The sequence below is a fragment of the Bos taurus genome, chromosome 26 (genome assembly GCF_002263795.3).
Source record: "Bos taurus isolate L1 Dominette 01449 registration number 42190680 breed Hereford chromosome 26, ARS-UCD2.0, whole genome shotgun sequence".
In the NCBI taxonomy this organism is placed as follows: domain Eukaryota; kingdom Metazoa; phylum Chordata; class Mammalia; order Artiodactyla; family Bovidae; genus Bos; species Bos taurus.
The window spans coordinates 49,893,772-49,965,038 of NC_037353.1; the positions used below are offsets into that span (position 1 = coordinate 49,893,772).

A 71,267-nucleotide genomic window follows, 5' to 3' on the forward strand; every position below is an offset into this window, starting at 1 on the left:
GCTGCCGCAGCGTGTCACCTCTGGGACCGCAAACTACATCCTGGAGCCCAGGAAGTTCTTTTTGGAGCTCGTGGAGCTGGTGGTCCGTGGATGGAGGGGTCAGGAGCCCTGCTGGAGGCTGACCTGACCTCCTTGCTCAAGTCTGAGGATGCACAGGCGTCAGAATGTTGTTGACCCGGTAGCAATGGCTTGAGGTTACTGAGCACTCCCTTTGCATCATCGCTCAGCATCTAGCCATCATCCCCCTCAGTGCAGCTGGTGGGAGGGTAGGATCCCCTCCTGGGAGAAAGAGGGGTTGTGAGCGCACAGGGCCTGCAAACCTAGAGGCAAGCTGTGGCTCCCAGAAGCTCCCTGGTGAACAGAAGCCTGCGTTGCAGGTGAGCCACTGAGGGGTGGGGCAGCTGGGGGCCCTGAGGCTCAGCGCTAACAGGGGCAGGCGTGACCCCATGTTTCTCATGAGTGATGCTCACACAAGCATCAGGATGGAAATCAGCTGTCTACGCCATTGGGACCTTCCACCCTGGAACCTGCAGAGCCCGTGGCTGACCCCTGACTGTGCTGGTGCGGAAGACCCTGCCTCTCCCGAGCCCCCCACGGAGGCACCTGAGGTGAACCAGGCCCCCCAGCCAGGCCCAGGGCACAGCCAGGCCCTGAAATGGCCCTCCTGCTGTGATCACACTTGACCGGAGCCAGACACCACTCACCCGGGCACTTTGCACAGCAGTGGGTCCACGGGCAGCGCTCCTGAGACCCGGTTCTGGGAGCCAGGAGGGTGATCATCCCGGGAGGCATCAGCATTTCTGAGCAAGGGCCATGCCAGCCCCTGTGCAGGAGTGGGATAGACTGATGGGAGGCTGGCAGCGAGTGCCCAGTACGGAGAGCAGCCGCCATAGATCAGACGTGTCTGCTCACCTGAGGCGGGGGCGAGGGGCGGAGGGGAGGAATGATGGAGGCTGGGGACAGGGCTGGTGGCAGGAGAGCCACCGCCAAGGGGAGAGTGCGATTCTGGGCTTGTTCCCGCAAACATGGCTGGCATGGGTGCCAGACCTACTCTTGGTAACGCCTAGCCTCCACCTAGTCGGCTGCTTCCAGGATCACACATCTGTCCACTCAGGGGACTGGCTGGTAGGACCTGTGGGTCAGAGCCCCACCCTGGCTGAGTGGGAGGTGGGGGTGCAGAGGATGCTCAGGGGTGGGGGAGGCGGGTTTCAGAAGTTTCATCTGGTGGTGAAATTGCATCATTTGTTTGAAAACCCCATTTTTATTATATTCCTAATTCATGTGCTGTTTCTGGGCACCCAACATGCTTCCCAGATGAGCAAATGTTTTTGTGAGCAGTCTCCATCTGAGCTGAGTTCTGCGTGGCCCCCGGGGAGTTATTCCTCATAAGGCGGGACAGCTGGGGCCAAGGAGTCCTCACACTCCTGGCCCCCGTGAGGAATCCTCAGAGAGGAGGGGCCAGCTGTGGGGTCTCCAGCTCAGGCCTCCTGCCCCCAGCAGGGTGAAGAGGCCCCTCAGATCCCGAGTGGGACTGACCCTAAGTACCGACCCCTCACTCGGCAAAGAACCCTAAGCTGTTCATCCCAATAGTCTTCTGGCTCCAAGGCTGGCAAGCTCGCCTTCCTGCCACCCTCAGGAGACCCCGCCACACCGCGATTCTCTTTATACTGGAGCTGTGCCTGCCTGAGTGTGTGTCTGGAGTGTGCATGCGTGATGTGGGTGACCTGAGCGTGTAAACATGAGAGCACACACGTGTGCGTGTATTTGTGTGTGGGTTGTGTGTGCGTGTGTGTCTGTGTGTCTCCTCACCAGAAGGGAAGTTCTAAGATGGACAACAAGACTTCCATTAAAGCATCGCCAGTCTTGCTCAGCACGACTCTGCAGATAGAAGGCATTCATTATTTAAAACATAATGCCTTCTGCAGAAAGAGTCTCGGTTACTTTCACCATGTCTGGATTTATGTTTAGAAAACATGAAAATTGTTGGTTGCCAAGGAAACTACTTCTTGAAAATCATCAATAAAAGCTAATAACCAAAGATGATAGTCTTTGTTTGGATGGAAAATTACCCCCTTCCCCAAACTGGGGGAAACACACACACATATGTGTATGCATACACAAGTATACACACACACACACTCATACACCACAGACAGGGTTGCGTACGTGTACAAAGTTACCAATGAAATTGCTTGTCTTTTTTCAAACTGTATTCAAATACGCTGTAAGCCAGGAGGTATTAAAGAAAATGGCACAGAATAGGAGTGAGGGGCCTGGCCCTGAATCGATCCTCGAGTGAAAAGTATGAGTCGCTCAGTCGTGTCCGACTCTTTGTGACCCCATGGCCTGTAACCCACCAGGCTCCTCTGTCCATGCGAGTTCCCGGGCAAGAGTACTGGAGTGGGCGCTATGTCTTTCTCCAGCGGATCTTCCTGACCCAGGAGTCGAGCCCGGGTCTCTGGAGTTGCCGGTGGACTCTTTACCATCTGAGCCACCAGAAAAGCTCTGCACGCTGCCTCTTTGCCATTTGAGCCCCCAGACTTCACATAACCAGACACACAGCACAGTCCAACTAAAAATGCAGCCCGCTGCAAACACCAGCAGGGCCTTTTTGTGTGAATTAACTATTTGATTCTAAAGTTGACATGGAAATGCAAGGAGTTACAGATGGGCTGTGAGGAAAGTAAATGCGGTTTAAAGATCTGAGGCATTTGCATTGCCGAATGCTGTGTGTGTTTAGCTGTGTCTGAGTCTTTGGGACCCAAGGGCTGCAGCCTGCCAGGCTTCTCTGTCCATAGACTTTTCCAGGCAAGAATACTGGAGTGTGGTGGCATTTCCTTCTCCAGGGGATCTTCCTGAGCCAGGGATCAAGCCCATGTCTCCTGCATCTCCTGCATTGGCGGGCAGGTTCTTTACCAATAGAGTCATCCGGATATTAAGGTCTATCACAAAGCGAGAGTTATGAAGACTGTGTGGTGTAGACACGTGGTCAGACATTTCTGCAGACGGAAATGCTGACAGGACCCAGATACAGATGTCAGCTTACTCACTCAGTTGACTTATAACAAAGGTGAAACTGCAGAGAAGACCGAAAAAGGGCTGGTCATTTTCAATAGTAACGGTGGATCCAAGAATATCTCCAATTCCCCTACTTCATACCATCCTCAGAAAAACAATCATAGGCCCCAAGTAGACCTGAAATCTAACTGTGAAAGATAAGACAGTAAAGCTTTTGGAAGATAACATTGGGAAAATCTTCAAGGGTATTTAGTAGGCAAAGATTTCTTAAAATGAAACAATAGACATTTCCTCTCAAGGAGAACCCTGATAAATTTAGACTACACTGAAATAAAACTTTTCACTGTCAAAAACCTCCACTAAGAAAATGGAAAATCTTGTAAAGTAATTAGCCTCCAATTAAAATAAATTAATTAAAAGAAAGTGGAAGATCAGGCTGTAGTGTAGTGGGAGATAGTTATGTTCACATGATATGAAAAGTACCTCATGGTTACAATGAAGCAACGGCTCCTACAAGTCAGGAAGAAAAATATGGGTCAAGCAATTAAAAACTGGGCCAGGTACATTACAAAGTCTGATTATCCAAATTGACACTGATAAAACAAAACTGGCATTGAGCGTGAAAAAGCGTTCAAAGCTTATACTCATCAGGAGATGCAAATTAGAACCGCACTGGGACAGCAAGCACCCCGGGAGGAGGCTGCGGGTAAGGAGTCGGGGGTCTCTGAGCCTCTGGGGGTCTCATCAAGTCCGGGCCACGGTCTCAGCTTTGCAGAGCAGTCTGGTGTTGCCTACGCCAGGGGCACCCTGCGAGTCTCCTCTTAGGTATTCAGGGGACAGAGCTGTGTGTGTTTGTTCCCCCGAGACATGCGTGGTCACACAGCCCTCCCCACACACCCTCAGACCGGAAACACCCCAAACATCAGCTGGCAGAAGGGCTGGAAAACTGTGCTGCAGACAGGTAACGGGAGACCTGACATCTAGAGAGGGTGACAAGTGCCCTCCCAGCCTGGGATCTGCCTGCAACGCAGGAGACCCGGGCTCGATCCCCGGGTCGGGAAGATCCCCTGGAGGAGGGCATGGCCACCCACTCCAGTATTCTTGCCTGGAGAATCCCACGGACAGAGGAGCCTGGCGGGCTGCAGTCTGTGAGGCTGTAAAGAGTAGAACTCGAATGAGCGACTAACTCTCTCACTTTCACCCCCACTTTGATGGACAGACCCACACACATAGTGTCCAATGAAGGAAGCCGGATTTAAAGCAGACAGGCTGTGAGTGGTGGCCACGCAGTCCCTGACACCCACCCAGCAGCAGGCGGGGGGTCACTGCCCCTCCCGCAGAGTCCCCATGAACTGCTGACTGCTTCCTCCAAAAGTGGAATCAACAGCGGTGACTTCCGGGGCCAGCCCAGACGGACTGGCAGCTTCCGTCTTCCCCTTTGGAGCCCTGCCCTCAGTGCCCTGCTGCTGCCTAACAAAACCCAGCAAACTTAGCAGGTAAAACAGCAGCCACTGCACATGCTCACGAATCAGGGGGTCGGGATTCAAGACAAGCAGAGTGACAATGGCTTGTCTCCCCGGGAAGGTATCTAAAGCTGCTGCGGGTTGAATGGCTGAGGCCGGAGCAGCTGGGGCAGGCGACCAGTTATGACACAGCTTCTCTGCCCACGTGCCTGGGCTGAGATGTTGGGAAGCTGGGGTCAGTGGCCCTGGCATGAGAGAACCTGGGCTTGACCTGCCAGCACGGCTGTCTCAGGCGGTCACCATTGCTGTAGCAGCAAGAGAGCAGGACGGCCTGTGATCCCTTTTGCATAAAACCTGACATCGTGTAAAATGAATTGTGATGACCTGGATGGTGGTTACCGGGGACGAGGGGACGACTGGAGTGACCAGAACGGGTGTGACCAGGTCTTCTGGACATGGGCAAGGTTTAATCTTGTGATCTGGATGCTATAAGTATAACCTACTTTTGAAAAGTCTTCATGCTTCATGCCTAAGCTTTCTGCATTCCTCTGATCCATGGTATACTTTTATAAACATCCCAGCAATAAACAGTGCTACTTATTTAGTACTTGGTGTGCACTTGACTCTGTGGTGGTGCTTCTCCGTGTTACCACGTTTCATCTGACGTGATTCCATCAGAGACCAAGACTGCAGACAGCAGGGTCTTGCCCAACTTGTCTCAGCTCTTAGTGCCACTGAGATCCTGGCCAGTTCTGTTGATCCTGAGCCCTGACCCTTAAGCATGGCTTACACTGTCTTGAGGCTTCCCAAGTGGTAAAGAACCTGCCTGCCAATGCAGAAGATGCAAGAGATGCAGGTTTGATCCTTGGGTTGGGAAGATCCCCTGGAGCAGGGGATGGAAACCCACCCCAGTCTTCTTGCTTAGAGAATCTCATGGACAGAGGAGCCTGGCAGGCTACAGTCCATGGGGTTGCAAAGAGTTGGACACAACTGAAGTGACTTAGCACGCACATATTGTTTTTAAAATGAGTCATTGCTCTAAGTTGCTAAAATTGCTCTAAGTCATTACATAAGGAAATCAAAAAAATCTAATAAAATGAAAATGTATACCATCAAGTCTCAGCCTCATCAAAAATCAAAGAAATAAAAATTCAAACCACGAGGAAATGGTTTTCTTATCAAATTGGCAATAATTACGAACATGATATTGTTTGTATTTGGAAGGTTTATGCGGAAATTCTTACACCTTGCTAGCAGGTATGTAAATTGTTTCTTGTGAATATTTGACAAATGGGTATTACATATTTAAATGTCCACAGCCTTTAACCCAACAATTCCAATTCTACTGATCTCGCCTAAGAATAATAGGGCAATTGCACAAAGTAGAGGCTGCAAGATCATTCATCATGACGCATTATAGCAGACACAGAAAGAAAAAAGAAAAATAGGAAACGTGAAAGAAAGAGAAATACAGAAATGCAAAAAATCGAAACCTCTTGTGAATGGGAAACTTGAGCCATTTGTACAAAGTTGGGGTTCATGGGTGCGGCCTGTTTCCTTTCATGAGGATTCCCTCTGGTCCCACATGCGGTCCCAGATGCAGTCCCACCGAAGCGAAGGGTCTCCCCAGCAGGACTGCAGGGAGCAGAGCTGGGCTCTGAAGTGGGCCGGGGGGGACCCTGCTGGGTGCTGTCCCCAGCCCTGACCGCCCCCACGCTGCATACCTGGCCTGCAGCCACTCCGCTCCCCCAGCGCCCCCTCCCCTCAGACCCCGGCCTCCAGGTCACCAGTCCTCCCGGCGGCTGCTCCAGCTCATCTGCGCCCCCAGGCCCGTGTCGATTCCAAAGGGGAGTCTGGCTTCCACGGCTCTTTCCCTCCCTGCTCACACTTCGTACAAGCGTGCCCCACGACGCAGCTGTGTGCACACTCACACACCTTCCCCACACACCTTCACGTACACCAGTCACACACACACCCCTCCACGCGCACAGGCACCTCACACTGCACACCCACACACGCTCATGACCCAGGCTCCCTGCGGCCCCTGCTCGACACCTGTGCAGGCGGCACCGTCGCCTTGGAGTTTATTTTCAAGGAATGCATTACTTGGCCTCTGTCTTGCTGACTGCACCACACACTCAGGTTTGTTTCGGAGCAACCGCACTTCTGAAGTCGTCAGAGCACCAGGCGCCCGTGAGATCCTCAGAGACAAGATGCTCGAAGACGCGTGGGTGACTGGCTGGCTGTGCGGTCAGACCACGGGCGGGCCTGCTGGCATCAGGCCCCCATCATGGAGTCCCGGGGCGCCGAGGGGGCTGGAGAAGGACCAGTAGGCCCCCTGCAAGCCCCCAAGGAATGGGACAGTCGCCCAGCCGGGATTCAGCTGCGACCCTTGCCGTCGCCCCAGCCCCCAACCCAGGAGAACTGGCATGTGTTTAACGCTCTGCTGCCTGGAGTTGAACGTGGGCATGGCCCTAGAGCAGCGCCTCAGTCTCACGGGGCTCCTGGCTCGGCTGTGCCAGGCCGACCTGCCTGGTTCTGATCCGCCTCTGGAGCCTGAGGGTGGACTAGCTGCCCTAGGACCGAGAAAGCCGCCTCCTGCTCTGAAGTGTCTGTCCCCTCCTGCTCTGAAGTGTCTGTCCCCCGCTGCGGAATGTCCCTTCGGTCTTCAGTGGAGCTGCACTACCCAGTGAAGCCGTGGCCCCCTCTCCTCCTGCAACCGCAACAAACCAGCCCTGAGCCCCCATCCACCCAGACGGCCTGTGGGACTTTGTGCCCCTTGAGAAAGCCCCAGAGAGAAAGCAGAGCATGGTGGGGGGCCTCCCCACCCCTGAGAGTACTCCATGCTGCTCTGAGGCCGCGGTGACCTGGGTGCGGAAGCCGGCCAAGTGTTCGACCACCGGATGTTCCCAGCTGCCCCTGGAGCCTGGCGGAGAAGCTGGGGTGCAGCGGTTCTGCGCCCGGGGGTGGCGGCCCAAGGGGCCCAGGTGTGCTGTGGTCATCGGCACCCAGGTGAGTAAACTGACCAGAGCATTTGACTCGCCACTGTGGCGTCAGCACTGCAGGCCTCTCCCAAGAAAGCCAGGCTTCTCCACGGGGAGGAAGGATCCCAGGACAGAGAACGTGCTGGCAGCTCGAAGGAGTGCCTTCCCCGACTGATGTGGTTCTGCTTATGATGCCTCTTTCCCGAGCAACACCCAACCACGTGGTCCGCACTGGTACACTGGAGTTCCTGGAGGTGGATTCTTGGGATTCTCTGGTGGTCCAGTGGCCAGGACGCCACGATTCTACTGCAGGGAGCATGGGCCCAATCCCTAGTCAGGGAACTGAGACCCCACACGCGTGGCACAGCCATAAAAAGAAAATAACAATAAGGACGCCACGCTCCTGCCGCACAGGTGTTGGCTGAGTCTTTGGGCGTCACCGTGGTTTGGTCCCTGGGTTCTCAGGGTTTCCTTTTGTTTCAGTAATTGTCTCTTAATTATCTTCCAGTTGCTAAAGAACACAGCTTATCAAATAAAAGTTTCTAAAGAACCTCCTAATGGAGAAGGGAAGGGCAACCCACTCCAGTGTTCTTGCCTGGAGAATCCCAGGGACAGAGCAGCCTGGTGGGCTGCCGTCTGTGGGGTCGCACGGAGTCGGACACGACTGGAGCGACTTGGCAGCGGCAGCAGCAGAGAGCCTCCTGAAGCTACTGTCAACATTTGATTCTGATTGCCGTCACCCACCAGCACGAGGCATCAAGCACAGTGAAAGACGCCAGGTCTGGTAGACACGTCTTCAGTGACTCCGAGCAGGCAGCAGCCAGGCCTGGAGGCGGGAGGGCGCCGCGGCCCCTCCAAGCCCAGCGACGGGGCGGCACGTCTTCAGTGACTCCGAGCAGGCAGCAGCCAGGCCCGGAGGCGGGAGGGCGCTGCGGCCCCCCCAAGCCCAGCGACGGGGCGGCTGCAGACGGGTGAGGCCCAGCAGCACTGCTGTCTAGGCTTGGGCTTGTTAGGCGTGCGGTCCTCACTCTGCCCTGAGAACAAGAGGAGGGGACAAAGGGAACATCGATGACTTTTTTGGCGCCTTTGGGAACTGTGGTTGCAGGCCAACCTCCACCCTGGGACTTGGGGCAATGAGCGAATCCAGGGGATCAGGGAACGCCATGAAGGTCAACATGCCCGCGGGGCCAGGCTTCTCCGTCCATGGGACTCTCCAGGCAAGAACACTGGAGTGTGTTGCCATTAATGGTCATTTTGATGCACTTCTGGAGGCTGAGCATGGACTAGGGAGAGAATGAAACACCCTAGGGCTAGAGCTTTGCGGGGTGGGGGGGCGGGTGGTGGTGCTATTTTCATGGGTTTTACCTCCAGGAACCCCACCAAGTTCTCACAGAGAAAAGACAAAGGGAAAAAGTCGCTCTGGTGGGGGTGGGGGTGGAGGAGAAGTAACCACTCAGAAATAGTCTCTGAGTGCTCTCTGCAAAAATAGAAATGACTTCACTAAAGTCTTACTCCACGTGGGGGAGGGCAGTCAACCTGTCCAACCCCTCCACCTTCCTGTCTCACCTAGGAGGCAAAAAAACACACAACCACCTCCAAAATGAGTAGCTCCCCAAAACTTGTGAAAATCCAGTCCAGGGTCACAGACCCAGTAAGGGACTGAATTTAATACAAGATTATAGAATACCCAATGCATGAAGGTTCAACATGCCGCGGGGCCACACTGCATTTGAAACAGCAGCTGTTAACTACAACACTCATCAAGTACCCAAGACTCCATCAGACACAGGTAGATGCTTGAATGAATGAATAAGCTGGGAGGAGACCATTGCCCCATGCAGAACAGCTCCAGACAACTCAGGCAGCGCAGTTACCCACTGGTGCGTGAGCTGCTCAGCTGACCTCATAACGTGGACAGTGCAGAATGGTGGGGAAAGCACAATCCCCTCCCCCATTTGACCCTCCCTGTGTTCAAAGATTCTACTCCTTGTCCAAACTGAGCACATGCAACCCACTGAACCTGGGAGTAACACTCATGCGGGACAGCGTGTGTGTGTGGTGTGTGCTCCGTCACTTTAGTCCTGTCTGTCTCTTTGCGGTCCCATGGACTATAGCCCTCCAGGCTCCTCTGTCCATGGGATTCTCCAGGCGAGAACACTGGAGTGGGTTGCCATGTCTTCCTCCAGGGGATCTTCCTGACCCAGGGATCTGGGTCTTCTGCATCTCCTGCGCTGCAGGCAGCTTCTTTACCTCTGAACCACAGGGGAGCCCCAGGTAGGACAGACTTGTCAGCTCTTAGAGGTAAGATGGTTCCTGGTTTAGGCATCCTGACACTAAAAGACAGAGAAGGCGATGGCACCCCACTCCAGTACTCTTGCCTGGAAAAATCCCATGGATGGAGGAGCCTGCTAGGTTGCAGTCCATGGGGTCGCGGAGAGTTGGACACAACTGAGCGACTTCACTTTCACTTTTCACTTTCATGCATTGGAGAAGGAAATGGCAACCCACTCCAGTGTTCTTGCCTGGAGAATCTCAAGGACGGGGGAGCCTGGTGGGCTGCCGTCTATGGGGTCGCACAGAGTCGGACATGACTGAAGTGACTTAGCAGCAGCAGCAGCAACACTAAAAGAAAACCTTGTTCCGATCAGGTTCTAGGCATTCCTAGTAGAGGACAGTGTAATACAACCCTGCAGACCAACCAGAGTGGCCCCTAAGCAAATGCATGTGTGCGCACGCAAACACACACACCCACACCCACACACACTCACTTCCTTTTCCCCCAACTGCCATAGGTGACAGAGTGGTCTGGGTGCAGGACAAAGAATACGGCTTCTTTTTCAAATTAAGCAGAGTGTTCTTCATGAACGTGACAAGGATACGGATCCCTTTGACTGTATTTAGAAGCTAATCTTTCAGCATTTATCTCCTAATGGGAGATGAGGAAGCAGGACTTGACTAACAGGCGGCTCTTCTAAGGACGGACACAGGAGCATCAAAGGAGCCCGAATGGAGGAGACGGAACCCCTGGTTTAAGCTCTTGACCTTGGTGCCGATTGCACGCTGCTTCCAGACAGCTGTTCCCTGACAGCTCTGGGGTCTTCTGCAGAGCTCTGCTTACCTCCCCAGGGTCTGCACTCCATAGGCTGATCTGAAGCTTCAGAGAAACCCACCTCTGTGCAGAACAAGTCAAGAGCAAAGTTTAGAAGCAGAGGGTCCCCAATTACATGTGAAACGTGGAATAATGATTAGCTGAGAAAAAAAGCAAGACACGCTGATCCTTCGACATGGATACCTCCAAGTCTAGAAGCACAGTCTTCAGAGGATTTGAAAGAAAAGCCAACAATCCTTTGAAATGAACATAAAAAGGACCCCTTTCTCCCGTCCCCTCCCTTGAGCTGACCAGAAGCCATGAGCCCACATGCACGGCCCTGCCTGCCTGTATCTGAGCCCCAGGCTGGCATCCCACTGGGGCTGGGGACCACCCGGGGACAGCCATCCACACAGGATGACCCCTAGAGACTCTGGGTGTGCGGAGTGCAGCAACTCCACTCCTTCAGAATGTAGGGATTCTCGGCCTGGCATTCTAAGATTGTTCTCCCCTATCCAATTGTTGCTTTTATAACCAAAAGTAAACTCTCGTCGTGTCGTGACTTTGGCTTTTGAGCCGTGCTGGCCTCAGTCTGCTGGCCCTGGAGGGGTCGCTATGGGAACAGCATCCTGTGCCGGCCCCCTGGACACCAGCATTCTGGCTCCTGCTGCACCTGAACAGATGGAAAATTCAAATTTCACCCATGGAAAGGCTGCTTTAACAACGGCTTTGCAAATGGCCCTGCAAAAGGATTGGATTTGCGCGGCAAGGAAATTGGTAATCCCGTAAACCCTGGGCTCCCCGTCTCGAGGCTGTATGGTCAGTTTTGTCTGCATCAAGCACACAGCTGAATTCCCTCCTCACTGGGGGGCGGCCCTTCAGGGCTCCTGGGTCGGGGGCGGAGTCTGAGCTGCAGCTGCTCATGCTCTCACCCGGATGCAGGTCAGGCCGAGGCCAACCTGTGCTCACACCCACGGGGAAGACGGCCTGCCTGCTGCCTGGGGCATTCCTGGGGACCCAGGTCCTGGACACACAGACGACAGCAGAGGTTTTGTGTCCTCGGGGCACTTTAAAGGCACACCCAGTGAGGGAGGGTGACGCACACTCCGAGCTCGTGGAAGCCCTCTGTATCCGTGCCTTTTGCTCAGAGGTAACAGAATATGTGTGGTGAGGGGTCACCACTAGCGTCCCTCTGGGAGAAGCAGGGACAGGGCCAGGCATGGCCAGCTTGGACTGTGGGCACAGATGGGCCCGTGGGGCCCCCGCACTCTGACCGCACCCCAGACGTGGCGCCTCACCGCTTCCCGCCTGAGCCTGGTCCCCAGAAACCCCCTGGGACTCAAGGTGCCCTGGGCTGTGGCCCGCCCAAGGCCTCCCCTTCACTCTCCACTCCAGCGGCCCTCCGGACAGCCCACCCACTCATGCGTGTGCTGCCCCTGCCTGGAGGCCACTCCTTAGGGCCCCCAGCACCAGCTTTCCCCTGTGAGGACCTGTGACATCTTCACTCTTCAGGGTCCACCCTCCAGTTCCCAGGAAGTGGCCCCAGGGCAGGTGTACATGGCTGCAGGTACACGGGGAGGGGTCCTGGGGGGGAGGGAAGGTAGATGGGGAGGAATCCCAGGGAGGGAGACAGGAGAACAGAGCAGGGACAGCGGGGGCAGGTACTATAGGAGCACACCTGCTGAACCCCAGAAGTTGTGGTTCATAGTTCATGGGTCAGAGGTCAGAGCCTGGGAACGTTTCCTGTGAGTGGCCAGAGCATGCTCACTTTCGGCTGGCGGGCTGCAGGGTGTTGCTGGTGACCCCTCAGCTCCCTTCTAAGGGCGTGACTGTGCCAGTGAAACTCTATTTAAAACAGGCCGGATGGGCTCCGAGGGCCGCAGAGAGCCCCCCCTGCTGGAGAATATGCCTCCGTTTTCTCTCCGAGGGACAAGAGGCTGAGAGGCTCATCCATGATGCCCCTTGGCTCCCACATGGACTTCCACAGCGTCATGGGAGGTCCGCCCCCAAATCCTCCCCGCTGTCCATCTGTGACCGTGACCTGGAGCTTGGGTGCCTCCCTCCAGCTGCCCCGGAGGGAGGGCCAGTGCTGCTCTTCCAAGCTGGCAGGCACCCCCGGGAGCACGGTCACCACAGTCTTTAAGTGTGGGATCCTGGCGCAGTCCCATGAACGGTGGCCCCCAAAGACGAGCCCACATTCTAATGCCCAGAAACTGTGAAAGTGACCGTATTCAGAGAAAGGGTCTTTGAAGACAAAAGTAGCTACGAATCTCCAGAGGAGATCATACTCCTTGAAGGTGGCCCTAAGGCCGGTGAGAAAGGTCATGGTTTTTCCAGTAGTCATGTATGGATATGAGAATTGGACCATAAAGAAAGCTGAGCGCTGAAGAATTAATACTTTTGAACTGTGGTGTTGGAGAAAACTCTTGAGAGTCCCTTGAACTGCAAGGAGATCCAACCAGTCCATCCTAAAGGAGATCAGTCCTGAATATTCATTGGAAAGACTAATGTTGAAGCTGAAACTCCAATCCTTTGGCCACCTGATGCGAAGAGCTGACTCACTGGAAAAGACCCTGATGCTGGGAAAGATTGAGGGCAGGAGGAGAAGGGGACGACAGAGGATGACATGGTTGGATGGCATCACTGAGTCAATGGACACGAATCTGAGTAAGCTCCAGGAGATAGTAAAGGACAGGGAGGCCTGGTGTGCTGCCGTCCGTAGGGTCACCAAGAGTCAGGCACAATTTAAAGACTAAACAGCAACGCAGGCCAGTGACCGCATCTACGTGAGAGACACAGAGGCGGAGGAGGAGGCCCTGTGAAGATGCAGGCGCAGATCAGGTGACATGGTCACAGCCAGGACACATCTGGGCCCCCCTGGAGCCAGAAAGGGAGGAAGGACCCCCTCTGGAGACCCTAGGGGAGAGCACAGCCCCACCACCACCGCAAGGTCAGAGGCCAGGCCTCCAGCCTGCGAGAGAAGAGGTTCGGTTTGCGGTGATCTGTCAGGACGCCCCCCTGGACATGAGCATGGGTGTCTGGAGGCAGCTGGGTCTGCCAGTCTTGTCTGCTGCTCTTCTCAGAACCTCCCGGCCCGGGGACAGGACCACTTTTCCACCAAAAGCTGAGACTGAGGCCCTGGGCGCCCCAGTGTGGCAGACATGCCCTGGGGTGTGACTCCATCCCCAAACCTGCCTGGCAGGCAAGCAGAATTCCCTGGGAGGGAGACTCTTTGCCTCAGCCTGGAGATGGGGAGTGTTTTAATGCTTTCCTCTCACTTCCTTTTTTTCTGAGTGTTTCACCTATGACCTTTGCAAATAAATGTGCAAAACTTTGTTACTTTAGGCTTTTATTAAACAGTATATTTAAGACTCTCTGGGCAAAAATTTGGAGGAAAATATTACACTAGAACGATTCTAGTTATGAACTTGAAATAACCTTCTGATCCTGAGATGTGGTGACAGAATTGGAAGGGAAGAGAGTCCACTGGACCAAATATTTTGGAGGAAAAAATGAAGCTTCCATGTCAATTTCCAGTCCGTCCTTAAACGGCATGAAGCTATTTCTGAGATGATGGATGGCAGTAGATCAGATCGCGGCTGCCTGTAAATACCGCTGAAATTACTTCCCCGAATCCTGTGTTTCCAACAGGCAGGCAGAACTCCATTTCTTGGCAGGTCAGTGATGACCAGACAAGGATGCTGGGCACAGGCTGACTGCTCCCCTCGCTCGGACTCTTTCTGGAGCCCCGATTGCTAATGACCTTCATTTCCTAGGTCCACTCAGGGAGCACACTCTGGTTTTGGATTCTTTAGCAGAAAGACAAACAAGATCGTATCTTCACTTATTCACAATAATTGCCAATTGCAATGGCAACCCACTCCAATATTCTTGCCTGGAAAATCTCATGGACAGAAGAGCCTGGTGGGCTGCAGTCCATGGCGTCAAAAGAGTCGGGCACGACTAGGTGACTAACACCTACTTACTTTGGGGATATTTCGAGACTCTGGGAACTCTCGGCAATCAGACACATGCTGGGCATTCTCTGGTGACCCCTGGGAAGCGGATTTGCTTCTGTGGTGCCCGCCTTCTGTGGTGCCCGCCTTCCGTTGCCCTGGAGTCTTGTCCGTGTCTGTGCCGTGGCTTCCTCAGAGCTCTGAGGCCTCTGGGCGAGGACTAGCCATTCCCTTAATAATTCCATTTCCCACATCTAGAAGGCAGCACATGTTCATTTCATTCAACAGGTTTTCCTGAGTGTCTAAGATTTGTTTATCCCTTCAGCAAACATTTATCACCACCTGCGCTGTGTCAGGCACTGTTTAAGGCTCCAGGGTTGTAACTGTGTGTGAGAAAGACCACCCCTGACATTCCTGGAACACCCCTACCCGAGGGCCTTCGCATCAACTCCCTGGAGGTACATGGCTTACTGTCTACTCCCCACAGTTCAGTTCAGTTCAGTCGCTCAGTCGTGTCCGACTCTTTGCAACCCCACGAACTGCAGCATGCCAGGCCTCCCTGTCCATCACCAACTCCCTGAGTTTACCCAAACTCATGTCCATTGAGTCGGTGATGCCATCCAACTACTTCATCCTCTGTCGTCCCCTTCTCTCCCACCTTCAGTCTTTCCCAGCATCAGGGTCTTTTCTAATGAGCCAGCTCTTCGCATCAGGTGGCCCTGTCCTCTTTAGAACTGCTCCGTTTTCTTTGGTAACACACTCTCTGAGGAAGTATGAACCGGATAGAGAGAGGGCAAAAACAGGGAGTGTGACCCAGGTGACTCCAGACTGTAAGAGCAGGTCCCGGCTGGCCCAGCAGGAGGACAGCGAGGCTTCCTGTGATCGGCAGTGACCACTTAATGTGTGGAAACTGGGGAAGTTCATCGTGTGTAAGGACCCTTGTGACTACCTGGGGGTTCATCTGGATAATCCGGGATAATCTGCCTTTTTGAAGATTCTTAATCCCACTTGCGAAGCCCCTTTGCTGTATGTGGTGCAGCCACAGGTTTGGGGGAGTAGGAAGGGACATTCTGGGGGACCCGCTCCTCTGCCCACTGCACCATCCTCGTTCTCCCCACCCTCACGCCCTGGAAGGCTTCCCTCTCCCAGGGCTGGGACAGGTGCCCTTCCACCCGTGCCCTTCCCACTCTGGGGTGAAATCTCCAGGATGCCACTTTCCATGCCTGACTCCTTATGCGTCAGACCAGCCTAGTTCTGGGTGACTCAGCCCCAGGAATTCCTAGAAAGCCTCCTCTGTCAATAAAGCAAGTGTGGCTTCTGAAAACCAAAAGTGAAGGTGGATACACGCTGTCACACATTTGTGCAAACGCAGAGTGCACACCACCAAGAGCGAAGCCTGTGTGGACTGCAGGCCTGGGGCACCAGGACGTGTCTGTCGGCGCGGGTTTCTTAGTGAACCTGCCGTTACGGTGGGCTGGTACTCCTGGGGGTGCCTGTGCCTGTGTGAGTCAGCGGGTAGGGGACTCAGCCTTCCACTATTTCACTGTGAATCTAAAATTCTTCTAAAAAGAAAGTTGATTAATTAAAAAATCAAAAATACTTGTGTGGGGGGCTTTGTTGCAGCCTTGATTTTAAAAAAAAAAATGCTTTTAACCCTGAGGAACAGCTATTTGGTTCTGCACAGTGGCTATCCTGCCCTGAACCAGTGAGTTCATTTGCATGAGTAAACTAGGAATGCTGGGAAGTTACTGGCGTAAAGACAGCTTAATTAACTTCGAAGACATATTATTGCCATAGTCACCCCACAAGAACCTCCTGAGAGACCACAGCCTCCTGCAGGCACGGCTGGTCCCTGGCATCTCTGAGTCTCCAGGCCCCAGCGAGGAACTTCTCTGCAGCTGCATGACTGTGTCCAACCACCCACGTCCTGTCTTTAATGAGTCATGCTTGCTCTCTAGTAAGAGTTCTCGTTTGGGACGTGTTCATTTCTCGCCCCTGCCCTTGCAAATAAAGTAGAACAACTGCCGCTGGCCACTAGTGAGCCTCGGGAAACAGGTCCTTGCTAAACGGCCTCTGAAGTGGATCAGCAGAGCTTCTGAGGTGGAGGTGCAATCCGGTCCAGACTTGGTTTCCAGATGACGTTCAGCTGAATTGGAGGAGAAGGCGGCTTTGCACGTGGTGTCTGCGCTGAGTTCAGCTCGCCCCCTGCCCTTCAACCTCCACCGAAGTCTGAGTGAACAAGAGCGCACCCGCTCCAAGAGAGGACGCCCGTGGCAAGTGTGTGTGCCAAGACTCACACTGTCTGTCCCTGGACGCGGCCACAGGCTGAGGCTTGGGCACAGCCAGGCGGGAGAGGGGACAGATGACTCAGGACCTCTGTTCCTCACTCTAGGCTGTGCCCGCCACACGGGATGTGCGCTCTGCAGCTCCCACCCGCCCTCCTCCTCTCTCTCCATCTCCAAGAGGCAGCATCAGTGCCTGTGGAGCCCACCCGTATCACGGGGATGCTCCCTGGAGAGGTCAGACCTGGCATCCAGTCATTTCTGGACTTCACCTGTGCCTCCACCCCTGGCATCCCTGCACGACACTGGAGTGGTCACAAATGACCAGGACTGAAATTCCCAGGCCAGACAAGGAGGCTCCAGGCCCAGGCTGGCTCCCAGAGCGTGGCCACGTGCCAGGCTAGATGCCAGGCAGGTCAGGGTTTGCACAGCAAGGCTGCAGGGTGACCAGCGAAACTCCACCCGGAAATCATAGAACTGCCTTTAATAGAGCATTGCCAATGTAGCACGCAGATGAGAAGCCCTGGATTCCCTCTCAGACAAGGAAACAATTTCAGAATTGTCTTTGACACTAACTAGAATGTTATAACATTCTCAATTTCTGACATTTAAGTTGAAAAACATCTAAAACATCCTTTTATACGTTGCATGAATTTCCAAATAAATTTGTATGTTGCATGCACCTCCAAAATAGCTTGAATACTGCATTCTTATACCAATGCCATACTTCTTGTAAGACAATTAATAGGTTCTTCTTTGCTAATCAGCAATCACTTGCTTACTCTTTAAAATGCCAATCCTTTTAACAGAAATGAGTTCAATACGGGACCCTGACAGACCAGCCATGGCCGAAGTGTCAGGGGTCCGCCAGGTCCAGCTGTGCATCCTCCAGCATGAGGGCCGCACGGCCAGAATTCACAGCCTCAGCCAGAACCTGACTCGGGCTCCGGGGTGCTCGGGCCTGCCTGGTGGTTTGCTGGCGCTCTGTTGTCTTGGTATTTGTCTGTTTTCATTCATCAAGCCAGCAGCCCTTCTTGTCATAGATTAGATCAAAGCATCTTTCAGAAGATGCTGAAACTGGCGAGGGCTGACAGGCCTCTTGGGAGTTGCAGGACTCCCTTTCCTTAGCATCCAGAGCTGGGAGTCGGTCTGAGACTTCTGCGCAGAAACGTCCCCTGGGAGAGCTGCTTGTGGATGGCTCTCCTCACTGTCACTTGCAGTTTATAGATTTTGAAGTAGAGGATGCTTTAACACAGATTATCATTTTCAGACATACTTAGACTCACGGGATAGAACTTCAAGTCTCCTGGGCTCAGACTAGCTTTAGTTGACTATGCAGGATACATACCAAACTTCCCTCAAAACATTCTTATGTTTTAATTTTTTAAAAGAAATCTCCAAGTCAAAAATTCATGCAGTTTACCAACACTAGAGAAATACTAGTAATGAAAGCCGCCGCTCATCACCCCATTCTAAGGAGAAGGAGGTGGGGCTGGTGGTAAAGAGCCTGCCTGCCAATGCAGGAGATGCAAGAGACACAGGTTCAATCCCTGGGTTGGGAGGAACCCCCTGGAGGAGGGCATGGTAACCTGCTGCAGTGTTCTTGCCTGGAGAATCCCCTGGACAGAGGAGCCTGGTGGGCTACAGTTCATAGGACTGCAAAGAGCTGGACATGACTGAAGCAACTTGGCACACACACAAGGCAGATGAGAACCTTATTTCAGTGATAAACTTCTATGAGACTCTAGTGTCCAAGAAACCTACATACCATTTCTTTAATTTTTTAATTGAAGTATAGTTGATACATAATATTATAATAGTTTCAGGTGTGCAACATGGCGATTCAGCATTTTATATATTATATTCCATTTAACACTATTACGAAGCACCGGCTGTATTGGCGTGTGTGCATTCCAAGTTGCTTTAGTCATCTCCGGCTCTGAGACCCTGTGGACCGTAGCCTGGCTGCTTAGCTAGCTTATACATAGACTTACATACTGTACATTAGCGTCTCCAAAGGGAAGCAGAGAGAGAATAAGACGGGGGCAATATTTAGAATTCTGGCTGTTCGTTTCCCAAAACTGATGCTGTATTCGTCAGCCCAGGCTGCCATGACAAATTATCAGATTGCGTGACTTAAACAACAGAGTTGCCTTCTCACGGCTCTGGAGGTTGCAAGTCCACGGTTGAGGCTCCAGCTGGGCTGGCTCTCCTGGGCTTGCACACCACACCTTCTGTGTCCTCACGTGGCTTCTCCTCTGTGCACTTGGGAAGAAAGAGATCTTTAGTGTCTCTTCCTTTTCTTAAAAGGGCACCAGTCCTATAGGATCAGGGCTCCACATTTATGATCCCATTTAAGCATAGATTTACCTCCTTAAGGGCTGTTTCCCACACATTTGGGGTAAGACTTCGACATAGGAATTTGGGGGAACACAGTTCACTCTGTAACAGAGGCCCAAACCTAATTAAAAGTGTCATGTCGTGGATTTAAGGCATGCTCCACGTCCAGAGCAGGACAGACACAAAGAAAACCTTCCTTGGGCAAACCATCCTCATGCTCCCGAAAAGCAGAGACCGGAAGACCCAGAGAGCAAAATAAGGAAAATAATAAAAGGGGAGAAGACAGGGAGATGGGAGGGAGCTTCACAAGGGAGGGGACATATGTATACCCGAAAGTTATGACCAACCTAGATAGCATATTCAAAAGCAGAGAGTGGAAGACCCAGAGAGCAAAATAAGGAAAATAGTAAAAGGGGGAGGGAGAAGAGAGGGAGATGGGAGGGAGCTTCTCAAGAGAGGGGACATATGTATACCTATGGCTGATTCAGGTTGAGGCTTGACAGAAAGCAACAAAATTCTGTAAAGCAATTATCCTTCAATTGAAAATAAATAAATTAGAAAAATCAAATTACAAGTACACGAAAAAAGAGGGAGAAGAACCCCTACTTTCACGGGAACAGTAAGGCTGAAAGCTGAGTTTCAGAAGTGAGATCCGGAAGGCTATGGCATAACACCATGTAGGGAAAGATCCGGAAGGCTATGGCATAACACCATGTAGGGAAGGGAAGGCTATGGCATAACACCACGTAGGGAAAGATCCGGAAGGCTATGGCATAACACCACGTAGGGAAAGATCCGGAAGGCTATGGCATAACACCACGTAGGGAAAGATCCGGAAGGCTATGGCATAACACCACGTAGGGAAAGATCCGGAAGGCTATGGCATAACACCACGTAGGGAAAGATCCGGAAGGCTATGGCATAACACCACGTAGGGAACACGATTTCAGAAACAGAAAATGCGGAAGAACAGTGAGTTAGCCCTATCTACATTTTACCCCAACCCACTAACTATTTCCTTTTCTCCATCATTTGTGCACCTTCTCTCTCCATGATCGTGTATGACTCAAACCTCTCTCACACTCACACATACACATTTTCAGACATGGTGTTCCTGTGTTCCTAAACACTTTAGTGTCCGTTCCCTTAGAACAAGTTCATTCTGTTATATAACCACAGTAAAATTTTCAGTTAGGAAATTTTGCGTCAATCTGATATTACTGTCTAATCCAAAATCCTTATTCAATGTTCTCCCGTTGTTCCCACGATGCCGTTCACACTCGTTTCACTTTGTGCAGCCTGAGAGCCGAGATCCAGCTGTCTGGTTCCCCCTCATCTAGGTCAGAGCCTCTCACTTTTACGATTCACTGCTCTGACATCCTTCAAGAGGATGGGAAGTTATTTTATAAAATGCTCAATGCGGGTTTGTCTGATGCTTTCCCACAATTACACTCAGATTCTGCATTTCTTGGTAAGAATAGTGTGAGGATGGTTCTGTGCTCTGGCAAGTGGACCCTAACACGTGTGGATATTCACACCTCACCTCGAGCTCAGAGGCAAAACGGGGACCATAGCTCCTGCTCCCACATTTGTAATTCCCCTCCACCACCCGAGAAGCTTGAGCGTATCCCCTCAGAGTGTTCTCCCGTTCACACAGTCCTATCTTTTTAGAAATGCATTTCAGAAGTGCCAACCACACCACTGAGAGATGAACTCACCAGCCAGAGGTCAACATCTGTCCACAGGCTCTTCTTTCCGGCCTTTATAGTCAGGCTACGCAGCCGAGTCATCTTGTTCAAATGTTCTCGGGTGAGTTTTCCCCTCTTCAGTGAGCCTGCGTGAATTAATTGAAACACAGTTGTGTTAATTAGTTTCCTTATTTGATTTTATGCCCTGATGACAGTGTGCGGAGTACCAGCAGCCAGACACACAAGGGTGACCTCCTTTATGTGAAGGCTTAGAGCTGACCAAACCAGTCTGGGGAGGCAGATCAGGGTTTTCCCAGGGCTGGGTGTGCTGTGGTCCAGAAACCAAACTCAGGGGCGTGGGAGACTTTGGGGGGTCATTTATCCTGGGTGTGGGAGTGGCTACACGAGAGTCAACTCTCTCAACTGTTCACTTAATTCAAGTGCCTTTTATTACATGCATTTATACCTTGAAGTTGAATTTTTTTAAAGGAAGAGATGCTTTCAGGTAAACAAAAGCCAGGAGAACATATTTCTATGAGAACTGCCCCTCCAAGACACCCAAGGAAGAGCGGTCCTTGAGATTCAGGGAGATGGTCTCAGAGGGGAGCCTGCAGGTGCTAGGAGGAATGAAGAGCCTGGTTCCCGGAGCCTGCAGGTGCTAGGAGGAATGAAGAGCCTGGTTCCCGGCCTCGGTCCCCTGGGTCCACCCCTTAGGGAGGCTTTCGGAACGCACACCCTCCATCAGGGCAAGTCCTGGGAAGGGACCCTGCTGAGGGCACCTCGTCCTGGAGCCGCAGACATGGAGCTGGGTGCCTGCACTGCCTGTTCTTACGGCCCAACCCAAGGAAAGGGAAAGTGAAGTCACTCAGTCATGCCCGACTCTTTGTGACCCCATGGACTGTAGCCCACCAGGCTCCTCTGTCCATGGGATTTTCCAGGCAATAGTCCTGGAGTGGGTTGCCATTTCCTTCTCAAGATGATCTTCCCCATCCAGGGATCGAACCTGGGTCTCCTGCATTGTAAGCAGATGCTTTACCATCTGAGCCAGCAGGGAAGGAAGGTTTCATTGTAATAGCGTGAGGCTGCTGGACAGAGGGCTCTGCAAGGGGACCCATGCTGAGCTCGTGAGACATTTTAGTGGTCACTTTAAGGAGATGCTGATGAGTGCAGGAGGCGCTCCCGAGTCCAGCACAGACGTGGGCCACCGTGACGACCCCAGTGCCAGGGACCAGCCGCTGCATCTCCCGGCTCAGAGTTTCCTCGGCTATACTGTAACCGTTCATCCTCCGGAAATGTCTGTTTGACACGGATTTGAGAACAGAGATGAATAAAACATAGGGCTCTCGGGGATGGAAAACCTGTGGTACAAGGACTTTGGGGGTGCACTGATAATAAACACCTGTGAGAACTGCAGTTATGGAATGGGATGTTTTCCAAACCCTGACAATAGCGATCAAGATAATAACACCCGCGCTGACAAGCACAGAAAGGGGTGAGCGTGGAGAAAACCCTGGGCCTTTTAAATCTCCCAGCGAAGGGAGTCAATTGTTAGTGAGTAAATGGAAACTCTATCTAAATAAAGGGCTAGACCCTAGATATTTTTCATAATGTTTTTATTTTTAAAATCGCAGGGGGATCTTGTAGGAAGTAAAATATAGAGATATTTATCTAAAAACCAGAAATTTCCTCGACTTCGCCTCTGTTCTTTTTGGTTTAATCCTAGTAAAATCAAACTTAATGTCCTCATAAAACAGTACTGTATATTATGACTCTGCTGAGGCAGAACGTTATTCTCCCATATGCATGCTTTCTATTCTATCTGCATATAAGTCAGAAAGTCTACCTTGATGTTCATATGATACTAATAGTGTTTATTATTAGGAGGTAAGATTTGGGGGTTATTTTTGGAAGAGTTCAGTTCAGTTCAGTCGCTCAGTCGTGTCCTCTTTGTGACCCCATGGTCTGCAGCACGCCAGGCCTCCCTGTCCATCACCAACTCCCGGCGTTCACCCAAACTCATGTCTACTGAGTCGGTGATGCCATCCAACCCTCTCATCCTGTGTCGTCCCCCTCTCCTCCCGCCTTCAATCTTTCTGAGCATCAGGGCCTTTTCCAATGAGTCAGTTCTTCACATCAGGTGGCCAAAGTATTGGAGTTTCAGCTTCAACACGTCCTTCCAATGAATATTCAGGACTGATCTCCTTAGGATGGACTGGTTGGATGTTCTTGCAGTCCAAGGGACTCTCAAGAGTCCCTTGAGAGACTCTTGGAAGAGTACCCTCCAGCATTTTTATTATTATTTTTATTACTCTCCCATAGCAATAATAATAGTAGTGAGACGACTGAGTGACTAAGCACTGTTTATTTAAAAGTTTAAATGCTTATTTAGTGGTCTTTGTGTTCCTTGGTCCTCTGTATATTTTAACTGCCTTAATCCCCAGAACAAGCCTATGAAGTAGACCCCAACTTCATGGACTAGAACATCAGGGAACAGAGAGTTTATGTCACATTTCCAGGGGCACTGCCAGGGCCAGGGGCTAAGCCTGAGGGTCCTGGCTCTGAGCCGTGTCCTTCTCTGCTGGACTCCACCCCTCTTAGCAGGAGGAATTTTTATCAAACTGGACACTAGTTGGTGACTGATCAGGAAGCAAAAACTGTACCGGCTGCTAAGCAGGAATAATTTAATATAAAGTTGTTAACCAGGTGACTGGTAAATAGACAATGCTGAAGTGTCACAGGGGCTGTGACGCCGAAACCACTGCCGAGGACGGCAAAGAGGGCTGAGGCGCTTCAGAGGCTGTGACGCCGAAACCACTGGCAGAGGGTGGCAAGGGAGGGCTGAGGCGCTTCAGAGGCTGTGACTGCTGAAACCACTGCAGAGGACGGCAAGGGAGGGCTGAGGCGCTTCAGAGGCTGTGACGCTGAAACCACTGCAGAGGACGGCAAGGGAGGGCTGAGGTGATTCAGACTTTGAGCCAAGAGGGCACTTCCCTCAGAGCTGCGCACCAGACCTCAGAGCTGGGTGCTGGCTGGCTGGAGAAGAGTTACGGGGGTACTGAGACCCAGGGCTGTGAGGGGGTGCGTGGAGTGTACCAGGCTGATCCTGCTGGCTTGGGAAAGGCTGCGAGCTGTTTTCATCTACAGGAAACTTCTGGGAAGTCCACTGGGAAGACTTCTTGCCGGGATGACATTCGTTGTAACCACCCCAGACTACTAATGGTAAGAAAGCAGGAAGCACACTGGAGCGTGATCCCCTTCCTCCTGTTCCACACCGACAGTCTCTCCTCTTGGCAAAACCTAATGCTGAGCCGCCTGGAGAAGCAGAAATGAGGTTGGAAGAGTGTGGCCGCAGCATCACAGAGCAGAGGACAGGAGAGTGGGCTTGCAGCTGGGAGACAGCCGTGTGATTGCCGGCACAGTGCAGCCGTTTAGCTGCTGTGAGTCCACATGCACTTGTCATCGGGCACTTCCGTACAGTGCAGACACAGTCTGTTTCCACCTAACGAGATCCGGTGGTCCTTCACACAGAGGTACTCTCGCGCTCCCCACCTCGAGGAGACCCATGCCCACCAGTCAGACTGCTCATCTCTGGGAGACAGGCATGCTGTCCATCTGGGCTGATGTTCAACACCCCTGAGGACCCGGTCACCTAAAAACTCTGGTGTAAAGAGCATCTCCTAGGAAGCGTGCATAAAACAACAAGGGTCAGAAGAAGAGAAGAAGACAGGTTATACCTGCAAAGGCAGTCCTGAGCAGGGGACTCCACATGACACTTATCACATCGTCATCGAGAATCAGAGGGAAGGCTGGCAGGGAAGTCAGGATTGGGGGAGGTTAAACCAGTGACTTCAGGAAAAAGGGGAGACAACACCTACAGGCAGAACTCCCCCCTCCCCCCACCTAGGTGAGTCTTCTATAAAGATGTGTGGTAAGTGCTAAGTCACTTCAGTCATATCTGACTCTTTGCAACCCCATGGACCATAGCCCGCCAGGCTCCTCTGTCCGTGGGATTCTCCAGGTAAGAAGACTGGAGTGGGGTGCCGTTTCCTCCTCTGAGGGATCTTCCCAACCCAGGGATGGAACCTGCATCTCTCATGTCTCCTGCTTTGGCAGGCAGGTTCTTTACCACTGGGGCCACCTGGGAAGGAGGTGGACCTCTGATCTCTGGCTTTACCTGCAAGACAAGGTGCTGCGGGTCCTGTGAAGAGTAGGAGCAGTTCTGGGAGGAAGGGAGGCAGTCCTGGGGTATCTCTGCGTGTGGAGACAGAAGTGCAGTTCTGATGACAGTGATGGCTGTAGAGGGTCAGGTCCAGCTCCACAGACAGCTGAGCGAGGGCCTGAGTCAGAGCCCGCTGGGTTTGGGGCCAAGCTCCGGATCTTGGTAGCTGGCTGCTACACATGCTGCTCTGAGCTCGGGACCCTGAACTGCAGGACGTGTGACAGGAGCAAAACGGGAACTGGGCTCAAGGCTGCCTGGAACCAGCCAGTGCTCCACCACCTTCAGCCTCCTGGACTTTCCTTCTCCCAACCTCACTACTCACTGAGGGAGGGGAGGTAGGGAGACTTCACAGAACAGAGCGCAGCCTCAACTCAGACACTTGTCGTTCAGTTGCTAAACTGTGTCCGACTCTTTGCAGCCCCATGGACTGCAGCACACCAGGCTTCCCTGACCTTCACTATCTCCTAGAGTTTGAGCAAACTCGTGTCTGTTGAGTCGCTGAGGCCATTCAACCACCTCATTCTCTGTCACCTCCTTCTCCTCCTGCCTTCAATCTTTCCCAGCATCAGGGTCTTTTCTAATGAATCAGTTCTTTGCATCAGGTGGCCAAAGTATTGGATTTTTAGCTTCAGCATCAGTCCTTCCGATGAGTATTCAGGGTTGATTTCCTTTAGGACTGACCGGTTTGAACTCGTTGCATTCCAAGGGACTCTCAAGAATCTTCTCCAACACCACAGTTCGAAAACATCAATTCTTCAGTGCTCAGCCTTCTTTATGGTCCAGCTCTCACATCCATACATGATTACTGGAAAAAGCATAGCTGTGACTATCTGGACCTTTGTCAGCTAATCAGATAGGCTTGCTTTCAAATCCCAGCTCGGGCACCCAGCTGTGTGATCCAGGACAGTCATTTCAATCCTCTGAGCCCTGGTTTCTCTCATCCAATCTCAGCGAGTTGAAAGTAGTGGAAGTGGAAGGCACTCAGTCGTGTCCGACTCTTTGTGACCCCGTGGACTATACAGTCCCTGAAATTCTCCAGGCCAGAGCACGGGAGTGGGCAGCCTTTTCCTTCTCCAGGGGATCTTCCCAACCCAGGGATCGAACCCAGGTCTCCTGCATTGCAGGCGGATTCTTTACCAACTGAGCCACCAGGAAAGCCCTAGTAAGTTGGGGCTGTTATAATCAAAGTGCCATGGAATTTACTTCTCAGTTCTGGAGACTGGATATCTGAGATCCGGGGGCCAGCATGGCAGGGTTCTGGTGAGAAGCCCCTTCCAGGTTGTAGCTGATGGGTTTCTCCTGTGTCCTCAAGTGGATGGAGAGAGGGCCAGAGGGCTCTGGGAGTCTCTTATAAGGGCATGAATCCCATCACAGGGGCCCAACCCTCATGACCTTTCATCTCCCAAAAGTCCCCCTTCCTAAAACTATCACTAGGGTTAGGATTTTAGCATAGGAATCTGAGAGGAGCACAAACATTCAGTCCTCAACAAATGCCCAGCATTTGGGATTCTTTTCTTGATCAGCATGGCTGTGCCCTGGCCTGGTGCCTGGCTCCAGGGGATGGGCAATCAGTTTTGCGACTGGCAGTCCCAACAGTAACATGCCTTTGGGAATCACCAATACTTCTGTTCATTAACCTGGAGTCAATCAGACTGCTTTCAGGAAGGGGTCCCCAGGAATCAGCATGGTTACAACTGCAGAGAACACTCCATCAAACCCAGCACTTCTTCCTTCCTTTGCAAAGGACTGATTGGGTTTGGAGTGTATCCTGATGACTGGCACATGCGTATGTGCTATCTCTTCAGTTGTGTCTGACTCTTTGTGACCCCATGGACTATACCCACCAGGCTTCTCTGTCCATAGGATTTCCCAGGCAAGAATACTGGAGTGGGTTGCCATCTCCTCCTTCGGGGAATCTTTCCAGTCCAGGGACCCAACCCGTCTCCCTCACATCTCCTGCACTGGCAGGCAAGTTCTTTATTGCTACTGCCACCAGGGAAGCCGACGGCACAACCTCTTCTATTTTATAAAGCCAGGACCCTGTCTCTTCAAACCACTGACCTGCTCCAGGGGCTGCCAAATCACTGCTAGGACCATCCTGACCAATACACTCCTCCTCCTGAGAAAAGGTGTGGGTTGTACACCAGGATACAGTGGTGATGGGGATCTGAAGTTGTGACATTTGGGATCCAATCTGTAATTACAGAGACTTGCACTTTCTCATCTGTTAAGAAAAAGTAAGGGAAAGTAATGATGTGATTCGCAGAGGTAATAACATTCAGAAGAAACAAAGTGATACCCGTTTTTTAAAGGTTTGGGTGAAAAGAAATGTGCTTGTTTCTTTTTTCACTGTGAATGGAAATTAGATGGCAAGACAAGAAGGTTTACACGGAGGAGTAAACAGATTCCTACTGAGACACAGTGATCATCACAGTTGTAGTTATATGAAGGAGAAAGAAGCTTTCTTCCGAGTGAGATGGGAAAGCCTTCTTGTTTACATAAAAACAGAGACTAGAGGGGTTGGGAGCAGGGGAATCGCTGCTCACCATCAAATGAGATAGACAACGTGAGGATGGGACCTTTGTCAAGGGCCTGAGTGAATGATTCTGGGTCCTGGAGGCCTGGGGAGCCAGGGTCACTGGTGGCGTGGGCTGGCCTGGGTGGGCAGGAGAAAGCAGAGGTTTCAATGTGCAGGAGGAGGGGCCAATAAGGGCCAGGATTAGAAATCCTGGAGGCGTCCCTTGGGATGGACTGTTTGCTTCCGCCTGTCGGGTCCTGGAGAAGTGACAGGTAAGAAGGAACTGGATGGAGGACAGGGACTCAGACCCATGGACTCGGGGTGGAGACCCAGTCCCTGGAGTCCGGATTCCTGGGGGTGGCCATGCCAGGAGACCAAGGCAAGGCCAGTGCCTGGGCCTGGTCAGGGAGGGGGCCCAGGTTAGGGGACTGCCCCTTGGCTGGGTTCTCCTAGGGGATCCACCTCAGCACCTGGGGTGACAGGGAACCCCCAGGAAGCCATGGGCAGCGCGAAGGCTGGTGAGCAGGACCTGTTGTGTTCTTCTCAACAGGGGCGGGCATTTCGCAGCCCCGCGTCCCTCATTTGCAAAAGGCAGGAGCTGTAGGGTTGTTGCAGCAACTGAACGTCACGGTGCATCTCTCTCCACAACTACTGGCCATAATCACTCAGTCTTCCTCACGCTCTTACTCTGGCCCCTGCCTCCAAAGCTGAAGCCCAGAGTTATGACAGAAGGTGCTGGAAACTCTCTGTCAAAACAGGCAATTCTCAAGCATGTCTAGAAGAAGCTTTGATCATGCTCGGTCTCTCTGTAGCACGTTTTTGAGTTTTCTTGTAACATGGACATTCTGCCCTCCCTGCCCCATGCCAGCTGTACAGTCAGACCCTAAAAGCAGTGAAGCCTGGAAGGCAGGTGTTCTGGGCTCAGACCCGGTCGGCCTCTCGAGCTGTGTGAATCTGCAGGTCACCTCACACCCTACGCCTCGTTGTCCTTGTCTGGGGCTTCCCTGATAGCTCAGTGGTAAAGAATCCATCTGCAAGGCAGGAGACCTCAGTCTGATTCCTGGGTCAGGGAGATTTTCTGGAGAAGGGATAGGCTACCCACTCCAGTATTCCAGTATTCTTGGGCTTCCCTTGTGGCTCAGACAGTAAAGAATCTGCCTGCAATGAGGGAGACCTGGGCTCAGTCCCTGGGTTGGAAAGATCCCCTGGAGAAGGGAACGGATACCCATTCCAGTACTCTGGCCTGGAGAATTCCATGGACTGACTGGGGTCGCAAAGAGTCGGACACGACTGAGTGACTTTCAGTTTACAATGGGGCTAAATGCCCCCGTTCCCCAGGCCCCACAGGTTCAGTGCAGCCAGAGACTCAGGCTGAGGGCCCCAGAGGGTCCTGTGTTCCCTTTCACCCCCAACTTTCCATAAAGGAAAGTTCTTTTGTGTGAAATAAAGAGCTGTCCCAGTTTTCTATTGTTCTAACTTAAGAGGGGACAGAAGAGACAGAGGAGCGACAAGCAGGCGCCGCTTCGTGGGCCCCTCGGTCATGGAGACGCAGACCCTCTCCTCTCTGCCTGTCACCTCCCGCCCCTTGGCTTTTTCCAACCGTAAAAAAGCGCAGCTCGTGAGGGTGCCCCCCGGCCAGAGGGGTGAGAAGTGAGTCGCTACACTGGATAGTTCATGCTAAAACCCAAAACACAGCAAGTGTCTAATAAATTATTATTATTGTTCCTAGCATCACCCTGATTCCCAGCACCATTTTCCAAGAAGAAACACCAACGTTTCTAAAGCAGCAGTTAGACCGATGAGTGCTCAGCAGCCGGCTTGTTGTGGGGACTGTTCTAAACGGCCAGGCCCCCTGATTGATGGCCGTCTGCGTGCTGGCTCAAGAGAGGCCTTCAAATGACTCAGCTTGGTTTCAGGAACCCGAAGGTGGTAATAAGCACGTGTCAGTTCTGCCAGCCCCGTGTTTGACACTCCAGCAAGATAAGTGATCAAAACGCTATTTTAAAATTAGCCAGCTCATGACCTTTCTGTTGCTCCGCGTGCTGGAAATGTCAGGATTAAGGAAATCATGGGGACTCGCTGTGAGGCTCGCTGTCAGGAATGCAAATCCAGGGGGAGCAGAGACGAGAGGAGCCGTGCATCCTTGGTCGCCAGCGCCTGGGCGCCCGGCTGTTTCCTTGGAGAACTGGGTGCAGGTGTGCGCTGGCGTGAAGGTGATCTGACCCCGGGGAGCCCCAGGCGCCTGGCACCTTCACGCAGAGGCTCATCGCCAGGAGAAGCCAAGCAGGAGAGGCGCCAGGAACATTGCAGAGGGTTACGCACGTGCCTTGAACAGAGGGTACGACAGCCCCTCTGAACGCGATCGCAAAGCTCTACTTGATGACAGTGATTGTAACACAGCTGTATTCCAGTTATTCCAAATCCTGTCTTTAGCTAATGTGAGCTGCCAGTAAACACAGGAGAGCGACAGTAGGGAACAGAAATGCTGTGCAAAGCGGGGCATTTCCCTTGCTTCAGATCCGGGATCCTCACCCATATTTTCAGTTTTCATTGCTCAGAATAAGGATTTAGGAAAGGACTTTCGAACACAGCATGTTTCTTGAACACCGACTCCACGGATGTGAGCTTGAGCAAACTCTGGGAGATGGTGCTGGACAGGGAAGCCTGGGATGCTGCAGTCCATGGTGTGGGAAAGAGTGAGATACAACTGATCCACTGAGTAATGATGGCAATGTTTCTTAGGCTCCGGGGCAGGGAGATGGGACCTTCCCGGGTGTCTGCAAGCAAGAAAGGGAGGCCAGCTCCCACGGTCCACGCTAGTCCCCATCTGGGGACAGTCCAGCCTCAGGGCATAGAATGTGGATTCAGGCCAGATGGAGCAACACTGGGCTGCCTGTATCAGCATCCAGGGTTGGTAAGGCGCCAGCAAACGCCTTCTGACATGTGTTTCTTTTCATGCGTTGAACATATTTTGAAGCAAACACCAAGGTGATTTTACACAGCTTGATGAAAGACATTGGTCAATTCTTTTCACGAGGACTGTGTGGGACACATTCTGCCTTACAGGGTCTCCCCGGAAATGGGGGTCAATCTGTCCTCACCTCTCCACCACCAACAACCTCTCCCCAGGCCTACGGTTCCAGGGTCATCCAGCAGCTCCCACCCAGCCCACTCTCCAGAGGTACCGGCCCCTGCTGGCCCTGTAGGGCTGAGCTCCCCTCCGTGGGGCAGCTCAGGGGTCCCAGCAGTCAGGAGACGCAGCCTCACCAGCCCTCTCTGTCTACAGCCGGGTTATCTGTGTTGGCGCTGATGACACGGGTTGCATCAATGACCTGAAGGGTGACCCCCTCCCACCCTGGTGTGCCTGGAAACCATCCACCACCTCTGGATCCACCTTGATCCAGCTCTACAGCTCAGGGTCCCCTCAGCCCTTCCCCAGGGCCTGGCTCCAGGCAGCAGGCTCGGGTGGTGAGGAGATGAGTTCATTCATCTTTGATGGGGGGCCCATCACCCCAGTCCCCTCCTGTACCACTGGGGACCCCACAGGGGCCAGTCTAGCAACTCACCTGCCTTGATGCGTGAATCCTTATCCTCTAAGCAAACTCAGCCCATCACCACGCTGATTCTGGGGGTGCACGCTGGCAGTTCTAGGCAGAGTTTCCCACTCAGGAAGGCCTGCGTGGGAAGGTGGTGAGGCCTTGCTGTGGACCACGAGACCATGAACCACGAGAGTTGGGGGCCCAGGTGCAAAGTGGTAGCTTCGTCTTAAGTGATTACTTGGGCTTCGTTTGTAGTCGGGACAATCGGAAGCAACGGAAACGTCCAGCAAGCGACAGTCAAGAATGTGATAGTAAAGGGACTTCCTTAGCAGGTCAGTGGTCAAGACCCCGTGCTTCCAATGCAGGGGGCGCAGATTCTATCCTTGGTCAGGGAAATAATATCCCACATGCCACGTGGTGCAGTCAAAAATAAAGAAAAACCGAATACGATGGTCTAGTCAGGGGACGAAGCTGGATGGAGTCACACAAGACGAAGCTTTCGGAGGCCGGAGGGGACCAGAGCATCCTTGATGAGATGCATTAAGTGGCCAGCGTGCCCAGAGCATGCTTCGCTTCCACAGGTGCAAGTCTGTGTCATAAAATCCTAACAAAGGACACGCTGTGGGGAATGGTCAATAATTACGACGTAGAAAAGAATGAGAGGATGATGCCAGAAGGGTGACCTTTTTGATTGTTTGATGACGTGTGGGGTAGACTGTGCTACTTTATAAAAAAATTATTTAATTTTCATGCTGTGGCTGCACAGGGTCTTCGTTGCTGGGTTCGGGCTTTCTCCAGCTCTGGCGAGCAGGAGCCCTCTTCTAGTTGCAGGGCGTGGGCTTTGCATTGCGGGGGGCTTTGCAGTGCGGTGGGCTTTTCAGCGCGGCGGGCTTTTCAGCGCGGTGGGCTTTTCAGTGCAGCGGGCTTTTCAGTGCCGCGGCTGCTCGCCGTGCGGCGGGCTTTTCAGTGTGGCGGCCTCTCGCCTGCGGCTAGCAGGCTTCCGTAGATGCAGCTCGTGAGCTCTAGCGCGCAGGCTCAGGAGTCGTGGCCCCCGGGCTCAGTCAATCTAAGGCATGTGGGATCTTCCTGGACCTGGGGTCAAGCCCACGTCCCCTGCATTGGCAGGCAGATTCTTAACCACTGGGCCACTAGGGAAGCCTGCTGTCACCTTTTTATGGGATGGTTAGATGATTTTCTAAAGAGTAAATTATTAATTTCAAAAAAATTAAAAATAGGACCAAAAATCTCATTAAAAAATGGGCAAAGGATCTTAGACATCTTCCCAAAGATATGCAGATGGCCAAAAGACACACAGAAAAGTGCTCAGCGTCACTAAGTATCAGGGAAATGCCAATCAAAACCCCGATGAGATAGCGTCTGACACCTGTCCAAACGCCTATCATCAGAGAGACAACAAATAACTCCTGTCGGTGAGGATGTGGGGACATTGATACAGCCAGTGTGGGAAAGAGCACGAAGATTCCTCAAAAAATTAAAAAAATAGAACTACCACATGACCTGGCAGTTCCGCTTCTGGGTGTTTATCTGAAGAAAGTGGAAACGCTCACTCACAAAGATATATTCACCCCCATGTTGACATCAGCATTATCTACAATAACCAAGATAGAGCAGCCATCTAAGTGTCCACTGATGGATGAATGGATAAAAAAGATGTGGCACATAAACGCAACAGAATATTACTGAGCCATTAAAAAAAAAAAAAAAAAAAGGAAATCTTGTCGTTTACAGATACATGAATGGACGCTGAGGGCATTCTGCCAGGTGAAACAAGTTGGACATAGGAAGACAAATGTCGCTTACATATGGAATCTAAAAAAAAAACAAAAACTCAAGCTCAGACTTCTCTGGTGGCCCCGTGGATAAGAATCCTCCTGCCAATGCAGGGGATACAGGTTCAATCCCAGATATGGGAAGATCAACCCACCACAGGTCAACAAAGCCCACACGCCACAGCTCCTGAGCCTGCCCTCGAGAGCCCGAGCTCCTCAACAAGAGAAGCCACAGCAGTGAAGCCAGAGGGGGGCCCTCGCCTGCCGCAGCTGGAGGAAGCCCCTGTGCAGCACTGAAGACCCAGCAGGCCAAAAGAGGGACTATGGGTTCTTGTCTCACCGTGGGTTTTTTAAAAAACAAAACAAACAAATGAAAACCTCGAGCTCGTAGACGCAGAGAACAGACAGGTGGCTGCCAGAAGCAGCGGTGGCCGGCGGAGGAACTGAGTAGGGGCAAAAGGCACAGACCCCAGTGATAAACGGAATGAGCCGCAGGACAGAAGGCCCCGCCTGCCAGCTGCAGTCGACAATATTGCGTTGCGTATTTGAAAGTTGCCAAGAGGGCAAGTCTTTAAAGTTCTCATCACAAGAAGAAAAAAAAAATCCATAAGTATGTCTAGGGATGAATGGTAACTAGATTTCATACAGTGGTCAGTTTCCAACATACACATACATCAAATCATGTTGTCCACCTGAAGCTAATATGGTGGTGGTGATTTAGTCGCTAAGTCGTGTCTGACTCTTGCAGACCCATGGACTGTAGCCCACCAGGCTCCTCTGTCCATGCAATTCTCCAGGCAAGACTACTGGAAAGGGTAGCCATTTTCTTCTCCAGGGGATCTTCCTGATCCAGGCATTGAACCCAGGTCTCCTGCATTGCAGGCAGATTCTTTACCAACTGAGGTACAAGGGAAGCTCTAAACTAAGTAACTAATGTCAGTTACCTCAGTAAAAAAGACAATCTGAACATGCTGCTTGGCAGAAGGTGACATCAATTGCTCCTTCATAAGGGTACCCACGGTAGCAGGAGAAATGACTCCTCAGTTCAATTCAGTTCAGTCACTCAGTCGTGTCTGACTCTGTGCAACCCCATGGACTGCAGCACGCCAGGCCTCCCTGTCCGTCACCAACTCCTGGAGTTTACTAAAACTCATGTCCGTTGAGTCGGTGATGCCATCCAACTGTCTCATCTTCTGTTGTCCCCTTCTCCTGCCTTCAATCTATCCCAGCATTGGGGTCTTTTCAAATGAGTCAGTTCATCACACCAGGTAGCCAAAGTATTGGAGTTTCAGCTTAAGCATCAGTCCTTCCAATGAATATTCAGGACTGATTTCCTTTAGAATGGACTGGTTGGATCTCCTTGCTGTCCAAGGGACTCTTAAGAGTCTTCTCCAACACATCACCTGAAAAGCATCAATTCTTCAGTGCTCAGCTTTCTTCATAGTCCAACTCTCACATCCATACATGACCACTGGAAAAACCATAGCTTTGACTAGATGGACCTTTGTTGGCAAAGTAAGATCTCTGCTTTTTAATATGCTGTCTAGGTTGGTCATAATGTTCCTTCCAAGGAGTGCCTTTTAATTTCATGGCTGCAACCACCATCTGCAGTGATTTTGGAGCCCCCAAAATAAAGTCTGTCACTGGTTCCACTGTTTTCCCATCTATTTGCCAGGAAGTGATAGGACCAGATACCATGATCTTAGTTTTCTGAATGTTGAGCTTTAAGCCAACTTTTTCACTCTCCTCTTTCACTTTCATCAAGAGGCTTTTTAGTTCTTCTTCACTTTCTGCCATAAGGGTGGTCATCTGCATATCTGAGGTTATTGATATTGTATCAATCTTGATTCCAGCTTGTGCTTCTTCCAGCCCAGCATTTCTCATGATGTACTCTGCATATAAGTTAAATAAGCAGGGTGACAATATACAGCCTTGATATACTCCTTTTCCTATTTGGAACCAGTCTGTTGTTCCATGTCCGGTTCTAACTGTTACTGCTTGACCTGCATACAGATTTCTCAGCAGGCAGGTCAGGTGGTCTGGTATTCCATCTCTTGAAGAATTTTCCACAACTTGTTGTGATCCACACAGTCAAAGGCTTTGGCATAGTCAATAAAGCAGAAATAGATGTTTTTCTGGAACTCTCTTGCTTTTTCAATGATCCAACAGATGTTGGAAATTTGATCTCTGGTTCCTCTGCCTTTTCTAAATCCATCTTGAACATCTGGAAGTTCACGCACTGTTGAAGCCTGGCTTGGAGAATTTTGAGCATTACTTTACTAGCGTGTGAGATGAGTGCAATTGTGCCATAGTTTGAACAGTCTTTGGCATTGTCTTTCTTAGGGATTGGAATGAAAACTGACCTCTTCCAGTCCTGTGGCCACTGCTGAGTTTTCCAAATTTGCTGGCATATTGAGAGCAGCACTTTCACAGCATCATCTTTCAGGATTTGGAATAGCTCAACTGGAATTCCATCACCTCCACTAGCTTTGTTTGTAGTTATGTTTCCTAAGGACCACTTGACTTACATTCCAGGATGTCTGGCTCTAGGTGAGTGATCACACCATTGTGATTATCTGGATCATGAAGATCATTTTTGTATAGTTCTTCTGTGTATTCTTGCCACCTCTTCTTAACATCTGCTTCTGTTAGGTCCATACCATTTCTGTCCTTTATTGAGCCCATCTTTGCATGAAGTGTTCCCTTGGTATCTCTAATTTTCCTGAAGAGATCTCTAGCCTTTCCCATTCTGTTGTTTTCCTCTATTTCTTTTCATTGATCACTGAGGAATGCTTTCTCATCTCTCCTTGCTATTCTTTGGAACTCTGCATTCAAATGGGTATATCTTTCCTTTTCTCCTTTGCTTTTCACTTCTCTTCTTTTCACAGCTATTTGTAAGGCCTCCTCAGACAGCCATTTTGCTTTTTTGTATTTCTTTTTCTTGGGGATGGTCTTGATCACTGCCTCCTGTACAATGTCATGAACCTCCATCCACAGTTCTTCAGGTACTCTATCAGATATAATCCCTTGAATCTATTTGTTACTTCCAATGTATAGTCATAAAGGATATGATTTAGGTCATACCTGAATGGTCTAGTGGTTTTCCCTACTTTCTTCAATTTAAGTCTTAATTTGGCAATAAGGAGTTCATGATCTGAGCCACAGTCAGCTCCCAGTCTTGCTTTTGCTGACTGTATAGAGCTTCTCCATCTTTGGCTGCAAAGAGTATAATCAGTCTTATTTCTGTATTGACCACCTGGTGATGTCCATGTGTAGAGTCTTCTCATGTTGTTGGAAGAGGGTGTTTACTATGACCAGTGCATTCTCCTGTCAAAACTCTATTAGCCTTTGCCCTCCTTCATTCTGTACTCCAAGACCAAATTTGCCTCTTACTCCAGGTATTTCTTGACTTCCTACTTTTTCATTCCAGTCCCCTATAATGAAAAGATCATCTTTTTTGGTTCTAGAAGGTCTTGTAGATCTTTATAGAACCGTTCAACTTCAGCTTCTTCAGTGTTACTGGTTGGGGTATAGATTCAGATTACTGTGATATTGAATGGTTTGCCTTGGAAACGAACAGAGATCATTCTGTTGTTTTTGAGATTGCATCCAAGTACTGCATTTTGGACTCTTTTGTTGACTATGATGGCTACTCCATTTCTTCTAAGGGATTCCTGCCCATAGCAGTAGATATAATGGTCATCTGAGTTAAATTCATCCATTCCAGTCCATTTTAGTTCACTGATTCCTAAAATGTCAGTGTTCACTCTTGCCATCTCCTGTGTGACCACTTCCAGTTTGCTTTGATTCATGGATCTGACATTCCAGGCTCCTGTGCAATATTGCTCTTTACAGCATCGGACTTTACCTCCATCACCAGTCACATCCACAACTGGGTGTTGTTTTTGCTTTGGCTCTGTCTCTTCATTCTTTCTGGGGTTAGTTCTCCACTGATCTCCAGTAGCATACTGGGCACCTACCGACCTGGGGAGTTCCTCTTTCAGTGTCCTATCTTTTTGCCTTTTCATACTGTTCATGGGGTTCTCAAGGCAAGAATACTGAAATGGTTTGCCATTCCCTTCTCCAGTGGACAATGTTTTGTCAGAACTCTCCACCATGACCCGTCCATCTTGGGTAGCCCTACATGGCTCATAGTTTCATTGAGGTAGACAAGGCTGTGGTCCATGTGATCAGATTGGTTAGTTTTCTGTGATTGTGGTTTTCAGTCTGTCAGACCTCTGATGGAGAAGGATAAGAGGCTTATGGAAGCTTCCTGGTTGGAGAGAATGACAGAGGGGAAAACTGGGTCTTGTTCTGATGGGTAGGGCCATGCTCAGTAAATCTTTAATCCAATTTTCTGTTGATGGGTGGGGCTGTGTTCCCTCCCTGTTGTTTGACCTGAGGCCAAACTATGGTGGAGGCAATGAAGACAATGGAGACTCTCCTTGGAAAGGTCCCATGATGCACTGCTGCGCTCAGTGCCCCGACCCCGCAGCAGGTCACCACCAACCCACGCCCCCACCAGAGACTCCTGGACACTCATGGGCAAGTCTGGGCCAGTCTCTTGTGGGGTCACTGCTCCTTTCTCCTGGGGCCTGGGCACACAAGGTTATGTTTGTGCTTTACAAGAGTCTGTTTCCCCAGTCCTGTGTAAGTTCTGGCAGTTCTATGGTGGGGTTAATGGGGACCTCCTCCAAGAGGGCTTATGCCATACCCGTGTCTGCTGAATCCAGAGCCCCTGCCCCCACAAAAGCCCACTGCCTACTCATACCTCCACAGGAGACACCCAAACACAGCTCTGTCTCAGTCTCTGTGGGGTCTCTGGGTCCTGGTGCACACAAGATACGTTTGAGCCTTCTAAGCATCTCTGGAGAGTATGTGGTTTGATTCTAAACACGATTTTTCCCTGCTTACCATCTTGCTGGGGCTTCTCCTTTGCCCTTGAACATGGGGTATCTCCTCACAGTTGCTCCAGCACTACGCAGCTGCCGCAAACCACAAATTCTTTTCTCTTCAAGCTTTAGTAAAATAATCCAACACAAGGCTTAATTCATATCACTGGTAAGCACTCCAAAAAGCCAGCTTAGCCTTTGAGGAAGATCCACACTGAAGTGTCATGGTGAGCTTGCCACCATCCAGAACATTCTAGGCCGTTGGCCAGTCCAGGCTGGTTTCCATGGTTCAGTGTTGATATACTTGGACCCAGGCAGAACATTTTTCTTTTTGTTTTCTGGGGTTTTTTCCTCACCTAAAACTTTTGTGCATGTTTTGTTTCAGCTTCTGAAGGAGAGAGAGAGAGCTAGGAGCTTTTCTCTGATCATCTCCTGGTTTAAAGTCGCCGTCATGGGCGCCCTGGTGTTAAAGGCAGTTGCCGGGGTCCAGCTCCGGTGGATCCAGGGAATTCGAAAGGGAGATGGCTTCGGCGATCAAGATACAATAGAATTAAAGATATAAAGAGTGATCAAATGAGGATAGCTCAGTGAGAAAATTCAGTGGAGAAAAGAGACTGAATAACTTGGTTTATGTGGAAAGCTAAAAAAATTCCAAGACAAGGAATTTGTGTCGCCTACGTAGGCCGCAGGCGTCCTCCCGTTCTCCTGAAGGAGAGGAGACACTAAGGCCTCCCCGGTCAGATCTTAGAAGCCCAGGCATAATTAGTAGGCTTGATGAGCCTCCACGCTCCAGATGGGAATTCAGCCAGAAGGTGAGAGAAAGAACGACATGGGGAGACCAAGCTTCGGTGAACAAGGCCTGCACTTTATTTTCCAAAGTAGTTTTTATACCTTAAGTTGTGCATAGAGGATAATGGGGGAAGGGGTAGGGTCAGCAGTAAGCCAGGCTTTCTTCCTGCAAACTTATCATATACAAAAGTTTAAGTGAATTGCATCATCTTCTGGCCAAGAGGCCTGTTAACATTTTATGACCCTTTCTTCAGAAAACTTATTTTTCTCTAAAGGTGATTATTTACAGTCAGGCGCCACCCTCCGAAAGCATTAGATAAAGTTGCATTCCTATAGGGCAAAAGTGTGGTGGGCTATAACAAGAAGAGAATTAACTCAACGGTCCAAGGTTACAAACACTAAAGCTGCTACTTACATTCCTATACACCAATTATATTAATCAGTACACTGCCAGGGACACAGCAGGTAAGGGATATGGAAACTTAGCAGCAAACATTGGCCCAACAAGTGAAAAACCCTTCACCAATACAATTTCTAATCAATCTTTTAAGTGCTCAAAGGAATCTGTATTTAGACAGTTTAGGATTCTCATGCCTCTCACGGTTGGGAGGCTCTGAACAATCACATGTGGCCGGAAGAACCTATTCAGGCAGGCTAGAGGACTTCCAAAGGAGTTTGTAGGTTGAAACACTTGTTACGCCCAGGAACTTTATTAACTGGAGCTGTAAGTTAACTCTTTTCCAGAGAGAGATGGCGGGGGACAGCTCCCCGTAAAGTCAGAGGTGTAGGTGAGAGCACAAAGCAGTGAAGTAGGCAGACTCTGGTTTTGGGGGCAGGTGCTCGAGAATTCCCAGGGGGACTCCTGACGCCCCATTCCGCCTTTGCATATGCTGAGTCTCCTTCCTCATGACCTTTGCCATGGGTGGAGTTCCTCACGCTGGCTCCCGGCAGGCAGTGATGGGCTGGGGTCTTCTCCCATTCACTCTCACTTCTGCTCCTGTTCCCTTTGCTGGGAATTCTTTTCCTAAGTTAAAGGCAATATCCCCTGCAGCCACTAATGAGAAACCCTGTAGCAGTCTTCTGTCTTCCTCTTTCTCAGTTTTCACATTCGATCAACAACCTCTTCTCGCCAATTTTACCCTCAAATGCACCCAAACCTCCACCTCTCCCAGTGCCTCTGCCCCCTGCCTGCTGGGCCCACCACGCCTCAGCTGACCTTGATGCCCTTGTTTATTGCAATGGCCTCTGATTGGTCTCCCCACCTTCAGCTTCTCTGGTTCCAATCCATTTTCTGTGCTTTACTCGGTATGTCTTAAAGAAAGACTGTTCCACTCCCCAGTTTGCAAGTGGACAGTTTCTCTTCAGCCACAGGACAAAGGTCAGTCTTCTCAGAAGACACACAAGGTCCTTTTGCACTGACTCCAGCTTGCTCTCCCGCTTTCGCCGCTTGCTTCCAGGACACACCTGCCCTACAGTCACACGAGTCTCCCGCCTCTTCTGCAGGGACTCAGCCCTCTGTCCTTCAAAGCACAAAGTGCACAGGCACCCTTGACGGTGGCTCCCTCTGCCCGGAGTCTTGTGAACCTGCCTCAGGCCTGGAAACTCTCAGTTCATCCATCAAGACTCAGCTCGGCAGGCGCTTCTTCCAGGAAGCCTTCCTGGAAATCCCCAGAAGAACCTGGTTGGATCATCCTTGAATGAGCATCTTTCCCACCTGGCTCCGAGCTCCCCAGGGATGGCCTCTCCTTCCTCACCCTTCCTCCCATTTCTGCAACTGAGCATGGCACACAGTACCAGCCACTGGGTCATGTCACCTTAACTAAATGTGAACAAACACATTCTCCATTCAGAGAAATCAGGAGTCAGCACCACGAACACCTGTTTCTCAATGATTGGTCTCCTCTATAACTTCTTGAAAGACCTTGGAGTTCAGTGTGAGCGAAGGGGTTATTCAAACGTCTCATTGGGAAGATGTGACTTACAAGTTTGGGCTGAAATAAAATCAAATTGAAAAAAAAGTAGTCATCCAGGACTTAGTTTTTGTCTAAAAATATAAACCATGACATGGATACAAATGTATTCATTTTTCTTAAATAGTTCTTATCACTTAAGAGATGAGGCCTGTTAAAGCACTCGGCTATGCCAACATGGCACTGATTACAGAATTTCTAATTGGTATAGATGTAGTCTAGAAGAAGGGACAGACCCTGCTGGCATTAAGCGTTTCTGTCAAGACATTTCTGAGAATATGGAGAAGCAAAATGTGATAAGAAACCCAGGCAGTCTTTCTATTTTCCAAGTTATTTACAAGATCAGCAAATAGCGATGTTTATTCAGCATATACTATGCATGAGGCAAGTTTCTTGGGGCTGGAAGTGAGGAGAAAGACAAAGAGAAAACAGACACATCTCTGTTTTTAAGGAGAGTGTGTGAACTCTATAGCTGTTTCCCTCTCCAGGGGATCTTCCCAACCCACGGATGGAACTCAGGTCTCCCGCATCGCAGGCAGATTCTTTACCAGCTGAGCCACCAGGGAAGGCCGACAGACGTTTAGTACGGTGAAATATAAATTTTCAAATATTTGGATATTGCACAGTCTATTCAAAAGCTATTTCCGTTCAGCTTGTCCAAAAGCCACTTTTTAATTTCAATCCCAGTTTCTGTTTCTCCTAAAAAGTAAGATTGGTGGACGTGATATAACATATGCAGAGTCACCCAGAATGAGTGGCCATGACAGAGGCTTCCAGCGGCATTTATTCAGGACTGAATTGAGCCCGTTGTTACTGCCTGGGATCCGCAGACAAGAGACACGGGAGCTTATGACAAGAGACATGAAACTGAAGAATGCCCAGGGCTCTGCCAGACAGGTTCTGATAATGTGAGAACAGAAGGTGATGTCAGCTGGGATTTTCTTACATGTCAAACTCGTGCCAAAACCCGGAAAGTCACCTTGACTTCTCCCACTTGCCCTGGCAACTTGCTGCTTGGTTCTGAAGAACCGTCCACCGATACCCTGCAACCATGTCTGAGACCCATTCTCTGGGCCTCCATCCTTAACACTCCTAGCCTGAAAAATAAAATAGTCTTATTTTCTGTCCAGACTGTTTCAACCATTTCCCAGTGGGCTGCATTATCGCCAGAGTTGTCTTTTAAAAATGAGAAGCTAGTCCTTTGTTCTTCTGCTTAAACCCAAGCAATGATTCTCCTTTGTCTATAGGATAAATTCACATCCGGAACGTGACAGCAGATGCTTCATGGCACCTTCCGGGATTATCTTCTCCAAATCCCTCCCCCCAGCCTCCTCCCTTATCTTTTGCTGTTGCTGTGATCAGTGGCTCAGTCAGGTCTGACTCTTTGCGACCCCATGGACTGTAGCCCGTCAGACTCCTCTGTTCATGGGATTCTCCAGGCACGAATACTGGAGTGGGTAGCCGTTTTCTTCTCCAAGGGATCTTCCCGACCCAGGGCTTGAACACACATCTCCCACATCTCCTGCATTTACTGAACCGCCTGGGAGATCCCCAGGCTTGAATGGTTCAGAGCATAGCAGTGTTTTAGGAGGCTGGCTCTGGTGCAAGCTGATCTACCGGAGATGAAGGTACCTGGGTATCTGTGACCAAGAGGGTGTTCTCTGGAGCCTCTGCCATGCACAGGTTGGAGGTCAGAGCCTGGCCCCTTAGGCAGCACTGTCCATTTTAACCTGTGTCAGGATCTCCCCGGGGGAGAGATCTTGTTCACAGACTCCTGGGCTGCACCCTCGAGCTTCTGATTCAGGTGGAGGGATGTGGACCCTACAGGGCCATCATCAAGCCGGCCACACCTACCCTGAGCTGTCAAAGCAGGCTGCTATTGAACAAGGACCCACTGGCATCATCTCCCATGGGGATGGTGGTGTGTCACGCTCACAACCCCAGGAGCAGTCAGGCCTCTGGGGCTGTTTTCAGAAGCAAAGGAAAGTAAGTTATTTCATGGAGTTTATCCAGGATTCATGGAGAAGGCAATGGCACCCCACTCCAGTACTCTTGCCTGGAAAATCCCATGGATGGAGGAGCCTGGTAGGCTGCAGACCATGGGGTTGCGAAGAGTCGGACACGACAGAGCGACTTCACTTTCACTTTTCCCTTTCATGCATTGGAGAAGGAAATGGCAACCCACTCCAGTGTTCTTGCCTGGAGAATCCCAGGGATGGGGGAGCCTGGTGGGCTGCCGTCTATGGGGTCGCATAGAGTCAGACATGACTGAAGAGACTTAGCAGCAGCAGCATCCAGGATTCAACTCTCACCATTTAATAAAGCCAGACAAGGTCTATTAGATCTACAGCAGTTGAGACTTGAGGAGTGTCACTGTGCCTATCAGCGGGACCAATGGCTGATCACTTTCAGGAAATCTTGGGTGTTTTTGAAAGAGTACCCCTAGAAAGAAGGACTCGCGAGGGCTGGTGACACAAATTGTCCCCTGCATTCGGAGCCTTCGCAGGTGCCTAAGGGTTCTGTAAACTGCAGGGGAGAGAAAAGTTGCCTGAGTTTGCAAGAAATGAACTTTAGATACTGCCATGTTGTATATAACCTATCCCACTGGCCTCCTTCAGTTAGAGGCTGAACCCAAGAATCCTTCAAGTACGTGTTTAGTCTCAAGTCATGACTAGATTATTTGACCATTTAAGCACCGCCTGAAATGTAATGCTGCAGACGCGTCTCTTGAGAAATCATCATTTCTAGTCCTGTAAGTGTGATATGGGACTTCCCTGGTGGCATGGTGGTAAAGAATCCCCTGCCAGTGCAGGAGATGCAGGGACTCGGGTTGATCCCTGGGCCGGGAAGATCCCATAGAGGAGGAAATGGCAACTCACTCCAGTATTCTAGCCTGGAAAACCCTGTGGACAGAGGAGCCTCACAGGCCGCAGTCCATGGGGTCGCAGAGTCAGACACAAATGCGTGCGTGCACACACACACACACAAGCATGACACGAGGCCCAGCGTCCATCGGCGTGGGTCCCATTCTCTTTTTCACTTGCTGCTGCACTGCAGTCGTCCTTGCTCTGCCCTGGGCACACACAGCCTGATGTATCTGGAGTACAGTCCCGGGGGAGGGGTGCAGTCCCAGGGGAGGGGTGCAGTCCCGGGGCAGGGGTGCAGTCCCGGGGGAGGGGTGCAGTCCCGGGGCAGGGGTGCAGTCCCAGGGGAGGGGTGCCGTCCCGGGGGAGGGGTGCAGTCCCGGGGCAGGGGTGCAGTCCCGGGGGAGGGGTGCAGTCCCGGGGCAGGGGTGCAGTCCCGGGGGAGGGCTGGGGGAGGACCACTGCTGCATCAGTGGCAGGCTCGTGTCCTTTGAACCCGGTAGTGAGGTTTCACATGCTGCTGATCTCCCTGGATAAACACCCATCTATTGCAGATCAGCCTCTCTTCTCAGATGGATGACGTTTTGCCTTTATCTAAACAGTCTCTATTTATAAATCTCCTTTATTCATTTCAATAAGCCACAGAGTGTAACTCCCAGGTGGGGACGCAAAGCAAAGCCTTAAATGGAAGGGCAGAGATGGTCACCAGGATGCAGAGCACACGAGGTGATAACCTCGGAGGGAGAGGGAATGTTTCACAGAGGCACCAGCACCGGGAAGAGCATATACATTAGAATGCTAACGAATCCCTCCTTCAGGCTAAGAAGGTAGGCTGAATTTCAATATGCACTCTGCACTTAGCCTATTCCGAGAACTAACATTCCTACTGAGTATCTGTTGAACCTGCCATTGGATTTCAGGAGCGTCAAACAGCTTTGTTCCTGGTGTCCCCAGACGGGGCTCACCTTTCCGTCAACATCCTGACCATACCTACATGCGTGGCCTACGCTGGGGAAAAGGGTAGAGAGATTTGTAAGGATAGTTATTTACTTATTCATCTTTACAGCTGTTTTTTCTTTTAAATGAGCACATTTTCTGGGTAATGCTGCCTTCATGTTTTCCTTTACTGTGTTTGAGGCTGTTGCCTTGGCTACGGGAAACACTGATGCTGATAAATTGCATTTCACATCTAAGACAATCGAAGTTTCTGGCAGGGTGGACATTTATATAATGTTCTTTGCCACAGGCAAACCTTTTTTTCTGAGGGGTTTGAAGATTCTTTTCTTCTCTCTACGAAGAAGGAAATCTTGATACATCTCCAATTACCCTCAGCTGAGACGTTTGATCTCATGATTATTCAAGAAGCCCAGTGGCGTGGTTCTCTCACAGACTTAATGCCTCACTGCCGTCTCCCCACTTGTCTCATCCCTTTAGGTTCAAGGGAGAAGGTTCTCCATTTTGACAGGGAACCTTGGTGCTCTGATGGAGCAGAGCTGGGCAGAGGACCGCACAGCATCAGATCTAATCAGAGGAGGGCACAGCATCAGATCTTCTGGCGACGCATCAGATCTAATTCTGCCCTCTCTTTCCACTTTGCCTTTGCTCAAACAATGCTGCATGCCTCAGGATTCCACAGAGAACACGTCTCTAAGTGTCAGTGATGTGAGGAGCGCTCACAGATACATCTGCCTTCCTGCCCTCACAAGCGAGCCCGCAGCAATGTCGGTTGTGCATCCACACGCTCCTGGGCAGGGGCGCCCAGAGTCCAAGCTGGGTCGTGGTTCAAGGTCCGTGCTGCGGGAGGACCGGGGCCTCGGGTCCTGCAGTCACAGGGCTCATTTCCACCATGAGAGCAGGGCTCCCCACAGATCCCCGGGGGAGCACATCTAGACCGCGCTCGTGGGAGCTGGCGGCTGGACCGAGGAGGCACGGCAGGGCCATCCAGGGCAGAGCAAGATTGGAGGTCCCGAGAGAGGGCAGGTCTTACGTCTCCTCCCCCGGACTCTCAGCTGCCCGGGAGGCTCCGTCCACCGCAGCCTCCTCACTTCGGGCAAGACGATCCCCCTCTCGTTCACCCAGTGCCGGTGCCTCAGCTCTGTCGTAGTTAATAGTCTCTCCAGTTGTTTGAAAAATTATATTTAATCACGATCTGGTACCTCACTGATGTGCTACATGGCCCAGGGAAATTGTTTGTTTTTTTCTCCTAGGACTGCTCTTTCCCAAGTGGCCCTCTGTGTATCTATTTATTCTTAAAGCTTCTATTTCTTCCTCAGAGAACTGCAAAAGGGATCCAATTTCATTGTGAAATCTAGTGGGAGGGATAAACAAACTTCAAATTTCACTTACTGAACTCGGCGATGAGCATTTGTGACAAACATCTCCACTCATAAATGGGTACTTTTCTGCGCTTTCCTATAATCAAATAGTAAGCAATTTTGAAACCCCTAGCAGGTCATCAGCAACGGTATTTTGGTGCAAAGAGTGAACAGAGGCGTCTGCCTGCTGGCTGGCACCCCGCACATCAGAAGACATTGTGTCCAAGAGCGTCAGCCCACAGTTAGAGGGCCTCCTCGGGTCACGGGGATGGTGATGGGTGGCGGGGGGCCCTGTGTGATAAACACGCTGCTCTGCTGTCTGATGATGCTGTTTCAGCTCTAAGAAACAGCATTGCAGATAGGAGTGAAAAGCGCCGAGTAGAAATTCAAGTCAGTGGGCGCCCTGGCCGAGGAGGACTCTCAAAGTCACAGAACGTGAGGGCTGGGCGGGACCCCAGGTCTGAACCTGGAGGGGTATGTCTGCGAGTGGGGACCTGGGAACCGGGCCGGAGAGGCGGCCTGGCCAGGGCCCCAGCTCATCAGGAGGGGCGCAGGGACCAGGGCCTGACCTCCAGCCCCAGTCTCTCCTGCCCTTCCCTCCCTGGTGCGCACCCAGTGTCCCCGCGCCTGGCTGGTCACCCTCCAGGGGAATGGCCGTCTGGAAAAGGCCCACCGCAACCTTCTCCATTTCCAAGCCAGCGGGAGCCAGCAAGGGTGAGGCGAATGCTGGGGACCCCAGGCCTGTAAGCAGGACGTTGGCCCCGTGTCTGCACTCAGGGCTCCTGCCCCAGGGAAAGACCCCGCTGTGGGCCCCACTGCCCCACCTGTGAGAGCCTGGGCTCAGCGGGCCTGCCTCGGCCTCCCAGCCCCTCACTGTTGTGGACCAAGCCGGCCGGCGGCGAACATGGCTGGGTTTTGGGAGGTGGTGATTGTGGCTGTGCGCTGGGGTTGAGGGGCACAGCTCTGCCTCCAGATCTCCCGGGCCTGCTGGGCACTTCAGAGTCGAACCATGTGGGCAAACGGCTCAAGCCCCACGGCCTCATTCCTCGCGTGTGCGGTGCTCAGCCTGGGGCCCGGCTAGCCGGCCCTCAGACAGTAACAGTGACCATGATGACCCTGTGTACTGCGGCCCGCGGCTCTGGGCGCCTCCAGGCAAGGATACTGGGGTGGGCTGCCGAATGATGCTTATCCTAGGGGCTTGTCCAGTGCTTTTGGAGTGTTTTGGTTTTAGGAAGCTTTGATTCAGAAGAAGGGAGGAGGAGAGAACAGAGACCCCAGGGCAGAGGCTGGAAGAGGCCAGGGTCACTCGGCTCCTCTCTAGGAGGCCCTGGGTGGGGGACACTCAGCTCGAGTAACTCTTAGGCTGAGAGGGCCCATCAGACGTGTATGTGTGACTCTCAGCTACCCGCCCCCCCCACACACACACACTGCTTGTGTAGCCTCACGTCCACCAATTCCAGCTGGCTGGGAAAAGTGTCGGCACAAGACCGCAGGCCAAAGCAGAGACCCGGGCGTGGCGCGGCCGCGTGGCTTCAGTTGTCAGGACTGATTCTTTTCCTTACTCGATGCTTCTATTAATCAACATTAGTTGTTTCCTGTGTTTGACATAACTTAATGAGCATGGGTAACAGGCAGGGGCCCATCAGGACTGAGGCCTGGGGTAAGCGATGCCGACTCGGCGTCAGAGACGTAAAACGCAGATCGGGAGCTGTGTGTGCGTGTGGTATGTGGGTGGTGTGTGTGGATGGTGTGTGTGCGTGTGTGTGGGTGGTGTGTGTGTGGATGGTGTGTGTGCGTGTGTGGGGGTGGTATGTGGGTGGTGTGTGTGTGGATGGTGTGTGTGGTGTGTGTGTTGGGGGTGGGTGGTATGTGTGTGTTATGTGTGTTATGTGTGGGGTGTGTGTGGGTAGTGTGTGTGTGTGTGTGTGTGTCTGTGTGTGTGGAGTCTCTACAGGAAGTGCTATGGCTACAGGCAGAGCAGCAAAGGGAAGAAGCCGGGGCACCTGGGAACCCGGGGGCTTGGGGGTGACCCTGCAGAGCTGTCTCAGGCCTAGGGGTGCCCACTGGTCTCTGGGCTCTGAGGGGCATTGGCTACCCATGGGGGCATCTAAAGGGACCCAGGGGGCTGCTCCATGGTGCAGGAAGCCTGCCAGGTGGGCACAGGTGCTCCTGGGACAGACAGCCCTGGGCGGGACAGATAGCACTCTGCGGGGAGAAGCCTTCCTGCCTGGTTGCCGAGGAGCAGGGAAGAGCAGGGGGACGTCCAGAGCCCAGGGAGGGGTGCGGCTGGGGGCGGCTGGCCTTGGGGAGCATGGGGTGTAGGGATTGCCCCACTGTGGAGGGCAGAGCAGGGCTGCGGGCTGGGGGTCTGAAGCAGAATCTGGCCTCCATTCCCAACGCCAAGTTACATCTCAGAGACTGAGTACTGGGTGAGGTGGAAGAGAATAGCTTTGCTGGGTGGCCAGGCAAAGGGGCCCAGTGGGTTCATGTCCTCACAGACGCAGGTCCCGCCTGGACAGGGCAGTGAGAAGTTTGTCCATTATAGTTCAGAGAGTATGTGATCAGCGCGTGGGCTTTACTCTGGTTGGTGGGGAGGTAAGTGGGAGTCAGCATCACCAACCTTCAGATTCCACCTGGTCTGGGGCCCACGTGCTGGCGGGCAGCAGACAACTTACCTCTCCCACCTCGTGGGGGCGTCAGTTCATCTGGAAAACAAAGATACTGTGCTGTGCACCCCTGAAGGCCAGGACCCGCCCCCCGAGGCTGGCTATTGTTCCTTCATGGCTCCTCCCGTATCTCTGCGTCCCCTTGCTGCCCTGATGAGCAACTGTTTGAATGTGACTGATGGAAGTCAGGGACGATCAAGGAGACCGAATGAAGCCTGTTTCCTGTAATGGAGAAATGGGGGGCGCAGAAAGGCTTTGCACCGAGAGCCCTACGGGGCCCTGCTTGGTTTGAGGTCCAGCGGGTAACCAGCAAGGTGCTCCTGTGAGCTCACCTCCCTGAACCACGGGGTCCTTGCTAACAAGGGAGCAACCTGCGCCCCACCCCGCGCCTGTCACCTCCACTCTAAGTAAACTCCGTCTGCCGCCGTGTTGCCATTTCTCTGCTTTTCGTGTCTGTGTGGGTACCTAAAGCATATTTAAAAATTTTTAGTTTTTATCTTTACCAAAAAAAGAGGTAGAAATGTTGAAAGCAATTGAATCCATTCTTTTAATTTAGAATTATATGTCTGTGACTGCGGTGTTTCTACATTCTTTGCCTGGATGCCCCAGTTCTCTCCTCCACTGGGATCCTTTGGGTCTTGTTCATCATCTGTGAGGCTCTGAAAGCCCGTTTTGACCAAGTCTCCCCAGATAGTCAAGAATTCCGTGGGGCTTATATGCCTAGAAATAGAGCTGCAGTGGGGCAAGGCATGCATCTCCTATTTCAGGAGAAAATTCCCAACTATTTTCCAAAGCAGTTACAGCCACTTTCCCTCCTCCAGGGACATATGGAGGAGCCAGTGGAGCTGCATTGGTCTGACGCGGGTGTGGCCAGGTGTCCTCGTCTACTGCGGGCTGGGGGGCAGTGGGCCCCCTGTGGCCGTGGTCAGCCGGCCCTGGCCCCCAAGGGTCAGGCCTTGTTCCCGCAGCATTTCCTCCTCTGCTCACCGTCTGGGTCACTTTCTGCTGGGCGCCGCTTTCCGGGATGATCTGCGTGTGCTCCTTGTTCATCCCAACACCAGCCCCCTGTCAGTGCCAAGAATAGCTTCCTCCAGGCTGAAACCTGCCTTTGCATTTTCTTGTCTCAGAAACTGGGGCATGAGCTCCCACGTGCGGTGATGATCTGAGCTCATTCCCCTGATCCCATTCCTGGAGGGGAGGCGCCCTGGGAGGCAGGGACAGCCCCGTCTCCATCGCTGCTACCAGCCCTGAGGGACAAAGACCAGTGCTGTCCCGGTCTTGAGAGAACGTGGAGGTTAGAGTTAGGATCTGGAACTGGTTGGAACCATTCGACTGGAGTCCTGGTCCTCCTGATTTTGGCATTTCTTCACTGTCTCCCAGCTGCATATTTCTCCATGGGAAACAGGGAAGATGAAATTTCAAATGAAATGACATAAAGCAATACTGGCTTAGCGACAGGGAAAGAGGAGTAAACGCAGGCCAAAGGTGGCTCGTTGGAGACAGTGAGAAAGACGGCTCACATGTGCTCTGGGCACTGCCCACCTGCCAGGCAGAAAGGACTTACACCTTCTCACAAACTGTATGGTCAGCACCCATGGGACACGTGAGGAACCCTCTTTCTAGACCCTGAAGGTATTAAGAGCTGCAGACCTAGCTGTTATCTGTCCTAGCTCATAAAAATCATGGGCTTCCCAAGTGGTGCCAGTGGTAAAGAACCCTCTTGTCAACGCAGGAGACGTAGGAGATGCAGGTTCAATCCCTGGGTGGGGAGGATCTCTGGAGAAGGGTGTGGCAACCCACTCCAGTGTTCTTGCCTGGAGAATCGCATGGACAGAGGAGGCTGATGGGCTACAGTCCATGGGGCCACAAAGAGTCAGACACGACTGAGCACGCACACACACACAAACAAAATATCACATGTTTCCAAATCGTGGGAATGGAGACAGCATCTGCTTGTGTCATCCTTGAGTGAGATCATAAAGAAACATTCCAAAGATCAAGACTCTAGAAGCTTCCCAAAATCTCAGTTACCTTCAGTTTGACAGCAAGAAATCAGAGGAATCGGGTTTTAAAATTGCTTCTGATACACAAATGGTCCAGTTGAACCTCTGGAGCCAGAGAACCAGAGCTTAAGACACATAATCCTCTCTGGTTTCAACGGCCCCATTCATCAGCCCTAAAGAACCTGAGCAAGAAGCTCCAATGAGCCTGGAAGGTACGACTCCTCCCCTTTGGTAGTCTGGGGGAGCCTGGGTGCAGCACCACCTAATCCATCAACCAGCAAAGTAGGCTGTGAGCCTCTTGGGCAGTCTCTGCCTCCATGAGTATGTGTATTTAAGCAAATGAATGTGCAGATGGATGGAGGGAAGTGAGCAGGGGTGGATGGATAGATGGATGAAGGATGTATGGGTGAGTGGATGGATAGATGGACAGATATGTGCATAGGTAGGTGGTGTGATTTGTGTGTGAGTGCACACAAGAGGGGATTGGTGGATGGATGAATAGATGGTCAGATAGATGGATGGACCGATGGATGGATGAAGGGACAGATGGATACAGAGACGGATGGATTTGTGAGTGGTAGATAAATGGATGGATGGATATAATGGATGGATAGATGAATAGATGGCTAGATAGATGGCTGGCTGGCTGGATGAATAGATGGATAGATGAAGGGACAGATGGATGCAGAGATGGATGGATTTGTGAGTGGTAGATAGATGGATGGCTATAGATGAATGCGTATAGACGGATGGTTGGCTGTATGCATGCACACACGGGTGGGTGGATGGATGAATAGGTGGAGAGAGGGAAGGGTGAGGGAGGGCCAGGGTTTTTCCCAGGCACTCTATGGGCCCCTCTCACCTCAAAGAGGCTTGTCTGGGCTGTCTTCCTCCTCTCCACACCTGGGAAATGATCCTTTAAGAACTTCAACACTTGTGATCTTGCCCTACTTTCTACTTCTTCAAACAGAGCATCGGAGTGTCAGGGGGAATGGAGGCAGCTGACCTCCACTCAGAGGGAAATCTGCCTGGATTGAGAAGTCAAGCCATGGTCTGGGGCCAGGAATTCTGTGAAACACACCCTTGCTTTCTGATCTATCTCCGCGTGAGCCCGCCTACTGCTTCTCCCAAAGAAAAGGTAATGTGAATGAAATCTCAGTCCTCAAATGGAGTGGATTCAGGAGACTCCTACGGGGTTCTCTCTGTGAGAGAGCAGTCAGGTTGCCGCTATACAGGCAGGTGGAACCCAAGGACACACACTTTGCAGTTAAGGGACCTCCGGCCACCACGGCCAGGGGGCAGTGCCGAAGGCCAGCTGTCCTCCTGGGCCCTCCAGAGGGGACTCGCTCTCTCCACTTGAGGATGGATCAAGGTTGTATCACCCAGGGGTAGTGGAACAAGACCAGTATTTGGATCAAGCACATGGACCTCAGACCTTAGACCATTCTCTCCTCAAGCTCACAGTCCAGTCAATGATCTGAGCTGGTCACCGAGGGCCCAGGGACCAGGGGACGTGGCCCAGTGACGGTGACTCCCGAAGGCCATCGTCACCCACTTCCTGAGCAGAAGCAGAGCTCCGGCATCAGCAAGAACGCAGACCCAGGAGCGACACCCTGAGTCTGGTGACTCTGCGGTCCTGGTGACCCCCACACTGCATGCGTTACCACCTGCTGCTGGCTTTCTGTGGGACAGCAAGCTCCTCTGTTGGAAGGACATGGGCCTCTCATTGTGCCGAGCCCAGCAGAGTCTGGCCTTGTGGAGAGGCACCATCTGAAGCACCAGCCCCTAGGAGCACACAGGCTCACCAGCCCTGGAGAGGCTGGGGGAGTCCCCTGGCTGACGTGGGGGGCCTGGAACACGCCTGCCCTGCCCAGTTGGGTCACTGTCTGAGGCCAGCATCCCACAGGCAGCTCTGCCCAGGGAGGAACAAGGGAGGAAAGGGACTCAGGTTGTGGAAGCCCGTGCCTGGTTCTTGGAGGGATTCTGAGGTCTCATAATGGAAACAGAAGCCAGCATTTAACTTCAACATCTGTCTAAATAACAGACTAAAAATGAGGCTAAGGAAGATGAACCAGAATGATTCCTCAGCCATTATAACTCAAGTAATAACCGTGCATCACGTGTTGATGGGAATAACACCGTCCCGCACCCGGTGGCTAGCACCGCGGTCTGTCTTCCAGGGCTATTTTCTTCTTGCACAGATAATTCCTCCTGTGTCTGCTGCCCCTGTGCCCCTCCTGCCCCCCCGCAGGAGGCTGGGGGGACTCCTCGGGCTCCCTGGCCTGACATGACAGCACCGATTGCCCTCAGTCTGGCATCTCTTTACCAAGCCTGCAGACCTCGCACTGAGCCAAAGATGATAAAGGGTCCCAGAGGACGTGGTTGCTTTTTCATACAATCCCTCTTGCTCTGGGCAGGTGAGAGAAAGTATAAAACATCAAAACACACTAGGTCACCGTGTAGCCAAAACCAGGGGAAGGAGAGAATGCACATGTGGTGTGAAAGAGGAGGGCGAAGAAGGGGCGTTGATGGGGGCGGGGACCCCGAGTTGCCACCAGTCCACATGAAGGGGAATGCGTTTTCCAAGGGCCAGCCTGGGGTCCCCGCTCTGACAGCCCCGTCTTCTTGGCAGGGGTGAGCAGCTCAGTGTCTAAAAAGGAAAAATGAAGTGAAGTCGCTCAGTCATGTCCGACTCTTTGTGATCCCATGGACTGTAGCCTGCCAGGCTCCTCCATCCAGGGGATTCTCCAGGCAAGGATATTGGAGTGGGTGGCCATTTCCTTCTCCAGGGTATCTTCCCCACCCAGGGATCGAAGCTGGGTCTCCCGCATTGCAGGCAGACTCCTTGCCCTCTGAGCCACCAGGAAAGTCCTAGAAAGGAAAATATCCTCTAAAATGTGTCCCACTCGGCCTAATTGTGAGTGGAGGGTCCCAACCACAGCCCTGGGTCCTGTGTGTCTGGCACATCCCTGGTGGGCACACCCCCGGTGGGCAGGGGTCTGCCTTGTGGTCACTCCCAGCCCAGGCTCACCACCCCTCCTGGGTGGATGCTGGGCCTGTTGGTGCTTCTGCAGCCCCATATTCCCCACCCCGGGGTCCCAGGCCCTCTCCCCTGAGCATCCTTGACTGGCTGTCTCCTCCCTTTATAGTATGAGCTCCGAGGCCGAGGCCCTGCCACAAGGATTTGGGCTGTCCTCGCTCCAGAACCCTGCCCGGCGCACAGTAGGCACAACAAAAGCTCTTTGGTGAGGGGGCTGTGGGGACAAGCGTGGGTCATCGGACTTGCGCTCTTACCCACGTGCTTCTGGGCGAGCAGAGGACGTGGTCAGGCTGGTGGTGGGGCGGGTGTGGCTCCCAGGCTCTCTCAGCCTCATGAGCTAGTAGCTTCGTTGAGCTGAGTGGCCGAGTCAAAATTGAGCTCAGCAACTTCCCTGGCGCTCCGGGGGTCAGGACTCCACCTCCACATGCAGGGGCTGTGGCTTCAGTCCCTGATCGGGGAGCCAACACTCCTCTAGGCTGAGAAAACCAAAACCAAAAAAATGGAAGCGATATTATATTAATAACAAATTCAATAAAAACTTTAAAAATGGTCCACATCAAAAAGCAGAATCATTAAAAAATGCCCCAGTAACTTTTGAGAAAAAGTTGAGCTCAAGACACAAATTCCTCCAGGAATGACGGCTCTAGCCTGTGCTCTACTTTCTAATCAAAGTAGGGAGCTGAAGGCTCACAGCATGGCTTTGTATTAATAGTTTGGTACTTCTAAAACATTTTTATGTTCTTCCTCTGCTTTTTAAAAAATTTATCTTCTATTGGAGTATAGTCATTTACAATGTGCTAGTTTCCGGTATACAACAGAGGATTTCAGTTATACACGCACACACGTGGACACCGTCATGCTGTTCATGGGGTTCTCAGGGGCTCATGGGGCTCCAATACTTGGGCCACCTGATGTGAAGAGCCAATTCATTGGAAAAGCCCCTGATTCTTGGAAAGATTGAGGGCAGGAGGAAAAGGGGCAGTAGAGGATGAGATGGTTGGATGGCATCGCCTACTCAAAGGACACGAACTTGGGCAAACTCTGGGAGATAGTGAGGGATAGAGAGGCCTGGCATGCTGCAATCCACGGGGTCACAAAGAATCAGACATGACTGAGCGACCTAAGAACAACAATACATGTATCTGGGTTTCCCAGGCGGCGCTAGTGGTAAAGAATCATCTGCCAATGCAGGAGACATGAGACGTGGTTCGATCCCTGGGTGGGAAAGATCCCCTGGAGGAGGGCACAGGAACCCACTCCAGGATTCTTGCATGGAGAATCCCAAGGACAGAGGAGCCTGGCGGGCTACAGTCCAGGGGGTCGCAGAGTCAGACACGACTGAAGGGACTTAGCACGCATACACGCATACACACGTATCTATTCTTTGATTCTTTTCCCATGTGAGTTTTTACAGAACACTGGGTACAGCTCCCTGTGCTGCGCAGTAGGCAGAACCCTACTGTTGGTTATCATACGCAGGAGTGTGTACATGGTAATTCCAAACCCCTAATTTAGCCCTTCCCACTTCTAGTTTGGTACGGAAACACTTCCTCAGGCCTAGGTGTGGAAGATTGGGGGAATCTTTGGGCAGGCCTGACCCTTCATAGACACATGCACACACACACAGGCACACACAGCTGCACACACATGTCTTTCCATCTTGGTTCTCCAGCTGCCAGCTGGTGGGAATGTCCTGGAGACAGGTCACTGACATGAAGAAGCTGTGTCTGCTGGGTCCATGATAAACGTACTCTGGTTCCCCACGACCCTATGCATTTTTGCTAGTCATCTTATTTCAGGGGCCACAGGGAAAATGGCCTGCAGTTAACACTCTCACCTGAGGAAGTGAGGAAAGGTTATCTCTACGGCAGAGGCTGCCGTGGGCTGTGCAAGTTAGGAGGGCAGATCGTGTCCACTCAGAACAGCCCACACGGGTTTCAGGTAAGCCTCCACTTGTTTTTGCTTGGTCACTAAGTCATGTCTGACCCTTTGTGACCCCAAGGACCATAGCCCACCAGATTCCTCTGGCCATGAGATTTCCCAAGCAAGAATACTAGAGTGGGTTGCCATTTTCTTCTCCAGGGGATCTTTTCAACCCAGGAATCAAACTTGCGTCTCTTGTGTCTCCTGCATTGAAAGGCACGTACTTTATCTGCTGAGCCGTTGGGGAAGCACAGTCAGTTCAGTTCAGTTCAGTCGCTCAGTCGTGTCTGACTCTTTGCACAAGCCATCACTATTTTTGCCGAAGCCGAAGGAGCAACTCTATGCAATAAAAAGAAGCACCGGTCTGTTCAAGCTTAGGGTCTACTTACGAGTATTCTAGCCTGGAAATATAACTTCTTACACTCTCACTGATTAAATAAAGGGTCTGAGGGTTTTTTCGCTTAGCATTTCAGATTTTTCTTTTAAAACTGTTTCCTAGCTAAAGAATGGTTGTGTTCACATAAACTGACAGGTTTGCAGGTTGGTTCTGAAACGACAGATGTCTGGGAGTATTGAGAACCAAATAAATATTTGCATGTTCTGGTTTCTGTAGAAATAGCCTGGACTGAATGAAAAACTGGGTCTCACAGACCCCTCCAAAGAGACTAAAACAAATCCACTTCTCAGTCCTCTCGTTATGTGCCTTCACCTCTGCCATCAGTCAGTCTGGGCTCTTTCTGGAAAGAGCAAAAAGCAGAATGGAGCAGAAATCATTTTCTCCACCAAGAAGCACCGATGGCCAGCTGTCTCTTTGCTTCCTCCTTGATGTTGACGGCCAGGTTTTAGATCATAGACTTGTTTCAGATGCTGGAAAAGACTGTTTTTAACTTCAGGAGTCAATGCAAGTGTAGCAGTGCCCTGTCAGGGGTTGGTGGAATTGTCTTGGCAACGAAAATGCATTTGCTTTCTGCTGACAAAGTGAGGTTACAGGGACAGGGACAAGTCACCTCCATTAAATCCGGGCAGATGGAGGAAAGAAGGGAGACAAACTGGTAGGAAGGGGCCACAGGGCATCGCCAGGCCGGGGCCAGGAACACCCCCTCTGGTGGGACTCTGCGGCCTCCTGGTCAAGAGCTGTCTGCAGAGATACTAATGGCTTCCAAAGGGGAATAGTAAGATGGAGTTAAACTGGGCAGGGCCGTTTTCTTCGCTGGGACCGATACTTGCCATACCTCCTACTTCTACACGACACGGCCCCCCCCCTCCCTCTTCTCTCCCCTGTTGGGACCACAGACCTTTGCCCCGTTTCTCTGCAGCTACTGTGGCTTCCACTCAGCAGGTGGCTCAGTGGTGAAAATCCTCCTGCCAGGGCAGAAGGCGCAAGGGATGTGGGTCCCTGGGCCAGGAAGATCCCCTGAAGGAGGAAACGGCAACCCACTCCAGTATTTCCTTTCTGGGAAATTCCATGGACAGAGGCGCCTGGCGGGCACAGTCCATGCAGTCGCAAAGAGTAGGACACGACTGAGCGATGGAGCACGCACGAACTGTGGCTGCCAGACCAGGGGTCAGGCCCCTTGGGCTGCTGGTACAGGAGCCTGAGACACTCAGGGCTGTCTGTCTGGCACGACTGGCTCATCGCTCTCCAGGCTGTGGACTCACAGGCCCGGGACCCCTGGAGCTGCATCCTGAGGCCACTGTGGGTTCGTGAGTGAGACGGGTGAGGGTACTGGGAGCTCTTTCCTCTTGGCATCACAAGTGATAAAAGCAGCTCATCTTCCCTGGGTCTCCAGACTGTGATGGGCACCTCAAAGACACAAAGGAGGGAGAAGGAGGCCCAATTTCCGGTCTGCAATTCCCAAATCCAAAAAGCTCACACTGCTTTTTGTTCTTCATTATGACCAGAAACTCATTTGGCAGCAAAGCCTGATCTGAGCTGATGCAAAGTCATCTATAATCTTTATTCATGCTTCTCAGTGTGAATATTCATGCATTTCTATGCAGAAATACTAATGCGTCTGACTATAAGATGCTGCCCGGATTCTCCTGGAGGTGTAATGTGACAGACAGAACACGCAGCGTTCTATGTCTCCAGCCTCTCGTGCTCATGCTGACCCATCCACCGCCCAAGGGGCAAACCTTCCACAGAGGCCAGGCAGGTGATTGCTTTTCTTTTTGATGTAAGATGTGCATACACAAGGGAAGAATTTGCTCTTTATTTTCTGATAAGAGGATAGTTTGGAAAAGTAAATGAAAGATAAACATTGTCCAATATACACCTTGGCAGGACTGGAAATATGACCGCATTTTAGAGAAAAAGGACGATCTTTGCAAGATTGAATTGTTGCTCAATGGATTTTGAAAACCACTGCAAAGCTCTCTGCTGGCTCAGGGATGTCAATCATTTGCATATCCCTCGCCTTGTGGGGGAAGCACTGGGACCTCAGTGATGAGGAGTCAACTGTAGATAATTAATTGGGGGCTGCTGGAGGAGCAAAAGGATCAGGCAGCAGAGAAAGAGTGTCAAGGGAAAGTGATTGATACTGTGTTTTCAGTAGATCAACGTCAAGAACCAATTTGCTAGGGAAAAAATAGTGGATTATGTAGAGAGAACCAAGCTACAACTCAGCGCTTGGTTACAAGACTTTCTTTTCCATCAACGCTGGCCAAAGTTGCCATAGATTCTAGAAAAGACTGACTTGACTTACAGGTTTCAGCTTGATTCAAGTTTTTCATTGGCCTTTTATGGGGGGGAAACCCTCAGCCCTGAACACCCCCAAAGGAAGTTGAGAGGATCAGAGGGAACCCTCGTTATTGATGGAATTTGAGAAACCCTTTGGTGCTCTACATGGAAGCTGGAGGCCAGGACCAGAGCTGCCGAATCAAAGTACCTGGTGATGAAACTCACCACCTGTGTGTGATGAAAAGATGAATTCTGTTTTCAGAAAATCGAGTTCACCGCCTGCAGAACTGTGACAGCTCAGGCAGGTTGTGGACACCTGGCTCGAGGTGAAGTGCAAAGGCCAATCCTATTGACCGGGGAGAGAAGTATGTTCTGAGAGCAAGATGGGGACGAGGGCGGGACTCTGGGAGGCCGAAGAGGAAGCTGTCCTCCCCTGCTTCTTCCGCTCCTACCCGCTTCCCTCTCCAGCTGGTACCTATGGATTTTATCAACTTCAGGCTTGCGCGGCACAAGCCCACAAATCACCCAACAAATGAAGTTGACAAATATTTGCTGAGCACACTGCGGGGAGACTCTGTTCACATCTCCATGGCAACGTTGGTTTAGGGGATCATTTTAGTGAAATCATTTTGCAGATGGATTAAGCCCTAAACCCAGCCAGCCAGCTCCCCACTTCCTGAGGCTCTGTCCACAGAGACCCCCACCCCAGCCTCTCACTCCATCCACCTGGCTGCCTCCTGCAGGCCACCTAGCATCTTAGGTGGCATCTTTTCTGAGAGGATGGCACTGGATTCTGGCTATGGGTGGCAAGGGTACACTCACAGGGATGTGAGTGTGTGGGGTCTGCTCTGCACAGTGAGGGGTCTGCTGGAGCCCAGGCTTGTGACAGGGCGGGGGAGGAGCACTCGGAGTAGGTGATGAAGCCATCGTCTGGAGGGCAGCAGGGGTGCTCTGTTCCCATGGCAGTTGGGAGCCATGGGAGGCTCTAGAGCAAGGGTCGGGGGGGATCCAGGTGTGCTGGGTGCTCTTAACCTGCCTTCTCGGGACAGGGTGCAGACACGTCATCTGCCTGGGAGGCTCAGACTGCCTAGGGCCCGGTCTGTGGTCAGGGCCAAGTGTGTGCTAGGAATTTCTGCTGACATCAGGGCCACCTTTGCCCCTGGCTGGTCCAAAACAGGGATCTGCACCACTGAATTAGGTGGCCCCCAAGGCCCCGGGGGCTTCCCTGGTGGCACGGTAGTAAAAGAATCCACCTGCAATGCAGGAGGCGCAGGAGACGCAAGAGCCGGGGGTTCTATCCCTGGGTTGGGAAGATCCCCTGGAGGAAGAATTGGCAACCCACTCCAGTATTCTTGCCTAAAGCATCCCATGCACAGAGGACCGTGGCAGGCTACAGTCCACAGGGTCACAAAGAGTCGGACATGACTGAGCAGCTGAGCACGCATGCAAGATTCCAGAGAAGATGAAGGCACAGCCCAGGCTGGACTGAAGTCAGAAGATTGTGTCTGTGAGTCAAAGTCATCCAGCGAGGTATGGGGCCGGGGGGGTTGGGGGGCGGCAAGAGCACAAGAAGGAGTGGCCGAGACGCCCCCAACCTCAACAAGATTCCTGCCCTACAGGTCAGCAGGGCCCCTGCCAGAACTGTGTGGGTGGGCGCAGGGGCATTCCAATGGTACTTGGCTGCATTGGTGACCAATGGCTGGGGAAGGGGGTGCTCCCCACAGCCCTGGGGCCAGTATCTTCTGGCTCTGCACCCCATGGAACCCCCAGGAATGGCTGAGATTGGGCTCCTTGTTAACCGGCTAGGTGGGAATTTAGAGAGAAAGAGTAAGTCCAAGAAGGGAAAGGATGATGTTTCTGCATGGGGCACCACTGCCCCCAGAAACACTGAGTGGACCTGCCGGGGTGCCGTGCCCGTGCTGGGCAGCATCCTGGGCACCCTCGGCTTCGGATATCAGCAGTCTACTGGAGTCTGCGGAGTTCTGAGTTTTCAGGCACTGCTGATTTAGCTCCTAAGATCATTACAGGACGGCTACAGGAAATAAAGGAGCACAAAAGCTTTCCACAGGAACAGCGCGCAAATTGGCACCTCCGGCACTTGCCCTGGTTAAATCCCATTGTTTCAGAAAGTCTTATTTCAAGCTATCTGGGGTCGTTCAGCCCTCCTTGTTAGATCTTCTCTGGTCCTCGGGCAAAATCACACCAGGACATCTCAAAGCCTCACACGCTTGTCTCTCAGACCTGGAAGGACTCAGCACGAGAGGATCTTCCTCACAACAGCCTTGCTCATCTCAAGACTTGGGGATCTGAAAGATACACAGGTTCTCATTTGTTTCCACACTTCAGAAGAAGATGCTGCATCTGCCACTGGGTTCAATGAACACATCCATTATCTGTTAAACAAATAAACAGAACCCAATTGCTCTTAGCTTACCCAGACTCAGAGTTATTCCTCGTGCATGCTCCAGTGTAAAAGATTTTGCACTTAAAAGTTATTTTTATTCAGTCTCTGCCAATGAACCATAAAAGGCCTTCAGCCCTCAGCTCCTCCAGCTCAAATGTGATCTTTCTTCATTTTTATGTGCTGTAACAATTGCTAAAAGTATGACTTGAGTTATCAAAATGAAGATGTATGCCATTAATTGTGATTGCTTATAATGGAAAGAAGATCAAACCAGTCAGCCCTAAAGGAATTCAAGCCTGAATATTCATTGGAAGGACTGATGCTGAAGCTGAAGCTCCAATACTTTGGCCGCCTGAAACAAAGAGTAGACTTATCGGAAAAGATTCTGATGCTGGGAAAGATTGGGGCAGGAGGAGAAGGGGACGACAGAGGATGAGATGGCTGGATGGCATCACTGACTCAGTGGACATGAGTCTGAGCAAACTCCGGGAGACAATGAAGGACAGGGAAGCCTGGCATGATACAGTCCATGGGGTCTCAAAGAATCAGATTAGACTCAGTGACGAACAACAACAGCAACATAATGGAAAATCAGATCTTACGCCTGTGCGAGACGAGGGTTGCAGAGTCCGGGCTTTGAGAAAGGCACAACTTTTCTTGGGTGTTTTTTGGTCATCGTCAGGGGCTTGGTGAGGCTCTCCCACCTCCTATGCACCCCCTACCCCCAAGCTCTGGGGGTGGTGGTCCTTTCTGGGCTGGGGAGGGAAACTGGACTGCTCTGGGGGGACACAGCCTGGAGTCCCACCAGGGTCAGAGCTGGGGATGGGAGATCCTCAAGCTGGCCGCTGACCCCCAGATGGGGACGGAAGGGCCCTGGTGCATGAGCCAGTGTGAAGAGGCTGGCAGGGAGATGCAGCAAGCTGGGGTTCACGGGTCCTCGAGGTTAGCCCGCCCACCCTGCAGGTGAGAAGGATCCAGAGAAGTCATAGTGCTCAGCTGGACTCCCTGGGGGCCGTGTCAAAGCAGCAGACAGGCCCCGTAGCCAGCTCCAGACGGGGCTCCTTTCTCACCCACCCTCCTGGAGACCCGAGACCCGGCACAGGTGGGGCAGAGCCCAGCCTCTTCCGGACATGCCTGGGCCAACAGCTGGTGGAGAGGAGGCGCTGGAGAGAGGCATGTGCACCCCTGCTCTCTGTTCTCTTTAGGGTACTGACCAGTCAGCAAGGGGGTCCCAAACAGCGAGGCGTTCCTGATCAGTGACAGTCCAATCCAGTGAGAAGTTCAGGTCAGCCAGGGGGTCCCAGCCAGTCGTGGGGCTGGTGGGAGGGCGTCCCTGTCAGCAGGGGTCCTGGCTGGCAGGGACCCGGCCAGCGAGGGTGGGCAAACGTGTATCAGGCACTCGCAGGAGTCTCCCTTACTCCAGCCTAGCAGAGCCTTGCCCCAGTGCCTCCAGGCACAGCCTGCTCAGCCCTGTGCTCACTGCACTTCCTTCGGTGGTGAGCCTCCTGTTCATGGCTGATTGCCTGGGGCTTCCCTGAGCCAGACCGGTCCCTTCTGGTCCCCTGCTGCCCCAAAGGAGATGGCGTGTGTTCAGGGGCCACTGCCCCCAGGACCAGAATGATGCCAGCACAGGGCCGGCGAGCCCCTCCCTGGTCCCCCACCCACCCGCGGGGATTCTTGGGGGCCTCCCTGACTGTTGGTGGGTGCAGCTAGCCCTGTCTCTAATCTACTCGTTCCTGAGAGTCTCTCTAAATCAGTGGGTTTTCATTCCCTTTAAATACTAGACCCTGGACTTCCCTGCTGGCCCAGCCATTAAGGATCTGCCTGCCAATGCAGGGACACAGGTTCGATCCCTGGTTTGGGAGGCTTCCGCAGGCTGCGGGGCAACTAAGCCGGTGTGCCCGGACCGCTGAGCCCGGACCCTAAAGCTCGTGCTCTTTAAGAGAAGGCCGAGCACCACAGCTGGAGAGCAGCCCGCGCCCTCTGCATCTAGAAAAAAACCACAGCAGCAGCCAGTGTAGCCAAAAATAAGCAAATAAATTAATATATATATAAATAAGGAGATAATACATCCTTGGATTCTCCCACGGCACCAACAGGTTCCTTGTGCTGAGTAAAAGGCAGACCCGTGAACAAAGACGTTTCTCTGATCGAACGTCAGGCTTCTAAAGTAACACTCAGCACGACGGTAGTCAGGAGTGAGGCTTCTCAAAGGACTTCCGAATTCCAGAGAACTCCAGTTCCCATCAAAATGCAAGCCCGCCTGGGAGCCCCAGGACACAGAGGTTTGATGGAAAGGAGAGGAACAGGACCGCAGGGTAGGACTTGAGCTGGTTCTCAACTCAGGCTGCACATCAAAAGTCTACCAAGCATTAAAAATACCCCGCCGGCCCTCCTCTGGGTCAATTAAATCCATCTCCTGGGTGAGGCCAGGGTGCCTGGTTGTTTAAAAAGCTCTTCGGCTAATTCTAATGCACAACCAGGATTTACGGCCCCGGCATGGAGAATAAGCTCCTTCTTTCCCACAAGCAGCAGAGCCTGGCGGAGCGGGAGGAAGGTGAGTGGGAGGCTGGACGCCAGTGCAGGGCTCCTCCTCCAGCTCAGGTTCCCGAGGTGGGGGGCGCTGGGGGCTGGCATAGCCTGCTGGGTCTGGAGGCCGGCGCCTCCCTTCTCAGGGCTGGCCTGGGACACCAGGAGCCCTTCGGAGAAGCCCAGGGACCGGCAAGGCGCGGCAGAGGCCAGTTTAGAAACAGCTGAGTACTATTCCCAGGCCACAGGACCCAATGCCTACTTCCCATGCCCAGACTGACACCCCCACCATGACCCCATGCCTGAGAGTGACAGCCCCACTGTGACCCCATGCCTGGGAGTGACACCTCCACCGTGACCCCATGCCTGGGAGTGACACCCCCACCGTGACCCCATGCCTGGGAGTGACACCCCCACCGTGACCCCATGCCTGAGAGTGACAGCCCCACCGTGACCCCATGCCTGGGAGTGACACCCCCACCGTGACCCCATGCCTGGGAGTGACACCCCCACCGTGACCCCATGCCTGGGAGTGACACCCCCACCGTGACCCCATGCCTGGGAGTGACACCTCCACCGTGACCCCATGCCTGGGAGTGACACCCCCACCGTGACCCCATGCCTGGGAGTGACACCCCCACCGTGACCCCATGCCTGGGAGTGACACCCCCACTGTGACCCTGTGCCCTGGAGTGACAGCCCCACCGTGACCCCATGCCTGGGAGTGACACCCCCACTGTGACCCTGTGCCCTGGAGTGACAGCCCCACCGTGACCCCATGCCTGGGAGTGACACCCCCACCGTGACCCCATGCCTGGGAGTGACACCTCCACTGTGACCCTGTGCCCTGGAATGACACCCCCACCGTGACCCCATGCCTGGGAGTGACACCCCCACCGTGACCCCATGCCTGGGAGTGACACCCCCACTGTGACCCCATGCCCGGAGTGAGAGCCCCACTGTGACCCTGCGCCCAGACTGACACCCCCACCATGACCCCGTGCCTGGGAGTGACAGCCCCACCGTGACCCTGTGCCCAGACTGACACCCCCACCATGAACCTGTGCCCTGGAGTGACACCCCCACCATGACCCTGTGCCCTGGAGTGACAGCCCCACCATGACCCTGTGCCCGAGGCAGCTCTGAATGGAGGCATTAGCTTTAAATCCCAGACACACTCTTTACTATTGGAAGCATCACAACGGATGACGGATGTTTCTGCTCCTTCCTCCCATTGGCTGCACTGGCTCTGGGTGAGCTGAGGGTGATCAAAGGGGACTAAGACTGATGGTCTCCCTTCGAGTGACAGAGTCTTCCCTCGAAATAGATGGTGTTTCCCAAAGTGTGTGATGGTCTCCCTTCGAGTGACAGAGTCTTCCCTCGAAATAGATGGTGTTTCCCAAAGTGTGTGATGGTCTCCCCTTCGAGTGACAACCCTTCGAGTGACAAAGTCTTCCCTCGAAATAGATGGTGTTTCCCAAAGTGTGTGATGGTCTCCCTTCGAGTGACAAAGTCTTCCCTCAAAATAGATGGTGTTTCCCAAAGTGTGTGATGGTCTCCCCTTCGAGTGACAACCCTTCGAGTGACAAAGTCTTCCCTCGCAATAGATGGTGTTTCCCAAAGTGTGCTCTGAGCACCACTGACCACCCACAGCAGCATTAGTGAGTGGGCAGGGTTAAAAACCAGATTCTCCATCCCAGCCTAGGCCAGAATTGATGCTTTTGAACTGTGGTGCTGGAGAAGACTCTCAAGAGTCCCTTGGACAGCAAAGGAAATCAACCTTGAATATTCATTAGAAAGACTGATGATGAAGCTGAAGCTCCAGTGCTTTGACCACCTGATGTGAAGAGCTGACTCGTTGGAAAAGACCCCGATGCTGGGAAAGATTGAGGGCAGGAGGAGAAGGGGACGACAGAGGATGAGATGGTTGGATGATATCACTGACTCAGTGGACATGAGTTTGAGAAGCTCCAGGAGACAGTGAAGGACAGGGAGGCCTGGCGTGCTACAGTCCGTGGGGTCGCAAAGAGTTGATATGACTTAGAGACTGAACAGCAACAATGGGCTTTTAAAATCCTGAGCACACCACGAGCCCAAACCAGCTCGTCTATAATAGGATTTCAGAGATTTGTGAACAGAGGAGTCAGCTATTTATACACAAGTCCCCAGGTACAACCAGCCGGAAAGCATAAAGTTTGCTGAGTTTCGTCTTAGTGCTCAAATGACTGTTTTTCTAACATTACATCGATGCCATTCCTTTACAAATCAGCTTCATATCACAGTTGGCTAAGACAAACCTTTCTCTTATCTCTCAAGTAGCCAAGTGGAGGAAGGGGGGAGATATTTGTATATAGAAGACGTTTAAAGCAACATTTCACAAAACACAATGACTTGATAGAATTGTTCACTGTCTGAGGTAAGTAACAGTCATTCCCATTTTATTATCCTCCATTAGCTGATTCTGCTGGGCTCATGAAGGCAAGCCCCTGCTGCATGGCGGAGCTGAGAGGGTCTCGGATACGGAGACTGGCCTCCATGGAACTCATGTTTAAAGTGCAGGAAGACCCCCTGGACCCCAGGCCCCAGTGGACGTGCCTCCGAGCAGAGGGACCCCAGAGACCTCAAAGAAATCCTGAGACATCACAGGCAGTCTGGTAAGGGCGCTGAGCCCCCGCGGCCCCAGCTCCAGGATAGGGGTCCAGCTTCGGAGCCTGTGAGATGAGAAGTCAGCTCTGTGCCTGCAGACGGGTCATTTCAGGTCAATAGCTCTGCCCCAGCTTTCCACAGCCCTTTAAATCAGGCTTGGGCTCATATTTCTTGCTCTGATGTTGCTAATTCCTTCCAGACTACTCCTAGTATTCAACCTGAAGCCGGAGGAATTTTATTAGCCCTTTTCTGAGTCTCAAAGTAAGATGTTAAAATTGAGGCCAGAAGGCTGTGCCGGGGCAGGCCTGGCCCTTGCGCTGTCTTGGCTCCAGGCCCAGAGCCGGTGTCCAGCCCTTGGACCTTAGGCTCCCCAACATCAGCGACTGCTTCCAGGCCATGCTTCTCCATTCTGGCCGCCCTGGGCTGCAGCTCCTGGGCCCACAGTCTGGGGGACCCCTCTGCTCCCTGGAATGTTGCCCCAAGCCTGTTGCATCGCCAGGACAGCAGTCTCCCACACACTTCCTTGTCTGCAGAGGCCAAGCCCAGTACAGTCTGTCTGCCTGCGCGTGTCTCGTGAGGATGGAGCTGCAGGGAGGATGGGGGGGTGGGCTGGGTAGTCAGCAAGAGGGTCCCCTCTCGGTTCCCTGATCCAGCAGTGCCTGCTTCCCAGCTGGAGACTCTTCCGTTGCACACCACCGACCCCTGCTGGGGTACCCTGGCTGCAGACTCACCCCAGAAGCCATCTCCTGCCCCCATCATGGTGCCTGTCTGCCTGTCACTCTCCACCAAGGGTCCTGACCCTGAGGGTCCCCTATACAGCACACTGAAGGTCAGGGTAAGATACGCCTGGGAGGGTAAATAACAGCCCTGGGACGGTGATGACCAGCCATGTGCCCTAATCCTCCTGCCCTTATGGTCCAGAGGGATGCCGGGCCTACTCGCCTGGCTTCTGCAGGACAGACCAGTGCGGGCACCTGGCCATCACAGCTTACTCATTGCCCGGGACAGTGACATCAGGGCCTGCATCTCTGGATGTGAGCAGGAATCGCAGGCAGGGGCTGGACGGCCCAGGGCCCAGAGAGTGGTGCTGGCTGTGGTCCCCCTGCGGGTTTGTTCCTCTTCCTGGTCAGGAGCTGAGCCTGTCCCTTGGATGAAAGGGTGCCCGTGGATCTGTTCCTCTCTGAGCCATTCCCTGAGCACCCTCGCCTCTCAGAACTGCCCTGACCCCTGCTCCAAGGCAGCTCCAACACCCCAGAGCCGCAGGAGGTGAGGCACTGACTGACCCAGGAGAACTCTGCTGGGCTCTAGAGAGGCACACGCCCCTCCAATGTGACGGGCAGCCTTGCTTTCCCATCGGCCAGCTCCTCGTGCTTAGCGGGCGGCCCCGTCTCCAGCCCCGTGCCCGTTTGGAACAGGAAGGGGCACGCTGGGAGCCGCGGGGCTCCTGTTAGTTTCTGGCACAAGGCTGAGGCCTCCGCGCGCCTCCTCCTGGGATCCTCAGCGCCACCACGCAGCCAGCAGGGCCCTGGGGCGATTTCAACGGGGGCTCTCTCGGCAAGCTCAGCAGGGCTCACCCTGCACCCCTGTCTCACCCTGAGCCCCCGAAGCATGGATGGCTGAGCCCTCTTCTGAAATGCGTTTCATTCACTCCCTGTGACAGAGGAGAACCAGCCTCTCCCAGGGTTGTGGCCATGACTCAGGGTGACAGGTGAGCTTATGCAGGGCAAGGCCTCAGCCTCAGAAGACAGAAGAGGTGTGGGTTCCATCCCTGGATCGGGAAGATCCCCTGGAGGAGGAAATGGCAAGCCACTCCAGTATCTTGCCTGGGAAGTCCCATGGACAGAGGAGCCTGGCGGGCTGTAGTCTGTAGGTCACAAAGAGTCGGACACGACTGAGTGCCTGAGCACGCAGAGCACGGAGCGATGACAGCCATGTGACTGTCCTCACCAGCGTTTTGCTGAAATAATATTCACAAAGCTGCCAGCACAGTGGCCGGGGCGGATCGGAACCAAGATCAGTCCCATCCTCCCCAGCAAATAGAGGTGTCCCGGGAGGTGCCGGGCTCTGAGGACCAGCCCTGCGGGTGCCCCTGCAGCCCGGGATCCAGCCCCTGGCGATGTGTCGGGAGTGTGCAGCCGTGCATTTTCAAGGGGGAAGATCTTTCCAGGTTTGCTTTTCAGGACAAAGGTGCCCTGCGGGCTTGTGCAGCCCAGGCCGTGGCCTTTCTTTGCAGTCTGTCCAGGCTCCTTAACCCTCTGTGGACTGGGGGGCCCTCGTGGTTCAGCCCCTGACAGCTCGCTCCTTAATGTTTCAGGAAATGTGTTCTCCAGAAAGTCTAACCTAAGAAAGGCAGCCAGCGTCCTGCTACTTCCACGGCAACTTTTCTTTTTTGCTTGTTTTCCTTCTATGGTAAGTCTTTTTAAATTCTGCCGATCTGGTAGATGACGGACTGTAATTCTATGGGGTTGTGTTGGATTTCTTTTCTTGTCATTTAGTTAGGTTTATTGAAGTGGATTCTACCGACAGTAAAATTCACTCCTTAGCCAACAGTTCTGTGAGATTTACACATGCAGATTCATAACCGCCTCTGTAGTTGAAAAGATCCATTCCCCCCCAAAAGCCCCTGCACCTCCCACTCGTGGTCAGCTCCTCTCTCTGCCATGACCCTGGAAATGCCTGATTTCTTTTCTGTGCTCCTTTTCACGCTCCCCAGAAAGTCATATACGTGGAATTATGCTGTCTGTAACCATTGAATCTGGCTTCTCTCACTTAGCAAAATGTGTTTGAGAGTCATCATTGTCATTGTATGTATCAAAAGCTAATTTCTTTTTATTGATATGTCGTATTCCTGGTAAGGATGAGTCCCATCGTGAGTATTCACTCCTCCGCTGAAGAACATCGGTTGTTTCCATTTTTGGTGGATGATACATGTTCAGTTCAGTTCAGTCGCTCAGTCGTGTCCGACTCTCTGCAACCCCATGGACTGCAGCACGCCAGGCCTCCCTGTCCATCACCAACTCCTGGAGCTTACTCAAACTCATGTCCATTGAGTTGGTGATGACATCCAACCATCTCTTCCTCTGCCATCCCCTTCTCCTCCCATCTTCAGTCTTTCCCAGCATCAGGGTCTTTTCCAGTGAGTCACTTCTTCGCATCAGGTGGCCAAAGGATTGGAGCTTCAGCTTTAGCATCAGTCCTTCCAATGAACACCCAGGACTGATCTCCTTTAGGATTGACTGGTTGGATATATGAAGCCACTCTAAATATTCATATGTGAAGTTTTGTGATCGTGAGTTTCTATTTCTCTTGAGTAAATACGTGTAAGTTGGAATTTCTGGGTCACGTGAAACGTTATACCTAACTTAATAGGAAACTGTATCAGCTTTTTTTGCGTATTCTTACCACAGGATACTGAATATAGATCCCTGAGCTCTGCAGCAAGACCTTGTTGCTTACCCATCCTACGTGGGTTTTGCCTCTGCTAACCCCAAATCCCCAGTTCTTCTCCCGCTCCCCTCCCCTTGGCAACCACTGGTCTGATGTCTCTGTGCTTGTGAGTCTGTCTCTGCTTTATAGACAGGTTCATCATCAAACCGTCTTCAATGTCCCCTCCCTTCCTGAGATGGGCAGGAGGCCTGTGAAGCCAGGCAATTAAGGAGGGCGATCCTCCCTGAGCTTGGGTTTGCTTTACTCCTAACCCCAGGGTCTCAGGATGGTGACCAAGAGAGAAGCTTTAGCAAAACAGGACCAGGGTGCTACCCCTCAGGTCTGTAAAACAGGTAGTTCTGGAGGATGAAAAGTCCACCCAAGGCTCAGTATCTCTGCTGGACCGGGGTCCATGTGGAGGAGAATGTGACCCTACGACTGGGATGTGAGCGCTGAGCTGCCCACAGACAGGCCATGCCGAGGGGCAGGCCCAGCGCTGCTCTGCGGCTTACTCCTGGGAGAGCCACCAGCCCGGGGAGGTTCCCAGGCATCCTCACCTCAAATGCCTTGGACCAGGAACCTCAGGAGCTGGCCACGCCAGGCGCCACCAGCGTCACCACGGATCCTCGACAGACCTGAGAAAAGTAAGCAAGCCCATCAGGAACTTTCTCGATCCTCTTCCCCAGTAGGGCGTGTGAGCCGAGAGACACAGCTGACCTGAAAGCTTTCCATGTAGAAAGGGCTTTTTTGATCAATTGCAATGTTCCTAGAGCTCCATAAAAATACTGTCTCTCTCCACCTTGGGGGCATTCCATCGAAACCTCATGATCTATTTCGGTTTTCTTGTCCGTGGAAGCTCCACCTCTGCCTCCCTGAATCCCAGGCATATTCAACATCATTTTTTTCATGTTTCATTGTTGAGATGGCAGCTCCTTTGGCACAAGCTGAGGGAAATGCTATTTGAATCCAACCTTTGTCTTTGATGCCCTAGGGAAATTCACCCTCCGCAGACATGCTGCTTCTACTGGGGCCCCATACTTACTTTATTTAACCCAAAATACGCGGGTATTTATATGTCTATGACCCTGAAATGACCCCTTGCCCCTTCTGATCACTCAGTCACCCTCCTCCCACCCCCCACAAGTCCAGGACCTGACAGTCTTGGGCTGTCAATAAATGACTCATGAATGGTTGAAAGAGTCAGAGATCAAATTAGTAATTAACTAAGATGTCCTTGACAGAGGATAGGGGTGCCTTTTATAAGGATGACCTGATTCAGCAGGGGCTTCCCTGAAAGGGGCGAGAGAGAGGTGAAGTCTGCAGGGGACGCAGGGCAGAGTGAGGGGCCTGGTAGGAAGCCCTTGGCAGGGTTGGGTGGGGCGCTACAAAACCATCTCGAAAGACAAGAGAGACCCCTTGCCACGCTGCCTATTTGAGGGGAAGTCTCTGAACCTGAGTGACGACAGTGAAGAGAAACTAAAAAACAGTCATGTTCCAGTGGAAGAAAGAATGCCCAGAACCTGAGCCCAAAAGAGCACAGACGACTCTTCCACATACCCAGCGCCCCGGAATTCACACAGAGAAGTCACTGTCTTCCTTAAGGAAGTCCTCAGTCGTCTCCCTGAGCAACATGAAGAGAACAGTGAGTCAGCCCAGGGCACAGCCAGCCCCCTCCTGCTCCCCAGATCAGCACGCAGCATGCCAGCATCCTGGGACACAGACATCCTTGTCCTCAGAAGTTACCCAAACCGTCTGCTCCTGGTAAATACCCAAAAGATGCATTGATTCTGGGGGCCAGAGTGCAGCACCAAGCTATATCCATGCTTCCTGTTCTTTTTAATGCAAAAAGAGCAAGACTTGCTTGCTTTTTTGACTTGGTTGCTCAGTCATGTCTGACTCTGTGACCCTTAGGACTGTAGCCGGCCAGGCTCCTCTGTCCATGGGATTTATCAGACAAGAATACTGGAGTGGGTTGCCATTTTTCCCCTCCAGGGGATCCTCCTGACCCAGGGATCAAACCTGCATCTCCTGCATTTCAGGAGGATTCTTTACCGGCAGAGTCAGCGGGGAAGCCCGAGAACAAAATTACTTAAGATGTATTGAATGTTTAATACATATGGAGATATATATAATATGCCTATGCGCATGCTGTATATAAGGTCTGATGTACACCCACGTTGTGCTAAGTTCTAGCATACTGTCTACCAGCATCTGCGCTTCCCTGGTGGCTCAGTG

The 71,267-nt window shown here is 52.1% G+C and overlaps 1 long non-coding RNA gene and 1 other non-coding gene across 2 annotated transcripts; both read right to left on the minus strand.

The window, feature by feature from the left end:
- Positions 1 to 18,391: 18,391 nt before the first annotated feature.
- On the minus strand, positions 18,392 to 37,997 carry LOC132344001 (uncharacterized). Its single transcript, XR_009493065.1, has 4 exons — positions 37,800 to 37,997; positions 27,100 to 27,262; positions 20,850 to 20,965; positions 18,392 to 19,056 (listed from the first exon to the last, which is right to left on the minus strand). It is a non-coding gene; the product is annotated as an uncharacterized lncRNA (long non-coding RNA).
- On the minus strand, positions 21,802 to 21,873 carry TRNAC-ACA (transfer RNA cysteine (anticodon ACA)). Its single transcript has one exon. It is a non-coding gene; the product is annotated as a tRNA-Cys (tRNA).
- Positions 37,998 to 71,267: the final 33,270 nt, after the last annotated feature.